At 40.1% G+C, this 60,000-nt stretch overlaps 2 protein-coding genes across 2 annotated transcripts; one reads left to right on the plus strand and one right to left on the minus strand.

Annotated features, from left to right (window-relative positions):
• Positions 1 to 41,998: 41,998 nt before the first annotated feature.
• LOC147606861 (DNA replication licensing factor MCM3 homolog 2-like) lies at positions 41,999 to 48,270 on the plus strand. Its single transcript, XM_086791267.1, has 16 exons — positions 41,999 to 42,186; positions 42,335 to 42,447; positions 42,761 to 42,969; positions 43,130 to 43,260; positions 43,615 to 43,853; positions 43,950 to 44,186; positions 44,266 to 44,420; positions 44,942 to 45,150; positions 45,235 to 45,403; positions 45,572 to 45,774; positions 45,886 to 45,945; positions 46,190 to 46,282; positions 46,388 to 46,599; positions 47,075 to 47,215; positions 47,527 to 47,668; positions 47,881 to 48,270. The coding sequence occupies exons 1-16, from the start codon at positions 42,121 to 42,123 to the stop codon at positions 47,935 to 47,937; spliced, it is 2,436 nt and encodes an 811-aa protein (XP_086647393.1). The 5' UTR covers positions 41,999 to 42,120; the 3' UTR covers positions 47,938 to 48,270.
• Positions 48,271 to 54,361: 6,091 nt separating this feature from the next.
• On the minus strand, positions 54,362 to 57,072 carry LOC147606862 (uncharacterized). The gene is made up of 9 exons (XM_086791142.1): positions 56,955 to 57,072; positions 55,886 to 56,862; positions 55,550 to 55,782; positions 55,350 to 55,478; positions 55,103 to 55,270; positions 54,885 to 55,022; positions 54,718 to 54,808; positions 54,537 to 54,638; positions 54,362 to 54,457 (listed from the first exon to the last, which is right to left on the minus strand). The coding sequence occupies exons 2-9, from the start codon at positions 56,003 to 56,005 to the stop codon at positions 54,362 to 54,364; spliced, it is 1,077 nt and encodes a 358-aa protein (XP_086647268.1). The 5' UTR covers positions 56,006 to 56,862; positions 56,955 to 57,072.
• Positions 57,073 to 60,000: the final 2,928 nt, after the last annotated feature.

The raw sequence follows: 60,000 nt of genomic DNA on the forward strand, positions 1-60,000 counted from the left end.
ATTGAAAGATGTGAGATAAGATCTTCTTATATTCAAATTCAAAATTGCATTGGAAGATGTGAGATTTGGCTCCTCCTCACGCTTACAGGAGGAGTGGTTATTTTGAATTAGCCCCACCTCCTTTGCCCACTTGTGGAGGGAGGTGGGATTGTGGTTAATCTTGTATAGATTTCATGTTCGCACGAAATGAGAGGAGGGTTGCGTAAAGGAGGAGGGCCAGCTTTTCCATAATTGCCAACATGAAGCTTTAATCGGTAGCTTCTTCTTTTTTTTTAAAATGAAACTTCAATTTGGTTCTTCTTTTTTGTTTTTCATAAGCTTTTTTCCCCACCTAAGCGTTTCTCTGTTCGAGTCTCAAAACGAGCCCGCTTGTCTCTAACTCAAGCTCGAAAAAAAAAAACAAATATGAAAAGATGCCACGTGGCTCACTATAAATCTATGCTTTTGTTGCCTTCTCAACTACTAGAATTCAAAGGTTCGAATTGATTTTTGTGTATATTTATTCAAACATTGAGTTTTTTTAGGTTTTGGCTTAAACTTTTCCCAAATTCTCCATTGGTTAATATTTAGCAATAAATCATTACGCATCTCTCTAGTTTAGATTCTTTCCATGTGTCTTTGAACTATGAAAATGGGTCTCTCCTCAGTCTCTACACACTAGGAAGGAGTGTCTCTCAATCTCTACACACTAGGACGGTCTCTCTCTCTCTCTCTCTCTCTCTCACATACACACACACATACAAAAAAGAAGAGGAGGTAACATTATAACTCTTCATATGTCTTGGCTCTAAAATCGAGGTGGGGTGGGTGAGGATAATTAGCTTAGTTTCTCCTCTAACTGTTCGAAGCTTTCATATCTTCTTCATTCACAGCTAGTTGCTTAGCTCAAGAGAGCTTTCGTATCTTCTTCATTCACATTTGGTTGCTTAGCTCAAGAGAGCTTTCATATCTTCTTCATTCACAATTGGTTGCTCCTCCAATTTGGGAAAAGCTTAAGCCAAAATCGAGGTGGGGTGGGGTGAGGATAATTAGCTTAGTTTCTCCTCTAACTGTTCGTCGAAGCTTTCATATCTTCTTCATTCACAGCTGGTTGCTAAGCTCAAGAGAGCTTTCGTATCTTCTTCATTCACAGCAGCTGGTTGCTTAGCTCAAGAGAGCTTTCGTATCTTCCTCATTCACAGCTGGTTGCTTAGCTCAAGAGAGCTTTCATATCTTCTTCATCCAATTGTTTGAAGCTTTCATGTCTTCTTCATTTAGAGTTGGTTGCTTAGCTCAATAGAGCTTTCATATCTTCTTCATTCACAATTGGTTGCTCCTCCAACTGTTTGAAGCTTTCATATATTCTTCATTCATAGTTGGTTGCTTAGCTCAACAGAGCTTCCATTGAAGCTTTTGGGTGAAGGAAGAAGAATAGTGCAGTCCGCAGGCAGCAAGCTTTTCAAGGCTTTACAAACTATAAGATTTCTAATACTTTTCAAGGAGTATAATAAATTTTATAGTTTTTAAATTATTACAATTGAATCATATAGTTCGCACCACAGTCAGCAGCTTCTAAAGTCCATCACATAAATGATAGTTCATCATTTTCATCAATCAATTGATGTTTTTTTCTCTTTCGTCTGACAACTAGCCAAATCCATCAGTTAATTTCATCGATTTTCACCACATCACGAGCTTCTGGCGTGTGGTAGATAACTCGCCATGTGGCAGAGATAAGATTGTACAATCACTCGACTGAGTAATTATTAGAGCAATCGTTACTCTAAGCAATCACGATGTCTGTAAATTGGCACACTCCTCCAATCACTCAATTGAGCAGTGTAATCATCTAATTTTTAACAACTGCACAATTCTATATTTTTTAAGTTTTTCCAATCGCCTTGATTAGTGATGCAATCATAGGCTTTTCCAATCGTCTGACTGCAGTAGTTCACTAACCACCAACTTCTACAATCGTTGTATTCTCCACTCACCAGCTTCTCTAATTACTGCATAAAGTAATCATTCTAGTTTCATTCTCCACGAAGCATCTGCATTCAGGATTGATCATTACCGGTGCAGATGACACCATGCACTTTAGCCAGTGGAATGCCTTTTGACATTCCGGGCTCCATTCATATTTAGCATCCTTTTTTGTAAGCGCATATAATGGATATGCTACATGAACTAAGTATTTCAGAAACCTTGTATACCACTTCACTTTGCCAAGAAATCTTTCAAGCTATTTTGTGTTTTGAGCAGCGGACATTTTGGATATGGCCTCCCCCCCTTAGCCGGATCTATGGCCAATCCTTGGGCTAACACAATGTATCCTAAGAGTGTTCTAGATTTTATTGCAAATGCACATTTGGCCGGATTCAACTTCAATTTTGTATCTCTACATCTCTACAAACATAACTTTAAGTGATAAATATGTTTAGCCTTATCCCCGAACACACTGAAATCATCCACAAAAGCTTTCATGAAATCTGTCAGGTAGTCATAGAAGATTTCCTGCACCATTCTCTAGAAAGTTGCTGGTGCAGGAAATCTTTAGCTTCTCTAATCGTTGTTGCATAGAGCAATTGTTTTGGTTTTTCAATTGCGACTTCTTCAATCGATAGGTCTAATCATCCGATTATACTTTTCTAATCTTCCAATTTAACTTTTCCAATCAGCAATTATACTTATTCAATCATCCGATTTAACTTTTCCAATCAGCGTGATCATATTTCCCAATGGTCCAATTGATGATTTTCCAATCGACTGATCGTACTTCTCCATTTTTGCGAGATCATTTGATTTCAACTTCTCTAATTGGCGATCTGAGAGACTAATAAGCAATTCCTCTCTAAGTCAAAGGGGCGATTTCTCCCACAATTGAATCGGGAATTCCTCTCGAAATTCAATCAGCGATTTCTCCTAGTCAAATCAACGATTATTCTTCTCTAATCGAAGCTTTCAATTGTCCGACAATCTGACTGATAATTTCCAGTAGCTTTCTAGAGAGTTCAACATCAGCTCTATTACATTAGTTCAAGCTTTCTTTTTGCATCTTTCCTTCCCAAATTCTCAAGATGACAGGTATGGCCAATAACTCATCAAATGATTGTTTGATATTCTTTCCAAAGAGGATAAAATAGATGGGTCAAATTACTTCCTATGGAGTTTTGTGGTCAGAAATGTCCTTGTTGCAAAGGGCTTATGAGGTCATGTCAGTGGTGAGACAAGCCCTACCCTAGCACAAAGGGATCAGGGGCCAACAGATCCAGCATCAAGCTTCTCAAATTTTGGCTGACCAAAGAAGATGGGATTCACATGATGCTCCTCAAAGGGGTTAGGACCAACAAATCCAACATGAAGCTTCTCAAGATATGGCTGACTAAAGAAGATGGGATTCACATGATGCTCAAGCTTTGGCATTAATTGCATTGTCAGCTAAAAGGTCTATTATTCACATATTCGCTCTTATAAAACATCCATTCTTGCTAGAAATCATGTATCAAGCTAAAAATGATGCAAGGATTTCCTTTCTCAGAAGGTAACTAACATGAATAAAAATAAACAAGAGAAGGGGTCCATGAATGAACATTTAACAAAATTATTAGACTTAAGAGAGACTTCTCGATATTGATGAAGTCATTCCTAAAAAAGACTTGATTAACATCACCTTTAACTTGTTGCCTAAATCTTATCTAGTCTCTCCAACTTTCTTTGAGAGGTAATACAGCCCGTCTTACGTATCAAGAGTTTGTTAGCTTACTGTTTGCAAGAGGAATAGTCTAGAAAGAGTTCTAATAATGATCAAGCTCTCGCAACCAAGGATAAGGGTAAGAAATTTTTACATGGCGGAACACCAATTCCAACAATACTTCTGAGGCTAAGGGTGATTCTGAAAAGCAAAAGAAGGTGACTTGTTAGTATTACAAAAAGCCCGGCCATGCAATTTTTAAAAAAAATCAAACTTCAAAATAAGGAAAAGAAGAAAAAGGAATCCAACAAAGATTCCAACACTTCTACTTTTGACAAATCATAGTTTCACACAGGACTACATGACAATACTGGAAGCCTTTTACAAATATTTCTAGGCTAAGAGAGTCTCTTACATTTAGTGGGTTGTATTAGTGCATAGAGTGGGTCAAGATGATAGTCACTAGGGGTGTAGTTGGGATGACCCACACACTCAACAAAAGATATACTACCACACCAAGAAAGGGATATCCCCATAAATTTCCTATCAAATCATAGAGTGGGGTATTTCAGAATAAAAGAGCTAGAAACGGTGAATAGCTATATATTGAAGTTCCATGTCAAGGATGGTCATACAGAGAAGGCCTATTATTATGTAATGGTGCCATCCCCCAATTGTCACAAGTTTGTCCTTAAAGATGCAAATGGCAATAGGATCCTACAGAAAGTAGGCTTGCTTAATTTTTTCAAATTGTCACCATGGGAAATGGATTTCCTTAGATGCTTATGATCGAGCCACTAAGGCATTTCATGTGGACCCAATCCAAGGTCAAGGTGGGGCTGAGGGTGATTTTGAGGCTAAAAATGGAGGCAATGTAAAATGCACTATTGAAGGTAAGCCATGCATGGATAAAACATAATATCATAGAGCAGAAAGGATAACAATATTCGACCCCACCAAGTTGGCAAAGCCCCATCGAATTGATGTCCAAGTCCCTCAGTAACTCATCACTCCAACAAAATCCATATGTACATACTTCTCATTTTATAAATTCAACCGCTATATAGATATGGGCATAGTCACACTTCTTAAACTCTACCGAGCTTACACAAGGAGCAAGATGTAGAGGTCATGGTACAAAAACTTTACAAAGTTAATATACAGGTAATTAGAGAAGTTGTTGACCTTGGGAGGGCAAGAATTATCTATTTGAGGTTGGAAGCACATCAACAATTACACGCACACGAATGGAAAGGCCTTGAGAGGGGAAAACCTCCACACAACAACAGCCCAAGGGAGAAAAGAAGAAGAAGAGGTAGTTACTCCCCCTACAAACAAGGCTCGGTTAGATGAGGAAGCACGAGACACTATGGGGAAGACTCTAGGATCGAAGGGCAAGAGAAAGAATCTCATATCGATTTGATTATGACATTAGAATAATCTAATACTGACATGAAGAGAAACTTGTTCCCTCAAGACCACAACCTCAAGATAAAGTCAAGGGAAAAGAAGCAGAAGACCCTGTGCAAACACCACACAACCAGAAACTGTTGTACAAGGGTAGCAAGAATAATTAGCATAGGGACTAAGAGAGTCCAAATGAGTGCAAGTAATGTCACAACTTATGGGAGTGATGTTAGATAATCCAAAGCTACTATAGATTTTGTTGCCAAGGATGTAAGTGCCAGTCGTGTTGTAATTACAATTAGACTACCTAACATCTAGGCTCTAATTGCAATTGGATAGCCCGACATCCAAGCAGGGTGTATCAAGTTGATCCAGCATGTCTAGGTGTCATAGCTTCACAATGCATAAGCACAAAGAATTACCGAGACTGAAAGATAAATCCCAATTTTGTAAGAGAAAATCAGACTAATAGAAGCACAGATCCATGAAACTCTACAGTCAAGGATGTGCTCATGGCCACCATCAAGGAAATGGAGCGGTGCATTCCGAGGGAAATGGAGTGGATGCATTCCGAGGCACTACTGGTCTATTACTAAGCTTGGCAGGGTCACAAAACCCGCCTCATGGCAAACCAGGGCCTTTTGACCAAAAAGAATAAGTCCCTTGAGAAGCACTACAGATTGAGAAGGATAAGGCATTATAGGGTTTGCAAGAGAAGTAGGCTGAGGTCAACCGCCTTGAGGCCAACAAAAGGTCCACCAGTGCCTTGCATGTAGCTAAGATCACCAAAAAGGATGCAATCACCAAAGAAAGTGCTATAAGCCTAGACTCGATAGAGTCAATAGGGGTGGATGTAGAGAAGGATCAATTGATCTTGGAGGTGGATGTACACCTACCTAGTTTGGTGTTATAGCACCACATCCTTGCACAATACCTCCACCAAGCTTTACAAGTTGTCTCTCTCATGTTCATATATCAGGGATACATACTAGAGTAGCTATTGAATTTACTTATGTTTATGGATCTTTGTAAAGGTGCCGCTAATTATATGCACCTAGTAAACATGATGTCTCTAACCTCAAGGTCAGGGCAGGTCTCAAAGGGCTGGTGGGGAGCCTATATCTAAAGGCGGAGACAGCATCAACGCGTGGCGCACACAAGCTCCCCCCTTTATTGCCAAGCACCACCCTGGCCGGCATGCCTTATCCTCTATCAGGCCTCTTGAGTTCAGGTTTATCGAGGCTGGCTGCTCTTCCCTCTCGATACAAAGAACTCGTAGATCTCCTTAATGAGGAGAGCGTGGTCATTACCAGCACGTGCTACCTCCTCTTCCGTCTCTTTGGGCCAGGAGCCCGGGCTTACTTCCACCGTCGGTGCCCTGTACAGCAACCTTTTGCCACCTCCTACAGGTTAAAAGAGGACATGTGTTTAGAGAACCAGCAAATATATACAACCAAATTAGTCACCCCATGGTCTCAAATTAGAGAACCAGCAAATATATACAACCAAATTAGTCACCCCATGGTCTCAAATTATCATGCTTGGTGAACCATCCTAAAGAATCCATGTGCAAAGTTTGATGTAGAGAAGATCATATTGAATGCAAACCAATTAGTAGAACATGCTGCTATAAATGATACCATAATATACCATGTGGAGACATGGATACATGAACATGGCTTAGCTGACATGAGGGCTACATATAAGGCTTTGAGAGCTAGCCCATTGGCCTCCACATGACCCAATCAACATGGTGATTCTTTGCCACTGCATTGTGGCATAGATAGAAGAACAGAAGGCAACCGAAGCATTATTTTTCACTACAGTGTACAGGTGATTCTCTACCACTATATTGTGGCATAGATAGAAGAACAAAAGGCGACCAACTCATTATTTTTCACTACATTACAAGTGTCCTACCCCATTTTTGACCAAATGGACTGCTTTTCACTGACAGGGATAGATAATAGAAATGACATGCACAGCCTCTTGCTATGTATCCTACAATATATGTGAAATGTGAAGGAGGTCACTAGAAAAGAAGTGCTATCTTTAGAAGCACTGGAGATCAAAGTGTGTGTCTCTATTTATGCATGCATGCATAAAAGGAGATGAAGTGTGTGTCTCCTTTTATGCATGCATACATGGACAAAGGGGAAGGAAGGCTAAAAGACATAACATACAAAGGTTTTGGTAGATGGAGAATATGTGCCGCCTGTTTGGCTTAGTGTAGGTAAAGAAATATTATATCTCCCTAAGGACATAGGGGAAGTAGAAATAATGTTGTATTGACCCGTTGACAAATAATTATTAATTAACTTAACACAAAGAAAGAGGCATTTTTAGAAAAATAAGAAACACAATAAAAGTTTTTATCCTACCCTTGACTTAGGAAGGTCACACTTTGGTTATGATAGTGAAGCTATTGATGAGCTTCCTTTTGCAAGGATAATGCTAGTTTTGGCGATTAAGAGGGCATGTGTGTGATGGCGGTGAAGAATGCAAGGGTCTATGTCAAATTACCCTTATCTATTAACCAAAACTCTTTCATATGATGACTCACTATTGTTCACCATTTTAGGAACACTTGCGCCTTGTGCCACCGGAAGTGAAGAATGCAAGGGTTTATGTCGGTTTGCACCCTTAGTTATTCATGGTTTAACAACCCTCTCTTTGTGGAGAAGCTAGGGTCCTCAACCTTGCCTCCCTTGGTGTGTCACCACAAAGGAACTTAGCACTTGGGTAGTGAGGAAGGAAAGAGAGAGCTATGGAAGCTTAGTTTTAACCTCAATGCCAATGTGAATAAGAGAATGGGGGAGGGATGCAGATGGAGAGAGGGAGATGGAGATAGAGAAGAAGAAGAGAGCAAGCAACATCACTCTACACACTCACACACAATCTAAACAAGCAAACATGCATTAAAGAGAGAGAAAACATGCAAACAAACATCAACACAAGAGCACAAACCTAGACTCAATTGTGATAATGGGATTATATATGTTTTCATTACTTAGAATGATTTGCTTGCAAGAAAGTAGAGATCAAACATGCAAACAAACATTCAACACAAGAGCACAAACCTAGACTCAATTGTGATAATGGGATTATATATGTTTTCATTACTTAAAATGATTTGCTTGCAAGAAAGTAGAGATCAAACATGCAAACAAGCATCAACACAAGAGCACAAAGCTACACTCAATTTTGATAATGGGATTAGTAAAATTAACTTATATATAAGCCTCGTATTTACAATGTTCGATCACTCATATAATGTCCAGGGGCCCAAAAGATGAAAAGGGCTTATTTCCTAAGCTGAGTATATACTACCGGCATTACACAAGTTGTGTGTGTGTGTGTGTGTGTGTGTGTGTGTGTGTGTGTGTGTGTGTGTGAGAGAGAGAGAGAGAGAGAGAGAGAGAGAGAGAGAGAGAGAGAGGCAAAAACAATGCAATGAGAGAAATCAAATCTAGATTCAAGAATAATAAAACAAATATAATGACAATAAAAATAAAAGCATGGTAATTTTTGAACTAGTGGTGGACACGTGTCACATTTTTACTAGACATTAGGAATCGTTTATTTTCACAATTGTTTAATTTTCATAATGTGAAAAATTTAAGGTTTTCATGGTATGAAAAACTTGAATAATTTGTTTCCTTTGGATTTACCTTCTCCCCTTATGTTTAAAGAATGCATTTATCACACAGATATGTCAAATGATGAATGCAAGAAATCATGAAATGCAGGGTAGTGTTTCTCATAAGGTGCAAAATCTTTGATCTAAATATTTTTTAAGTTTGGTGATCTTATGATATGTGTATCAATTTCTTCTCTTTAGATTTATATGGATGAAAATCATGCTTTTTACGATGTGAAAGACCTTTGGTTTTTCGCATGTTAAATTTCCCTTCAATTTTTCTCTTTGAGGTGTATGAAAGGGTAATTTATCAGCTGACCAAGAAGTTTCCTTACATAGAGTGCACAAACTCAAGGTCCTGCTCATGTAGCTTTACCTCAAACATCCTTTTAAACAGTGGATGCAAAATACACCAAGGGGGCTGTAGAAGACGCAAGCAGAGAACATAGAATTCAACAGTGCATAGAGAAGAGCCAACCAAAATGGCGACTCTGATATCTTCACAGCCTTGACCTATTGTGGACCATGTATTGTGATATGCCAATAAACCAAAGAATCAATCTAATGTACATGACGCCATTACGTGGTGGAAGGAGTATGAATATAAAAAGAAGAAGAATCCTCTCCTCCTCAATTTCCTAAAGTTTGAGTCACCATTTTGGCATACTTCCAACCGAATAATGGATGTGCGAGCTAATTGTGCTCATTGCCTCATATCAGAATGCTCTGAATATTACCATCCAAGCTGCCATCAAAGAATATGTTTACAAGATTTAAAAGATGAGAAGGGACCCATGCAATGGCACAAGTATGATGAGTCTCATGTGCAGGGCCTCATTTTCGACATTAATCTCAAGCCCAAACTATATCAAATTTATGGGTTGTTTTCAAGGATCCATTTTTTGGAGGCATTCAAGATGCAAGCCTTCAAGGAGATGTGCTCATCCCTCTTAGGCTATATTTTTCTATTCACCCGCAATAATGGCAAACTACTCTCCAACATCTAAAGGTAGTGCAACACTTCTACTTGATACAGTCATCGCTCGCAAATAAAGTGAAGATCCTTACATCGACATACCCATCCTCCACAGGTTCTGAGGACAAAACCAGGTCTAGGTAGGGGACGGGTGTTAACTCTTTTTCATACACCCAAAATCCCCACCTCTCTAGCCTAAATTATATTCACATTATGTATAGGCCATGGGCCATTGATGTATCAAAGCTAGCCATAGCCAACAAGCCTTATATAAATGGCTAGAGATAGGAATTGGGATAGGAATTGGGCAGCTGGGCAAAGCCCTTTTATATATATACAATTTTTGATAATGTGAATGGGAAAATTATATCATTTCTTAAATACAAAGCTGTCTTCTGCTCTTGAGCTCTTGCCTTCTTGCTTGCTTGATTATAGGTCTTGATTATAGGGTGCATGCTTGTGTGTGTTGATGGAGTGTGTTAAGTGTGCATGTTTTCTTGCTCGAGTGAGAGTATGATTAAGCATGATTAGAGAATAAGGTGTAATTGAGCATGATTAGAGAAGAAGGTGGTTCAAGCTTCCTAGCTTAACATTACCTTTTGAAAGGATTACTTTTAGTAGATTAGAGAGTAGAGGAAGGACTTAACCAAGAGATACTGGCATACCTCTTAGCCTCTTCAAAGGGACGAGGATAGGAGGTACGACAAGGATAGAAAGAGAGAGAGAGAGAGAGAGAGAGAGAGAGAGAGAGAGAGAGAGGAGTGTGGGATAGTGAAAGGGAGGGAGGGAGGGAGGGAGAGGGAAATGAAGGAGAGAGCGAGAGGGGGAGGATAGAGAAAGTAAAGAGAAGGATAGAGAGAGTGAGAGAGGGATTGGATAGAGAGAGTGGGTAAAGACATGTATAGAGAGAGTGAGAGGGGGAGAGAGAAAGAGAGTGAGTAAAGAGAAGGATAGAGAGATTGAGAGAGGGAGAGAGAAAGAGAAAGAGAGGGAGATGAAGGAGAGTGAGAGAGGGGGAGGGAAGAGGGTGGCAGACGGAGAGAGAGGGAGGGTGGGAGAGTGAAAGGGATGGAGGGAGGGTGGGAGAGTGAAAGGGAGGGAGAGAAAGGGATGGTGGTAATAGAAGAGAGAGTGTGTGTTAGGAAAGAGAGACATTGATAGAGAGAGAAAGGGATGGTGGTAATAGAAGAGAGAGAGTGTGTTAGGAAAGAGAGACATTGATAGAGAGAGTGAGAGAGGGAGAGTGAAAGGGAGTCAAGAGAGGGTGGGAGAGAGAAAGGGATGGTGGTAATAGAAGAGAGAGTGTGTGTTAGGAAAGAGAGACATTAATAGCGAGAGTGAGAGAGGGAGAGTGAAAGGGAGTGAAGAGAGAGAGGGGGAGGGAAACGGGTGGGAGAAGGAGAGAGAGGGTGGTGTGGGCTAGGTTGGGTTGGGCGGAGATGGTGGTGGCAATAGTTAGAGAGAGATTGTTAAAGTAGAGAGAGAGGGCAGCCAAGAAAAGCTCCCTCCACCAAGCTCCCTCGGTGACCATCCCCTATGTGAGGTACACACTAGACACCCATGGTATTGGTATATAAAATGGTTGGGTGCAGTGTGGGCAAATAGTTGTAGGCCAAAAGATCCAATGATGCGTAGTAGTGGTGGTGGTGGTGGGGACACAGGGGGCGTGTGAGTATGGTGTGTGAGGTACACACTAGATGCCCATAGGGTCGTTGGTATATACTAGTAAATGACCTGCAGCTCCGCTCGCTTTTTGAAAGTTCCCTCCCTCTCTCCTCAAACTTATGCTAAAGCTCTTTCTTCCTCTTATAAACTTGCCACATGTAATTCTTCCTCTCCCGAACCTACATCGGAATAGTGAAATGAAGAATAGATATAGACAACGGTTGGGTGGTCAAGTATGCCATTTTTCACTATCTTGGGTAGCACTCATCTTTATCTTCATCATGTTTTTTCATGAGGTTTCTAGAACTAGTGAAAAGAAAATGCTCGAACTAGGGTCAGAATTTGAATTTGAGAAGTTTGAGAATTGATATCAAAGTGGGTTCATTTTAGTTGGGGAAGAGAGAAATTGGTTTCCTTCCTGGGTTAATGTCAAAATCCAGCCCATGGAGTGGATGAGAGTGTGCGGGAAGATTTTTGATGAGCCTGTAGAACCTGATTGTGGCGACAATTGCTCAACCTGGAATGAGGTGATCTCTCTCATAGAAGTGTTACATGGTTCAGATCATCCAGCTCTTTGCGGTTTGTTCCTTCTCATTGAGGTGGAATGAAGCCATGTGTATGTCTCCTTCTTGGCTTTGAGAAAGTGCTCTCACGCCCAACAATACTAGTGGGTGGGTGCTCCCACAGCTCTCCTTACTCCCTTATGGCTTCTTGTACCTGTGTGGGTGTTTGGGGAGGACAAGGGGGAGGTGGACATTGGGCCTTTGAGGTGTAATTCCCCACTTTAGAACCTCACCAAGGGTGGTGAGGCTATCAGAAAAAGGGTTGAATGGTGAAGAAGCTCCTTGTATCTATCATGGACCAACATCATGTATCCATCTGTTGCCAGCCACCACTACAGCGCCTCATGGAAGTATTCTTTCCTTTTTCGGAATGCCTTTGAGACCCCTTGGCTTCCTCAATGTGAGATAGTCCTCCTCTTCAAAAACTTTGCAAGATGTGAGGACGTCTGTACCATGACTCTAGGTTTAGAACAATGGGATGGGTGAGGACGTCTATCTACAAAAATGGAGAGGGTTGAGGCTTTTCCAAATGTTGACTTGGCTAGCCACACTAGGGTGTGGCCCTCAAAGTATCCTTGAGCTCTAACTAGGGCCTCAAGAACCCACCATCTCTTTAGTGTAGAATTAACAAGTGAGGGCCTTCTCTTGTCGAAAAGATTGTGATGGGGCCATAGTTGTGTAGTGCCTTCATAAAACCCCTTGTGTGTCTGTAGCAATTCTTTTGGAGACCCACCACGTCTAGGGTTATGTCTTCTCATGTTCATGGACTATGCAATGACCGATACTCTTTTTTAGCTCTCTTGGGAATCCATATATACTAACATTTCCCTCGTAGTACCCTATACACTTCTTTGATGTTCTATAGTCTCATGGTTGCTCTAGATGAGCTCTTGTTGGGGGGTCAGTTGCGTTAGTGGATGCACTAGTGGGGCTAGTCCTTTTGGTGAGGTTGGTTGCTCTTGGCAGTTAGCTAATGTTGCAGCTTCCACCTAACATAGTGAGGCTTTGGATGAAACAAGGTGACTTAAATTGGCCTCAAGTCAAAGCATGGGCCTCTTCTTAGGTGGTATGGTATGAGGTTTTCTTTGGCTTTTGTTAACCAATTTACGGATGGTTAACTAGGTGGTGGCTTCAATGGTCCCCTTAAACTTTTCTTTGCAAGTGGAAATATTGCAAGTGATCTGTACAAATAATAGTCTATTTTGCATCACTTTGTAATTTATGTCTGCTTGAGCAGTTTTTTGTAATTATTGCATATTTTTTTACGAATTTTTCTCGCTCTAATTTGCTACACACGATGTAAACAAGGAATGAGAAAGCTAAGTGTAATGCAGATATCAAATTTCTCATATATACTAGCCGCCTAGGTCATATTGACACTTTAGGTAGTGGACGGTCACCCAAATAGTATGCTTGACCACTTATAGTTACATACTCAACTAATGAGAACGAACTTTTCCCTTGTGAGAATTAAGAGCTCGTGTCCTAGATTTCTCTACACCTTCTCCTTTGTCTTGTGTGTGAGTGAGAGTGAGTCTCTATGTGAGAGAGATCTTGTGCCTTGCAGGTTATCGATGTTCCCCACCATAGCTACAAAGGCATGAGGATGAAGTCCCAAAAGCATATTTATTAAAGTGTGTGATTAAAGGTTCACTTTCCTTCATATCCAATTTGTAGAATTGCATTAACAGATTTATCTTTGAATTTTTTGCTTGAGTTCCAAATAATTTATTGAGTTCATCCAATGCATTTTTTGCCCATTGTATCCCTGTGATGTGATGAATGATTTCATCATTTAAACTGAGTGCGATAAGTCCTAATGCTTTCTCATTCTTGCTCTTCCACTCATTTTTCCCACTCACCTCTGGGCATTCATCTCTTCCCTCAACTAGCCCCCACAGATTTTTCCCCATGAGCAAATACATGGTTTTTGTTTGCCATGTATAAAACTGCTCCCCATTAAATTTGGCTATCTCTTGTGCCATGCTTGTGATGATGATGTGAAGGGGGTCTTACCTCTTAATCCAATTTCAAGATTCAAGGGAAGTGTCTACTCTTTTACAACTCAATCTGGTGTTTAGGTGATGATTATCAACAGATTTATATCAGCATAAATTCACCAGAAATTACATTAAACCAAGGGTAACAAATCTGTACTGAATGGTTGGAGTATCAAACCATCTCTGAATTGCAATCTAAAGTTATAGGATTTGTACCAGATACCCAATGGTTAATTTGGACCCTCAAATGTATCAAAAATACAATGATTAGTGCTGAGTAATCACTGATTAACAAATTAATCCTCTGTTTTGTGTGCAAAAAACAGAGTATGCGGGGAGTCCAGATCTAAGACCTTAGAGTTCAAATGAGCTCACATCCTTTCAAGGCCATCAATAGCAATTAGTCTAGTAGAGGATTAAGCCAAGAAACATAAGATTTGACCAAACATTGAATGCTTAATCTCTGTTTTACCAAAGTCACCTGCAGATTTGATGAAGAGCTTGGATCTCACTTTAGACTTGATGAAATCAAAAACTGTCTTCACCAGCTTCTTGTAGAGCACCCTTGAAAACCCCTAGGGCCAAGAGGAATTAGAGCAATGTCTTCTGGTGCTGCAAACAAGATCTCAAATCTCCTTCTTCAGAAAAAAGGCGCTGGCGAATTCACGAAAATTGGCAGTTGTAGAAGGCGGTTTGGCGAATCGCTTGAATGGGCTGGAGCATGAGGCTTGTGGCTATGTGTGGCTAAAGTCTTGAAGGCTATTGTTAATCCTGGAGGGAGATCAAGCCCCTCCACCAGCTGGGGGTACAGAAGCTCTTTGAAAAGAAGAGGTAAAATTTGATTATCTACTAATTCTCATTAGTAGCTAGGTGATTAGCAAGATAATGGGCTCATAAATTTGATGGATTCTAAGCTAGGCTCTGATACCATGTTAAATTTGCAGCAATGTGATGAGGTATGGTGGATCAAATGCTAGAATCAACATCATTAGAAAAGAGATTAGATGATAATTAAGATGTGATTAGTGAGCAATTAACTAATAGCTTAATGTAGGCATGGATAATCAAAACTAGCAAATTCTCATTAGGCCAATGCCTCAATTTATAGAGTTTACATCCAAGTATCTAATCCCACTGATCTCTCCTTGATTCACTCCACCCCTTTTGCTTGATTCTCTCCACCTCTTCCCAGAATATCTCCACACCTCCTAAATCTTCTCATGCTATCCTTTATTCTCTCCCAGTAGATCCTTCTCACCTTTTCATAGCTTCTCACTCATTTACAGATTCTCTTTTACAGCCTCTTGCTAAGGGCTTGTTCCCACACACACACAATTCACTTGTATATTTCAACATCTAGGGCATGGCCTTCAACATCAACAAGGGCCCAATTGGCCCACCTCTTTGCTAGATACTCGGCTACTTAAGTGAGTACAGTCAATGCAAAACTGGCAATAAGAGCATGACCTGCATCAATAGTAGATGCATGATAAGAATCTGCGCGTGTTTTGCTAGGCAAAGGAGTGGCCAATTTGCTATCACGTAGTGTTTACACCAGCCATTTCGGCATACTTTTTAACTCCTCAATTTCTCTTCTTTCCTCATCATCTCGTGGACAAATACAACATCTCATGTTTTATCCCATGAGTAGCCATGTATGCATGAAACTCCTTGGATATATACTCCACCCCTCGACGATCAGTACAAAGGGTACCAATCTTACATGTAGAAACATTTTCAACCATAGCAACAAAGTGCTTAAAGCACATAAAAACCTCAGATTTTTGTTTCAATAGATATACCCAGGTATGTCTGGAATAATCATGAATGTGACAAAATAGAGGTAGCCCCCAATAGATGGTGTCCTCATAGGACCACATATATCATTGTGTATAAGCTGTAATTTTTGGACAGCTCTAATTGAACCATCTTTGGAAAATGATGCTCACTTAAGTTTTCTAAGAATACAACCCTCACAAACATATTTAATAGAGGCTTCAAGATGTGGCAGCATATATCCTTATGCGAAGGGTCAAAATTGCATTGCACAATGAAAGCCCAATTATCATGTGCATAGTTTGTAGATTCATTGTTTTGTGCACATTAGATGCTAGCGCATCTTGAGTCTTTCTTTTTCTCCTTCTCTAGCCGCTTCCTGCACTCATTAATGTAGTTGGCTTGTCACCTTCCTTGTCTCTGTAGGGTTGCCGAATGACTCTAATAAATAGGTTTTATTAAGCATTCTAGGCACTATTGGGTAGCTTGAAGTTAGCTCAAGCCACTCATAACAAGAAAACACAAAAAACATCAAAAAATCTCAAAAATCTCAGGAGGAGGACTGGCACATTTTTTTGGCTGTGCTTGTCTTCTAAGAAGAGTACAGCCATATGCTTCTGAAAGCCACGTCCGTTCCTTCCTTAGCCACGTCCATTCATGGCCGTTCCTTCCTTCTAGGCAGATCTCTCCAAATTTGCTCCATACATATGAGCAGTGTGCATCTAAGTAGAATAAATTGCATTTACAAGGGTATAAAGAGCATTGAAGAGGGGTACACAAAGGGTACAATCACAAGAATATTAGGGGGTGGCTATCAGAAAAGACACGTCATCCGATGGAGCAGCCAAAGGTAAAATAGGAGTGGGAGTGATAGGGGAATGTGATGATAACCATGGATAATACGGTATGTATGAAGTTATATTCGACTATGGTTCAAAAGCACATCTATAAAAACTCTCCACATTCTTGAGCCAGTGAGCATACACCTACGTTCCTTCACAAGCGTATGCTCGTACCTTCTTCCCAACCACGTCTGTGTCCTTTCAAGCATACGTTTGTACCTTACTCAACCATGCCCATACCTTCTCGAAGCCACGGCCGTACCTTCCACAAGCATACGTACATCCGTACCTTCTCAAGAGAACGTCCATTCCTTAACTAGAGTACAGTCATACCTTCACCAAAAAAAGAGAGAGAAACCAAGAGAAAGGAGGATCTAACACTACCACTTCCACATTTATGCACTTATGCTTGGGGAAACTATTGTGAAACAACCCTCTGTTTGACAATGTTGACCCTTCTGACGCTCCCTCGTTTGTAAGATCAGATCCTTTGATCAACACAACTTAGAGCCAAATAGTGTTAGTCTTTGATAGCACCAGTGAAAGCGAGAAGCATCCTAGCGCAGGACGCACTACCCCTAACTTAGAGGCAAATGTATTGGTGCTCCAATGCATGGATAGACCACCTACCTTAGAGGAAGACCCAAAGTCCCCCTACCTTAGAGGAAGACCCAAAGTCCCCCACACATTCACAAAGAAGTCTTGCTTCAAGACTCAAAAACTTTATCCTAAGAAATGCACAGTCCAACGATCCACATCCCAAAGAGAGAGGCATGGAACCCGAGCCCAAAAGAGCCCCCATGCCACCTCTAAACCATAGACCAAAAATAGGGCAAAGCGAAAGTAATCCAACCCAAACTAATGCACTAGTCTAGGGGGCCATGCCAACCACTAGAATGGCCGACTCGTACCCAAAACCATAGGCCTGTGCCCACCCAAGGTTAGGAACACGCTCTCTAGGGCCTGGAACCATCCCATCGAAGAGGGAGAATCTATCCTCCACAATCCTATCAGCTCGTCGCACCAATGTACCAACAGTATCCGCCTCACGGAATATACCTTGGATACCATATGAGACCCTATGAAGCAGTCCTCCCTTGAGACAAGGACCCCAAGGGTATTCGCTCAGTCGAGCTCCCCTACCAACCTTACCCCAACTAGCACAAGCTCTAGCTGTGGTATGACTGACTCCTGAAATGTTGAGGATAGCCATGGAAATAGGGAGGGGGTAGCTGCCGGAATAACACCGCCAACACCAATTCAACCAGCGCAAGGGTCGAGACAAGAATGAAATAAAATGGCCCACATTTCTAAATTGATCACCAAGTTTGATGGAACTAGAGATCCCATACCGCATTTAGAAATGTTTAATCAGATCTGTGAGACATTTGGCCACGTGGATGACCAAGTTAAGGTGAGAGCCTTCTTCAGATGGCAAAGCCGAGTAGTGGTTTAGATCACTAAAGTTAGAGGATAAGGCCACCTTTGAAGCCTTGAAAGAGGCCTTCAAAGTTTGATGCTCATGCCAAGGAGCCCGATGGAGCCTAGTTGAACAATGGCACAACGTGAAACATAACGATGGGGAATCCATTCGGGACTACATCAACCGAGTGAGTTATCTCCAATCCCGCTAGCAATAGAGACAAGTTCTCAAATGAAAGGCTGATCAGTAGGTTCCTCGAAGGCCTTGAGGATGTACCCTTGCACAAGTCCTTATATGCTCTAGCCCACACCTCCTTTGAGCAATGTTGCAAGAGTGCTATGGACTTTGAGGATAATTTCAAAAGAACTCGTTCCTGAGAATTGCATGAGGGCACATCCGAGGCATCCTTTAAAACTACTAGCACAAGATCTCAAGGGAAAGGCAAAGAGGACTCCTCAGCAACAAGTTGAAAAGTTGGTTGTAGCCTTGATGCAGCGAATGACCCAACATTGGAGAACTGGGATCGAGTTGGCCAACCCCATCTTTACCCCCAAGGAGTTAGTGTGGTGCTCGATTTGTCGAGCTAACCATACTAGCACGGAGTGTCCACATCTAAGACCCCATCCTTCTCTCTATTGCGCTTATTGTCTCTCTATTACGCTTATTGTCAGAGATGGGACAATCACAAAACCACAAATTACTACCAACAAAGGGCTACTCAAGCTCAAGCCCTACCCCTAGCCTTGCTAGCAAACCCTAGGAGCAACCGTTAGCCTTGCCAACACCAGCATTGCATAATGCACCCCAACCAAGCCATGACAGGAATTCTTAGGGTACCAGAAGTTCCCTTGCTACCCCTTGTACTTCCACCACATCCCCCATTACCTCGAATCACCGTTGTTTGTCAATTAATCTTGGCTAAAATCTTTAAAGAAGGTGACAAGGGGGAAGCCGTTGAGAAGGGACCACCTTCAAGCCCTTCGAGTCAACCAGTCCACCCTCCCAGATTCTAAGTCACTATGTGATGGGGGGAGACCAGAGATGTATCCCTTTCACATATTAAGATCTTGGTATGTCTTTAATCTTACTAATCCAGCTTGTAGATCTAGAGATATAAGGCTAAAAAATCATAGCCTAGGACAACCACACATATAGTGATGTTGATATTGTTAACCAAATCAACATTCTACCTTGCACAAGAGAGGGAGAGAAGAAGAGAAGGAAGACAATGCAAGGGTTGGTTTGGAGACTAGCACTTAGCCCAACCCTAATGAGGGTTGACTCCCCAATGTGAGGCATCTAGGGGCTCACTCCACCTCCACTTGTATCACCCAAATGGAGCTTTCACAAGCTAGGTAGAGAGCAAAGAGGAAGGGAGCTATAGAAAGCTCTACCTCTACTCAATGCCTTTGTGTGTGCAAGAGTGATCTCAAGAACAAGACAAGAAGAGGGAGAAGAGAGAGCAAGACAAGACTCATCACCTACATGCACACACCCACAATCAAGTAGGCATGCATTCCCTAACACAAGCCTACCACCATAGACACAAGAGAGAGAGAAGGCAAAACTCAATTGTGATAATGGGATTGTCTCTTTTCATATTTCATAAATCACTTATATACATGAGCTCTCTTTTTACAATAGCCGGCCACCAATTTACAATTGGGGGCCCAAAATTAATTTCTTAGCTCTGTGTACACTTAGGCTCATTCCTGTGAGACCAGCATTCGTAAGCTTAGTCATCCCATATATCTTTTACATGGAGCGCTTAGCACGGTTACATAATAATGAGTTACAAGAAGCATAACCACACTTGAAAATGATGTTAACCAGTGTGGTTAACATAGCCCCCTCCCTAATTCAGATCTGTTCCTCGAAGCTAGCAAGGGTACTTAGCAGTAGTAAATGGAGTAGGTGTACAGATGAAGTCATACTGCAACTTGGAATGTGAGGGGCATTGATGGAAGAGCTTGGAGCTAGTCCAAAAGGTGGTCTCCATCATATCTCCGAACGTCTACACACACTAGGCGAGTATCCATTGGATGCGCTCGTAGTAGGCGAACAACTGCTTCAAGATTAGGTCTTTGTTGAGATCAAAGGCAAGGCCTTGGCTGTCCTTGTAATAGTGGCTCCAATCCGAGAAGGCCTCTAGAAGTGTGATAATTAAGTGGAAGAAGTGGATGGTGGCCATAATTGCTGGATCAGGCACCTACTCGTATCTATTAATAATGAAGGCATGTATCTTTGTAAGCATAGTGGCCTCGGTGCAGGGGCTTTGGGACATTGGTGGGGCGAACCATAGAAAGTCGTATTGGAGCTTAGGGCTCGCTGTCTGTTCCTTCTAGAAGAGGTCTCAAGCCCAGCATCAACGAGACTGGGCAAGTACTAGTGGTGTGGTGCCTTACAATACTACTCCTAGATGTATGGCTTGAGAAGAAAAGGCCAGCACTAGGCTGATCACCCATGAGTTCAAAGGTAATGGGGCGAGCAGTGAAGGGAGGTCGCTGGTAACCGCCTCGTTTGCCGATGGGGGTGTTGGTGCTTGGCGTCCAGATAAGGCCAAAGGACATGGATGTTCATTCGGTCTGTAACCTTAGTGATTGGGGGGGTCGCGCCAGTTGAGGGGGTTGAGGGGTGGGTCGATTTCTTCATGCTCCTATAGTGGTGGCAAGGGGAGCTCGCCTTCCTCTAAAGGTGTGGGGGCCTTACCAATGTCAAGGGTATGTCTTTCAGGTTGAGGGGGAGGCCCAAATGAAGATGGAGGGTGGGGGGTGAAGGGGGTGTTGGTGATGGAGGAGGTGTAATAGAGTCTCGCTCTTGCTAATCCTTTTGCTAATCTCTCTCTCTAATGCATGCTAGTGAGTGTGTGTGAGTGAAGTGAGGTGAGAGGAGGGGCAAGTACCCATAGTGCAACGTGACGGTGTGACAATGCTCGCATGCAAGAGATGCGATGGAATTACTTCTCAAGGAGTTGTATAGCTTAGAGACCTCAAGGGTTACGAGCTCGGCCATTGGAAAGATCTTCACAACAGTTACAGTAGTTCACCAGGTAATATCTTATTGAATGTGTTTCAAGGGGGGTTAGGGTGAGCCATAACAATGGTGTACCTATGTATTAAAATGCCTTCCCTTGCAGCTCCAATGATGCTACATGCTTTTAAGATGTGAGTTCTAAAACTTGAAGAGCTAAAGATAGTGGAATCCATTGCTCTATGGAGGGGTCCACTTCTTGGTTCTTAAATTTAGGTTATGAACCTATAGAAGACTTGTATACATGACTTCAACATAAGAGTAAAGAAGAACCCACTCCTTGACTCTAAGCCGTTAGATCTAGACATAAAAACAAACTAGAATAGGTAATGTATATCTTTAGTTTAAGCTTAAAGAGATATCCACTACTTAGATCTTGTACTCCACAACTTTGGATGAGGATGGCATCACTAGGTGCATACATATCCACTTGTATCCACATAGGCCATTAAAACACTTTCCTTACCTACATCTATAAGGCATCTCTTTTATGCATTTCCTTGAGGATGCTAACATTTTAGGAGCAGCCCTTTATGTTGTGATTAAGATAGAAGACACTCCTCACATGTCTCATTTTAAGTACTTGGAACCATTCTCATATCAGCTGTGTTGAGATATTGAGCTCAACTAGTGCTACGAGACAGACATTGATGACCCGCTTGGGTGATAGCTTTCGCAATCTACACCACTGGCATGGTTGGTGAGATTATGGATGATATGCGGCCAGTGGGATGACAGGTTATGTGACAGCCATTTTGGATGATATGCGGCCAATGGGATAACGGGCTGTGTGACAGCCATTTTGGATTATTAGAGACTGGCATTGTTATAGCACCAGCTCATTTAGTTAGGCTCACATCATGGACCGACCCTTGTATGTTGTAGTAGTTGAGTACTAACCCATATAGTGTATACTCTTATCTTTATGTTATGTTGGTTGAGTAGAGAAGAAGAAGATAGAAGAAAATTCAGCTATCCATCTCTCTCTTGTGTCTTGCTCTCTCTTGTGTGTGTGTGTTTGCTTGCTAGGGTTTGAAGCTCTCCCTCTCCTCCACATTCTCTTTATGGTATTAGAGCTTGGTTCGTGTGAGAGCTAAGGAGGCAAGCAAGAGGCAAGAACAAGCAAGGAAAGAAGCGGTATTACACAGGTGTAAGAGCACCATCATCTCTTTCCCCTTCTTAGTTTAGGTACAACACCCCCTCAGTAGCTCTGGGAGCTACACATCTCTGATTAAGGAGCTATCTTCATGAGAGCGAAGCTATAGGGTAGGTATTCTGTCCTATTGGACAAAAACATTTTCGGCCAGATTCACGTTTTGGACGCTTTACGAGCCACGTTTCGTCACTGTAAGGTATTTTCTGGTAGAGAACTATTTCTGCTCGAAATCTGGTTATTGCAGTGTAACAGTGCATTTTGGAAGTGCAGATAGGGTATTGCACATGTACATGTACTATAGACACATTTGGTGATACACAAGCTGCTCTGCTGAAGTACCGCTGCTGTTGCAGCAGTTATTACAAGAGATACTATTGTATTACAGGTTGCATACAGAAGTTGTTTGTTTGCGGGTTTTTTTTTTGCTACAGGAAAACGTGTTTGACAAAATTAATCAGATTGTTAGTGAGAAGCTGGATAATAATAACTTCCATGCGTTATCTAAGGAGAATGTCACTCTTGTAGATATAAAGGCATTCAAGGATTGGAATCATGGTGCAAGAAAAGTCATGTATTGGCTTTCAATTAGTGTCACAGACACCATGATGACACATACAGGATGCAAACACTCCAGTTGCATGGGAGAATCTGGTTCAGATGTTTCAGACTAACACAAAGGCAAGAAAGTTGAAGTTAAAGCAAGAGTTGCATACTATGGAAAAGAAAAGCATGTCCATCAATGAATATGCCTTAAAGATCAAGGGCATTGTTAAATCCCTTGGGTCTATTAATGTATCAGTGGAGGATGCTGATTTGGTGAGTGTTTGTCTTAATGGGCTTAGCAAAGAGTACAAACCATTCAAGACCTCCATTGCAGTTAGGGAGAATATTCCCAACTTTCAAGACTTGATATCTATGCTGATCATAGAAGAAAAGGCTTTAGGTGAGGATTCTTCTTCACAAAGCAAGAACACATCAGAAGAGGCCTTCTACTCTAATTCAGGTAGAGGCTGTGGTCGAGGCCAAGGTGGTGGCCGATAAGGAAATCAGAATTCTGGACAACAAAAGTCCAATGATTCACAACAGCAATCATACACAGGTGGAAGAGACCAGTCTAGAGGCAGGGGGAGCCAAAGAGCCTGAGGTGGTTGGCAAAGAAATCAAAATGCAAATAGCATAGAGTGCTATTACTGTGGCAAACCAGGACACATGGCAAAGGACTGCTACAAAAAGCAAAATGACACTAAAAGTGGAAGGTTGCAAAACAAGGCAACTATGCATCATCTAGTAAACATGGAGGTGATGAGACAGAAGTGAGCAGCTGTTTGTGATGCAGCACATGCTTAGTTCCATAACAGGGGATGTGTCAAGATCTCAAGATATATGGTATGTGGATTTTGGCACCTCTAACCACATGACCAGTCATGTTGAGTAGTTTAGAGATGTAAAAAAAATGGAAAAACTAGGTTATGTAGAAACATGTGATGATATTGCGCATCCCATTATGCATGTTGGTAAAGTGCCATTGTCTATGCAGGATGGCAAAATGAAGTACTTGGCTGATGTACTTCATGTTCCAAATATTACAACGAACTTGGTTTTTGTTGGACAAATGGTTGAGCGGGGTCTACAAGTAGGTTTAATCCTGAAGGATGTTTTGTGAAAGACTTCAAAAATAAGTGTTCCTTGGTTGCAAAGGGTAACAGAAATGGTAGGATGTTTACTTTGGATGTGAACATGCCTGAGATAAAGGAAGCCATGTTTGCGCATTAAACAGGTGTCATTTGCAGATATTGACATATGGCACAAGCGCATTGGTCATGTGAATGTACAGCGACTGAAGTCTATGCAGGCCCAAAATATTGTTGCAGATTTGCCAAAGTTTAAGGTTAACAGTATACATAAGGTATGTGAAGCATGCCAACTTAGTAAGCAAGCCAAACATGCTTTCCCATATGAAAAGCATGTCACTGCAAGGCCATTGGATGTCATACATTCAGATGTATGGGGTCTGACCAAGACTGCAACAATTGCAGGTTGCAGGTACTATGTTACATTCATTGATGACCACACTAGGAAAGTGTGGGTTTATTTCATAAAGGAGAAAAGTGAGGTGTTTGCTCACTTTTAGAGATTTAAAGCCTTGTCGAGAAGGAAAAAGGCATGCAAATAAAATGCCTAAGATCAAATGGTGGGGGAGAATATTTCTCCAATGAGTTCAATGATTTTTTGAGAAAGCAGAGAATCAAGAGGCAGTTTACATGCACGTACACTCCGCAACAAAATAGTGTTGTTGTAGAAAGGAAAAACAGGCACATTGCAGAAGTGGCACGTGCCTTGATGGCTGAAAAAATATGCCTTATTACTTTTGGGCAAAAGCAATAGCAACTGTTGTGTACATTATGAGCACGACACCCACTGCAGCTGTTCATGGTATGACTCCTGAACAGAAGTTTACAGGCATAAGACCGAATGTGTCTCACTTGAAAGTGTTTGGGTGTATTGCATATGTACATGTTTTCCTGATGAAGTGAGAATAAAGTTGAATCCAAAGGCAGAGAAATGCATCTTCATTGGTCATGCTATGGGTAGCAAAAAGGTTATATATGATATAACCCTACCACTCGTGAGATGCGAGTAAGCAGAGATGCTGTCTTTGATGAGATGAGTAGCTGGTATGCACCAATAGTGAAGGCAATAGAAGATGCAGATGTAAGAAGTGCTGATGTTGCACCACATGTAGAGCAGTAATCACAGGTGATGAGTGGACTGAGGGAGTCCTCAAGCAGTGGATCCAATGTTTGCCCATGATCAGACAGGTTGAGGAATGATGTAGGTACATGTGTATCACGAAAAGGGAAGGAAAAGGTAGATCAACTTTTGTGCTTGATCTGTCAGCAGGACACTCGTATGTGGATGGTGACTCTAGTGTCTCTGAGCAGAGCCTTGATGAGGAGCTTGGCATTCCATTTGTGGTTACTCCTGGTGTAAGGAGAACCAAGGCTGTTTTGAGGACACTTGGTAATGATCCAGGTGTACGCAGGTCTATGAGGGTTAGATACCCTGTTGACACGTTGAGACACCTGGTAATGATCCAGGTGTATGCAGGTCTATGAGGGTTAGATACCCTGTTGACACGTTGAGATATGATAGATATACAACCCATCATTATGCTTACATGGTAAAAGCAATATAGGAGGCTGAGCCCACTTGCTTTGAGCAGGCAATTGAAAATAAGAAATGGGAAGATGCCATGGATGAGGAGATGGCAGCTTTGGATGCAAATGCAACATGGGAGTTAGTGCCTTAGGAAAAAAAGGCAATTGGATATAAGTGGGTGGATAAAGTTAAGCACAATGCTGATGGTTCAATAAGCAGGTACAAGGCAAGATTGGTTGCCAAGGGCTATGCGCAGACTTATGGCATAAACTATGAGGAGACATTCAGCCTGGTTGTGCAAGAATGGCAACCGTGAGAGCTGTCATTGCTATGGTTGCAGCAGTAGCGAAGGGTTGGTCTTTACATCAAATGGATGGAAAGAATGCTTTCTTGCATGGTGATTTGAAAGAAGAAGTGTACATGATGCGGCCACCAGGTTATGAGAGTGATGCACATTTAGATTTTGTGTGCAAGTTATGCAAAGCCTTATATGGCTTAAAGCAGGCACCTAGAGCATGGTCAAACAAGATCGGGGAGTATCTTGTTACCATTGGATTTCAGATATCCAATGCAAATTTTTCACTATATGTGGAAAACACAGATAGAGGGATCATGCTATTAGTCATCTATGTGGATGACTTGATTTATCACTGGTGATAGTGATGTAGACATACATGATGTCAGGATGCTTTTGAAGCAGAAGTTTGAGATGAAGGATTTGGGTGGGCTATGGTATTTCTTGGGCATAGAGGTGGTGAGATCACCTCATGGCATTTTGCTATTGCAGAGGCAGTATGGCTTGGACATGTTGTCCAAGTATGGTATAACAGGCTGTAAGCCTATTTTAGTGCCATTGGAGCAGAACACAAAGCTTTCCATAGATACAGGCGAGCTTTTGGAGGACCCCACTACATACACGCGCATAGTGGGTAGTTTGATCTACATGACCATTACAAGTCTAGACTTGAGCTATACAGTTGGACTTGTGAGTCAGTTTATGTAGGCCCCTAGGAAGCCACACTTGGATGTGGCTAGACGGATCCTCAGGTACATAAAGTCCATAGTTGATTATGGACTTCTCTATGAGACTGGTACTACAGAGATACAATTGCATGGGTACACATATGCTGATTGGGCTGGTAGAATTGCAGACACGAGATCTACCAGTGGTTTTATGTTCTCATTTGGGAGTGCTGCTGTGAGTTGGAGCAGTAAGAAGCGGCCAACAGTTACCTCATCAAGTACAAAGGCAGAGTATAGGGGTGCTGCTATGGTAGCTTGGTTTCAGAAGCTACTTCGTGACAAGGGAGAGCCCGTGGATAGGGTAGTTGTCATATATTGTGACAACATGAGCAGCATACAGTTGGCCAGTAACCTAGTATATCATGCTAGAATGAAGCACATTAAGGTGCATTATCACTTTGTGAGGGAGAAGGTTCTAGTAGGAGATGTTGATCTGGTGTATGTCATCACAGAGGATCAGGTGGCTGACATCTTCACAAAGGCATTGGGCACACAGAGAAGCTCCACAAGTTTAGGAGCTTACTTGGAGTGCAATGTGTGGAGTTGAGCTTGAGGGGGAGTGTTGAGATATCGAGCTCAACTAGTGCTACGAGCAAACATTGATGACCCGCCTAGGTGATAGCTTTCGCATCTAGACCACCAGCATGGTTGGTGAGATTATGGGTGATATGCAGCCACTGGGGGTGACAGGCTATGTGACAACCATTTTAGATTACTAGAGACTGGCATAGTTATAGCACCATCTCATTTAGTCGGGCTCACATTATGGACCAACCCTTGTATGTTGTAGTAGTTGAGTACTAACCCATATAGTGTGTACTCTTATCTTTATGTTATGTTGGTTGAGTAGAGAAGAAGAAAATAGAATAAAATTCACCTATGTTGTAGTAGTTGAGTACTAACCCATATAGTGTGTACTCTTATCTTTATGTTATGTTGGTTGAGTAGAGAAGAAGAAAATAGAATAAAATTCACCTATCCATCTCTCTCTTGTGTCTTGCTCTCTCTTGCGTGTGTGTGTTTGCTTGCTAGCGTTTGAAGCTCTCCCTCTCCCCCGCATTCTCTTTAAGCTGCCCCTTTTGAATTCTCCCCCGCATTCTCTTTAAGCTGCCCCTTTTGAATTCTCCACTTCAATCTCCTCATTTTCTCCACCCAATTTTCCAAATATATTCTTAAAGTATACAGAAGAGAAAAGGGAAGAAGCTAAGTATTTAGATCTAAAGGGCTTCTTTTCAACATCTCCATAGCTAATACTTTATCTCTCTCAATAGTCCTATAAAACCCACTCTTTTCTTTATCATCCCTATCATGGAAGAGCTCTATTTTATAGGGCCTTGCCTATTCTTTTCTTCAAGGGACTATCCCCCTTCTTTCCAATAGCTTTGTTAGACCCTATTCCATATTCATTCATGCCCCTCTCAATTCCCTTGTTTAACACCCCTTTCTCCTTCCCTTTCCCAACCCATCCTCTCCTCTTCTCTTACCCCCCTTAAAGTTCATACAATCCCTACCATAATGCCAAAATATCACATGACATAAAGGGCATAAACAAAGGTCTACCAAGAAACTTTGAAAATTGACTAATAGAGGGATTATTAGAGGGAGATAAGTCAAAAAACTCCACCTTGAAAGGGAAAGCAATCACTAGCCCTTTATTCACATTAGAATAGGTGTCATTAGGGAGCACAAGAATGAAACATATCAAAGGAGAGATTTAGATAACAACCTAGGTACCCAAGTTGAATAAGGGATTTAGCTAGCAACTTGGGTACCCAAGTTGAATAAGGGATTTAGCTAGCAACTTGGGTACCCAAGTTGAATAAGGGATTTAGCTAGCAACCTGGATATTAGAGAATCCCTTATGAAGGTAGAAGACCTATTGCACAACTTTAGCTTGAAGCAAGTCTTTCTCCAACCAATTGAGTAACTCATTTTTTGATGGATTTATGATCATAGAGAGGAACACAATATTATAGGAGGCATTGAGATGGATGTCCTTACATCCTTAGACCTATGAACAAGGGCATGTTAGTTACTTGTTTATTGGGAGGGATGCCCCTACATCCTTAGACCTATGAACAAGGACATCTTACTACCCAAAACCTAAATGTACTTTGAATTTTGTATGCATTTATTCTTGTTCATGAGACCTTCATGCAATCTCCATTTAGCCCACTAAATATGTTGCTTTGCTCAAACATTCATCCCAAGTGACTCCACAAATGAGTAGGCTGACTGCACATATATCCATAGAGGCCATTGAGGCACACATCCATAGAGGCCCTTGAGGCACATGTCACTAATATTGACACTACAAAGATTTCAAGGTATCTAAGTCTTAAGCATAGAGAATAAATTAAATGAACTCTCGTTCATCAATAATTCCCATCATCAAATGCTTGTTACCAGCCCTCATAAGAACAAAGACTTACCAGCCCGCACATGTAAAGGTGTTCTTCTCTTTACATATAATATAGCATCATAGTTGCCCTATAAGAACTCTCTCTCTCTCTCTCTCTCTCTCTCTCTCTCTCTCTCTCTCTCTCTCTCTCTCCCCCCCCCCCCATACCAATTGCAACTGGTGGAGCTAAGTAACTGATCAGATGGTAGGTCAATGGAGCCACCCTACAACTAACAAACAAGCAGTAGTAGAAGATGGCAACACCAGTGGTGATGGTGATGGCCAAAAATGATGTCAAGGTGCATCACAAGGTGGAAATGGCCGATTATGGTGATGGGCGAGCACCATGCTATGGCGATGACCAGTCTAAAGGAAATCTTTTTTGGCCTATGGCACATATAGCATTTGTTTGCTTAAAAAAAAGAATTTGTTCTTTAAAAAAAAGAGAAAATCATGTGTATTTTCTAAAAAGAAAATTCCTATTGGTTTAATATGGATATGCTAACACTATAATGATTGTTATTTTCTTTGGTGTTTTGAAGCGTTAATGGTGTTTATGGTTATGGCTACTTATTTGGTTGGGTGGGTAGAGTTAGGTTAGACCTACCTTTTTTTCTTCTTCTTCTATACTTATTGAGTGCTATTCTTTATTGCAGCCACCAACACCTTCTCTTGGTTAGTCTCTACCGACCACATCTTCATCGTTCCAAGACTTTGGGATTCTAGGCTTGCATGATGAGGTCAATCGCGTTGTCTTGGTTAACCATTGTCGATTGTCTTTATCCTCACTGAGCCTTAGCACTATATCACACAGGGTCTTTAAGCTTTATCACTTGCTCCTAGTTTACTTCCCTAGTTTACTTTTAGATCCAATGGCTTTAAAATGACAGCTGCATCCAACTCTCTCCCCCCAACTCTCTCCCAATCGTTGATCCCACTTGAAGAAGGTAGTGCTACCCTTATGGATCTCATCATGTCTAAGCACTCCTTGGGCTATGAGGCTTGCATGATGTGATGTATTCTATTCGGCTCCCAATCATGTTTGCATCGTAAGCTACGATTTGACTTTGGTTCTTCTATACATGATGAGCACCTTTGGTTCTTCTCTATAATTCACCTTTGTTATTTCGATTGGCTTGTGCTTTGCATGACCTCTATAAGCTATTAGGTTTTGATGGCAAAATATATGGCTTTATCCTCCTGAGGCCATGAGTGCTATTGTATGCTCTCTGTCCACCATGAGTGTTTCATGCTCTTTGGTTGGTGATTTGAAACTCTACACATACATAACGGTAGGCGGCTATGAACATATTCAAGTTTTAACTAATCCTGTGAAAGGAAGCAATATAAAAACGTAAAATTAAGGCATATTCTTAAAATAATAAGAGGAGATTTTTCCTTTCATAGTCCCTTTGTTGATTTTGCTTCTTTGGACATCTGTATATATGTGTTTAATTCCCATTTAGTGATTATTTTCTTATTTTAAGTTTTCACTAATCATGGGAAGCAAAATAATAAAAATGTGTAAATTAAAGCAAATTCTTGGAGTATTCATAAAGGGTTTTTTTAAAAGTCTCTGTATTGACAGATCGCATCTTTTTCAATGATGTTATATTAACAAAAAGGGACCTAACATTTTTTTTGAACTCAATCTTTAGTTTAAATTATTTTTATCATGGAGGTTAATGTAATTTGTAAGTTTAAAAATTAGTTTTCCACATTCAAAGGTGCCTCTAATTAACAAGTTACATAAAGCTTACGGTTAGAAATTCTTAAACTTTTACAAAAACTAATTTTAAGAAATTTCTTTTCCTAAAGGCTTTGTAAGGAACATCTAGCATGTTATTAAGATGTCTCTGATCTTTCTTTTATCTCGCATCTTGTACCACTGTACACATCTACTAGACAAGAATAATATGGGTCCCAAATGGTTTTTTGTATTAATTAGTGGGGGGAAATGATCGAAGCCTTAGTAGAAGGCAACGTTCAAAGGTGTAAATTTTTTTTCCAAAAGGTTAGTGTGGGACCAACGCAAACTATTCAAGATTTTTCTAGGGGCTGTTTGGGATTTTTTAAATCACCTTGAAGTGTTATAAATAAGATAATGCAATAGTGTGGGGAAGGGGAGAAGCGTAGGGGGGGGGAGAGAGAGAGAGAGAGAGAGAGAGAGAGAGAGAGAGAGAGAGAGAGAGAGAGAGAGAGAGAGAGAGAGAGAGAGAGAGAGAGAGAGAGAGAGAGAGAGAGAGAGAGAGAGAGGGGTAAGCGAGAGAGAGAGAGAGAGAGAGAGAGAGAGAGAGAGAGAGAGAGAGAGAGAGAGAGAGAGAGAGAGAGAGAGAGAGAGAGAGAGAGAGAGAGAGAGAGAGAGAGAATAAAGAAATTAAAAAAAATACTTTAGGAGAGAGAGGGGTGTAGGTAGAAGAAAGAAGGGAGAGAGAATAGATAAATTTTAAAAAAAATACTTTAGGTAAGGTATATATCTTCCTAAGGTAAAACCTTGGGCATAGCTATTAATTAATTTATCACACATAGTCTGATTAATTAATTACATCTGAGGATGTGTAGTGAATATGTGTAGCCATTAGTCAAGAGTATGGATGATGTTGAGGAATTTGACCTTGACAAAGATTTGTGAACTATGTTTTTTTCTAACTCTTTGCTAAGCTTGAAGTACTTGGTCATCTATACTTTGTCACTAAATACGCACATTCAATTCCTTCTTACTACTTTTGTAGAATTAAACAAACTTGGTAAGAAACCTCATGTAGCTAAGGAAATGAAGTTCTCAAACACACTTTTTCAAGCAAAAAGATGGTTTCACATGCGTCTATGAAATCACTCAAAAGAGCTTACAATAGGAGTCTCATTTGCAATAGCACTTTATTTCACTATAAAGCATGTTGTTCAAGCTTGTAGGTTCTATCATCTACACTTATTTTCTATTCCTTTTCTTGTGAAGACCTTTTTAGCTATTATTCTATAGTTTTTGGCCTACAAGAAAAGTACATACTTTTTTCTCAATTGAAATAACTTCAGATTTAAACTTAAAACAAGGTGAGGAGCTGCCACATAGTGTGTTGAATCAAGATGGCTCTAGTGTTAATTAAAAATGTGATCAGTTTATCTCTATAGGTAAAGACGACACTTCCAAGCAACTAGCATAACAACTTACCTAAGCTATTTATCATTCAGATATGCGATGATGGTCTTTGTTTTGCATTCAAAGGCAAGGTACTTACTAGATATGGGACATACATGAATGAGCATTGACCTTGGCTTAAGATGTTAAAAGCAAACCTTACTATGACATTATAACTCTAGTTGTTTAAGGGTCTTTTATGAGTCTCTTCAAAAGGAAAAGAGTGTTAAGCTGTTGAAAGCAAACTCTGGTTTTTTAAGAGTCTCTTCAAGGAAAAGAGCATTGACCTTGGCTTAAGTTTTTGAAAGTAAACCTCACTATGACATTATAACTCTAGTTGTTTAAGAGTCTTTTATAAGTCTCTTCAAGCAAAAGGTCACACTTCATGCAATCAAAGGGTGTGATGTTTAAGTAAAGAACAAAAATGATGATTATACATCACCTTTCTCACATTTGGTAGATATAATCACATCTATTATCAAAGTTGAATCTTTTCCTATTAGCCTTTCCTTTTTTCCTATGAGAGGAAGATAAGAGATTTCTTGTTTGAGTGTCAAACACTTGCAAAAGAAAGCATTGGTAAAAATCTCAATGCACTAGAAACAGTGGCATTTGTTGTTATCCATATTGACAACATCCAAAAATCAAGTGGTGGTTCTAAAAAGCAATTAACAGTTTACTGATGGTCCATCTAATGATAATAGAGCACAATTGGAAGTAATTCTATCTCTTTCTAGTCACAAATTTAAGTAGTGTTATTGATTGACTAACTTCCTATCTATCCAATAGTTGTCATTTCTTCCAGATATGAAATATGAATATTATCGCATGCTTGATGAATTCAAAGAGCTTGGTATAGAAATGTATATGGTTCAAAACATAGGCATATGGAGTAGAAGGATCAACACTCTATCCATTATTGACTCTTCAATCTTGACTAGTAAGACTAGTCCTCATCTGCACAATGACTTAGATGATGTCTTCTGCCTCCAAGTTTCAAAATTATATTTTAGCAAGAATGAAACCATTTAAATAGTGTGTGCTTACTTTTTCTTAGAGGATGACTTCTGCCTCCAAGTTTCAAAATTATATTTTGGCAAGAATGAAACCATTTAACTAGTGTGTGCTTACTTTTGCTTTCTTGTATCTTACCATTTAACTAGTGTGCACTTACTTTTGCTTTCTTGTATCTTACCATAACTTAAAGTAATTTTCTATTTTAGGTCTATGGATCATTGAAAATTGCAAAAGTGAATAGTATCTCAATTCAGTACCTTTGTTTAAAGTGCAGCTCTACTTGCCTTAATTGACAACCACATGAATCATATTGCTTGACTTGTTCAAGCACAATAGAAGTGATTGAGAGCTCAAACCCCCTCTCATTTTGACAAGTCTAGACCCTGTTTATGGACCGCTCCAAACAAGGAAATTAACAAGGGTACATAGTTTAAATTTAAGCAATTCTGGGCTCAATAACATGATTTGTTTACACTTGGCTTGAACTTTTGAATGATGAACCCAAATCACTTAAAACTTTGTAGGTGCAAGGTACACAACTAGTACTTCCCTTGAATCTAGCCGAGTTGTGTACTAGCTATTTTTAGTAGTTATGTGGACCCAATACCCTAAGCAAGCCACTTATCTGTGCTTGTATTTTTTGTAGTTCTATGGACCCAAGACCCTAAGAAAGCCACTTATCTATGCTTGGTTTTATTTTTAGCAGTTCTGTAGACCCAAGACCCTAGGCAAGCCACTTATCCATTCTTGTCTTTATTCAGCAACTATCTACCCATTTAAGGCAAGCCCATGCATAGTGATGGTCCTTGTCAATCTCTAAAATTTGTCTAGACAAATTTCTGTTTTTGCCATCAACTATGTGAAAACAATAGCCAGGTGTAAATGAAGCAAGATTCTTGTTATTTGTCCATTCTTGGCTCTAATTTCCTATCTTGGAAGAGTTTATTGAAACTAAGCATACATAATAATAAACAATGTTATAGACTACTCACATATCAAATTTTTGCATGCATAAGGGAGAGCATTCAATACAAAGTACTGCTTCCTAATATCTTGCATATAGCTTTAAGAAAATTATTTCCACTCTTTTTCCAATGAAAGGGTACCTTTAAACCAATGTTTCTTTGGCCTTGGCATCAAATAACAAGGGTCTTCTAAAAACAGTGGGGTAGGATGTACCATAAAATATGGTTCAAACCACGAGGTATGCATCCCTACCATGGTGGTTTTCACACTCACGAATGATCTCATGGGCTTTACTTTGATCAGACAATCCTAATAGAAATTATGACAACTTTTGGTAAGCCACTCAATATTTCCTTATGTTCACACATGAGATTCAAATGTTTCATTCAAGCTATGAACTCTTGCACCATTACATCCTCATCATGAGTGATGCTATTTATATATGAACTTTGCTCACATTTAAGCAAAGTGCATAACTAAAATTATGAGTGATACTATTAAGATATATACTTTATTAACCATGAATGTTTCTTTCAACATTTCAAAGGTTACGTTCTCCTCAGTTTTAGAGATCTAAACCACTCACCCACTCTTCCATTTAGAGTCAAACTAAATGCCATGACCTGATTTAGCTCATTCAACTCACCAAATGTGTCAAAGATTTGTGTGAAAATCTAAGTATTTACCCTTATGTATCCACTCTTAGGTATTTACCCTTAGGTATTCACCCTTATGTATCCACTCTTAGGTATTTGCCCTTAGGTATTCCATAATGTGGGAGTGTTGGTACGTATCATGGTATTTTAGGAGTAATTCTTATTCTTGGGGTTCTAAATTTGGTCTTCTACCACAATTGTTACTACTAGCATTGCAATTTTCATAGTCACTCTTGGAGTCCCTTTCACCTCTTCATATGATCATTCATCTACTCAAGTTTATTGTTTTTAACCTCTTCCCACATTAGAAATCCAAAATTCCCTTGATGTCGAGTTCATCAGTTTTATGATAAATGTTTACATAAGATCCATCATTATGTTTAAATGAAGTCTTGCACAACCAAAGTTTTAGTTCTAAACTGGTTTTCAAGCCTTGTCTCCTTGTCTTGGGTCAACGACCCGAATTAAGAGTTTCTTGTGACATTCTTATAGCCCTAGGTTGTCTAAAAGAGGTGGTATCATCCTCTAAAGACTCATGGATTCTATCATTAGTAGTCAATTGGTTTTGACTAAGATGTCGTCTCTTTATTTCAACTCTTTCTCTTTTAGAAAATATAAAGCATTAGATGTGAGTGTTCTATAAGCTCTTATTTTTTAAATCCTTTTGGTTTTAGTGGGATTGCTTCTTCCATTGTTGGTTGTTGAGGTCCACAACTCATTCTTTGTTTTTTATGAGTAAAGGTTGGAGGTGATCATCCATGTAGACTCTTGCCAATAGTTGTAATATCTAAAATCATCCAAAATTAAGGTCTCCCAGAGTAGCATCCTCCCTCAACTCTAGGCTATCATTTTTTCCCCTGAGGATTTTTGTGATAGGGCTCATTCCAAAATAGGGTTCATTCCAAAATATCTTAGAGGTCATCCTAATAGAGTGTTTAAAGTTTGGGTGGGTGATGATGGTATGATAGGATTTGTAGTTCTCTCCATTACTACATATCCATGATGCAATTTGTGTTTTGTGTTCTCCCTTTGAATTACTATTTTCTCACTAAAACTAGTGTTTAAAGACTCTTGACATCTAAAAGCAATCACATTTTCTTGAGTACCACCTGAGTGTCGTGAACCTAAACGTGGATGTGGAATCATTAGATGCACTATCATCCAAATAGACACGGCTCCAATAATTCCTCTTGGTCTAAAGTGTATTAATTAGATTGGTTTGAATATAAACCTATCCAAGTCAATAAACTTAGGCTTTTCAAGCTCTGACTGTCTTCCTGAATACCAAAAATCAAAATTTGAAGTCAAGTTGCAAGTTTTTGTTTTTGTGCAATTGTCACGCATGTATCATATGATTGTAATTGTTCAACTCCAATTGTATGTGAACACGATGATATTGTAGCCTTACAAGATGAATTATATGCATACAAAATAACTATTTATGGCATACATAACCAAACATACGATGTACTTTAACCTAAATTATACAACATATGATACGTATTTTTTGGTGTATGATTAAAGCACACACGTAAAAAAATAATTTGTTCAATAGAAAAATGTGAAATGTCGGACAAATTACTCAAAAGGAAAAAATACATATGATATGTATTTTTTGGTATAAGATAAAACATACATGTAAAAAATAATTTGTTCGATGATGAACAATGTGAAATATTTGACAAATTACTCAAAATGTATGATGAATATGTTGTATACATCTACGAATAAGGGTAGTAACACATGCCACTTAGTGATTTCACGATCACATGCGCTAAATTTTCATTTCTTCATGGAGGATAAAGTTATCACTGTTTATCACGTATCGTATGATATCACACTACACACATTTGTAAGGTTTGTATGTATTTTTAAGTAAAGTTTGAGTTTTTTTGAGGGGGGGCTTTATACCTGAATCAATCATTAATACACATGATTTTGGCATCATTTAAAATTATTATGCTCAAATTTTATGATTCTTTTGATGTTTTTAGTAAAGTGAAAGAAAATGCAAAAAAAGAAGAAGAAAAGAAAGCAAGAAATCAAATAGCAATTGAACATCAAATCAAATGAATACACTCATTGGCAAAGTTTCCCCATAGTTTCTAATGGTCCTCACCATTCAATGTAAAATTAAATAACAAAGAACAAGCTTTTAAATCTTAAAAAAAACTCTTTTCTTCACACACTCCACTATAACACCATGTTCAAAGAACATGAAGCACATCTCAAGTGTGCTTAGCTAGTGAATAAGAAAAGGAAAGGCAACAAGCCGTTCCTTGACAATGGCGCCAAAGATATTACTCCACACCCTGACCTAAGCTAGAATGAGTGTATAACTATCATTGCATACTTACCTACTCTTGCTTTCATTTAGTTGCTCTCTTTCCTCACTTCGCCAATATGTTACTCATTGTGACTATATAGTCACACAAAATGGTCCATTCTCTCATTCTCAATTTCTTACACACATAAGCAAGAAAATAAAAGCCACAACACACAAATGCAAAGCTCTCTCAAGCTCGCTCCCTCTCTCATACAAGAGTTTACCAATAGCTACTTTAATTATGTGTAAGAATAAGTACGATAAGTGCAAGAAGTCACTTGGATTCACATTGGCCCAAAAATCCATAAAAAACTATGGCTTTATAACATTAGCATTTACATGGACTTGAAAATAGAACTACTTGGCAAAAACTTTTGGATTTTTACATTATATATACATCAATAAAGATAATTATAAGTTGGCTTAAAATAGCATTAGGATGCTATTTGTATCGGCTAGCTTTCATATCTCTCTAAGTAGCATCAGCCCTTAACTCTAAGTCCTCCAGCTATCCAAACTGAATAGGGTCTTCCATGATAGGAATCACTTTATATCCTTGTCCAAACTGAGCAAGGTCTTCCACGATAGGAATCACTATATATCCTTATTATATCTCTATGTTTTTATCCATCTATCTCATAAATCTCTCACTTGTTGATGTATTTAAGAATTCTTGTTGTCTCAGGCTTGTAAATCTCCCTTAAGTCTTTACAAATTGATGAGAACCTAGGCTTGGACTGGTACAAGGATCTTTGTCTGCTAGATACATTATTGTTTGAATGAATGGAATGAATGTAAATTCCTAACATTTTTAACCAGACTAGAAGTGGATTAATTACATGAGTTTGGAAGAGATTCACTCTTTACTCAAGTTTGGGAATTGAAAATCCCAAATTTAGTCAACACAACAATAGTCTAGTGGATAAAGCGATTGTGTTATTCCCCAAGGTTGTGGGTTCACATTGCACTGTGGCTACACACTGGAGACATCATTGTAACTTGTCGGATGATGATGATGATGATGTGTGTGCATGTTATAGCAACATATTCGGGTTGTAACCAACTAGTAGATTAGTCACCCCATTAAAATTTTTTAAAATCTCAATTTTGTAAATTTGGATTCATTTTCTTATATATATATATTTTAAGAAATGGAATAGACCCAACTCCATGTGTACAACACCCAATTTCACATGTACATCGCCCAATTATACGTGTACAAAGTTCAGTTCCACACATACGAAGTTTAATTGTAATTGTATGTGGACTTAATCCAATTGTACGTGGACCAAAGAAGCCAATCATGCATGGACCAAATCTATTTGTACTAGGCTAAATTGAATTGGACGAGGACCAAATCCAATCATATATAGACTAAATCCAATTGCACGTGTACAAAGTTCAGTTCCACACGTACGAAGTTTAAGTTTAATTGTAATTGTATGTGGACTTAATCCAATTGTACGTGGACCAAAGAAGCCAATCATGCATGGACCAAATCTATTTGTACTAGGCTAAATTGAATTGGACGAGGACCAAATCCAATCATATATAGACTAAATCCAATTGTACATGGATCAAATCAAATTATAAGTAGACCAAATCAAATTAAACGTGCCATGTACAATTCAAATTAAATTATAAGTAGACCAAATTTAATCACACATGGACCAAATCAAATTAACACCATGTACGATTCAACTTGTACACCATATAATGGTCCAACCTGGAATGGAACATTATAGAATTGTATGAAGTCTAATGATGTGTGCCCGTGTTGTACTTATATAATTATATGTGTAAAAATTCCAATTGTACATATGCAAAGTCCAATTGTATACATATGGATGGCACCTAATTATATGGATATGCAACTCGACTTGTATGTATACCATTCAACTTGTATGAGTTTTTGATATGATTGTTTTAGGTAGGCTTATTCCAAAGCCTTATTGCATTAGGTAGGCTTATTCCAAAGCCTTATTGCATACAATTGCATATGATTCAACTTGTACAACTTTTTGATATGATCCTTTCATCCTTTCGAATAGGGTTATCCCTAACTTTATCAATGTACAATTGCAATTATATGTTATACAACTACAAGTTTTGCAACTTTAAATCAAACTTCAGAGTTTTGATTTTTTCTTCTGGATTTTGGGTTTTAAGAGATAGATTAAAGTTATGTGCTCCCAATTAATTAATGAATTGGAAAAATCAAGCCCATTTTTTGATTGCTAAAATTTGTGTTTAAAATAAGATAAGAGAGATAGAAAAAATAAGTAAAATGGACACAAAGTTAAAGAAATTGAACCTAAGCAATACAACCGATTGATAAGGTTTCCCTATGATTTTTCAAAGTCATCACTCTTTAATTCAAATAAAATAATAGAAAACTTTTCTCAAATTTTCAAGCAAAAAATGAATTCTTCCTTCACGCACACACACACACACACACACGCACGCACAAAACCACCATGCTCACTAGGTAATGTTAACTCATCCATTGAGCTAAGTTAACAATTTCAAAGAGGGAAGGCAACAAGTCATTCCCCAAAAATGATGCCAATGATATTACTTTTTATCCCAACCTAGGTTAAAATGGACGTGCAACTATTTTTTGGGAACTTGCTTGTTACCCACATGTGCTTCGAAGTGCTACTTCTCTTCTTCGCATTCTCTGTTGTTGTGTCACCACACTCACCATGGTTGCTCCACATTAACAGTTGGTCACTCTCTCGCTCTCACATTAACATATGGTTACTCTCTCACTCTCACTCTTAAGCAAGAGGCACAAATGCATAACCTGATCTTTATGCACGTGTGCGTGTGTGTTAGCCAAGAGTCTGTTCAATTATGCATAAGAGTCTCTAATATAATAATGAGAGTTCACTTATAAACTAGGCAATGTGTTCACACTGTGGCTACCCACCAATACATAAAAAGTACAATTATAGTGGGCTTATGGCCTCATAGTTGTTTGGCCTTACAACTCTTGAGCACCAAAGCGTTACATGAGGCATGTACAATGTGTTAACCATAATTTGGTTAACACTCGTCATATACTAGGCTCACTCACTTTCTTTGAGGATTCAACTCCTGTTTTAGCACTTAAGTCAAATAAAACTCCCTTGATAACCATGGACCTTACATCCATTTATTATATTGTATACACTAATGAGAGTATTTACCTCCATCTTTGTTATAACATATTTGGAGAATGAAACAATGCTTTTGGAAAAGTTCAACTTTTAAGTACTATAAAGGAAGGGGATTTAAATATCTCTAGACTTGTGGAAAGGAAATCATAGATCTTGGAGGGTTAGGAGTAGTTGAGCTTGGAAGGGCACTAATATCTTCCTGAATACAATTTACATGCATCCAAGGTCTTAATGCCACTACCTAGGACTGAAACCTAACCTTCAACTTGAAGGCCTAGAAAGGACCTCGACCTTCCTTTCTACACACTAATAAAATTCACTTGAGTTCTTTTGAAACATAAAATTTATTGTTTGGTCTAATCTTGAAGGTTAAAGGCCCTTCTTCACCTTCAATATTTTAGAAGGCCACTAGGGCTTAAGGGACTTGGTGAGAGGACCCAATTGAAGTTTTATATACAAATAGAGGGTGGTTGGCCAATATCAACTATGCCTATTCACAAATATCATATATACATATTAATTAATCGGGGGGCTAGCCAAGATCATACCAAAAAAAGGTTGTGGAGCCAACCATCAAGTCCCAAATATGAGAGCAACGGAAAATTGGATTTCCCTAACCGTTAACGGGGGTCACATCTCATTCTCCTCATCGCTTGTCCCTATACATTTGGTAAAAGTCAAAAGTGTGTGTGTGTGTGTGTGTGTGTGTAGAGAGAGAGAGAGAGAGAGAGAGAGAGAGAGAGAGAGAGAGAGAGAGAGAGAGAGAGAGAGAGAGAGAGAGAGAGAGAGAGAGAGAGAGGGCCATATCCTTACTATGAGGGGTTCACACCTTGATAAAAGACCATCTTCTCGCATGCAAATAGAGGAAAAATGGAGTGAAAGACTCTCTTTTCCTTTTCCCCTTAATAGATTGAGAGGGAGGCACTAGATCAAGATTCATGATATTAAAAAAATCAGACAAAGCAAATGTAAGCTAACGTGCATTGCCGGTGTAAACTTAGAACACTCCCAAAATGTAAGATTAAAAAAAAACATAGCTTAAGCATATTGGCTACAAAGTAGAGAGAAGTAGGCATATTACACTAAGCAAAGATACAATGAGGGTTAGGTGGTTGCTAGAACTACACATAGTGAATGACTAATGAATTGTGTAGAGACAATCGTGTAATATATAGGCCCGCGTTCCATGCTTGTGCACTCTCATGGAGGGAGCTTAGATGGCTGCTAGAACTGCTAAGAGCATGGCTAAAAGGTAATGATGCCAAGACACATTGATAGACTAATGAATTGTGTAGAGATGATAGTGTGTCTAGATAGGCCTATATTTATACCTGTGCACTCTTGAAGAGGAAGCTTAGATGGTTGCTAGAAATGCTAAGAGCATGGCTAGATAATGAGGTAAACACACAGTGATTGGCTAATGAATTGTGAAGAGATGATGGCGCATCTATATAGGTACAAAGATGTGGGGCAGCCATGACTAGACTGTGTTTGTATGGTCATAGTTGGTGCCACTGTCCATGATATGGATTGAGCCCATAAGGAACTACAAAACTCTGTTATGCAATGTCCCCACCTCCCACGACTATCTGGGCTCAACGCCCCACAATGTCAAGACAAGGTGTTGAAAAAAAAGAAACCAATCAACCATCTACAATGTTAAGCATCAAGTGCAACCACCTTCGCTACAAATAATGTAGTGTTGGTTTTTTTCAAGCTTTGGCTTAGGTTTTTGAGAGAGAGAGAGAGAGAGAGAGTGTCTAGCCAAGTGTTGTACCGTCTATACATGGAATAATCCAAACAAGTTTTTGCTAAATTCCACAGATGCCAAAAACCTTAGCAATCTCTTTAATTATCTCAAAATATAATGTGAAAATTAAGAGTGACTCTCAAAAAAAGGAAAAGGGGGCTTGACGTAGTCGGCGGGCGGGCATGTAGTCGTCCATCATCTTACGTGGTCATGTGAAACCACGCGGAGGCTCATATTTTCCCGCCGTATGGCATAGTTTTCCCGCCAATTTTTTCTGTTCTTTCTTTCACCCGTGCCCCCGACAGACTCTGTGTTTGCATTTCGCTGCTTTCTCCTCTTCTTCTCCACCATCTCTGTGTGCTGCAGAAGCCCGAGCTATGGAGATCAATCAGGAGGCTCATCTCGCCCACAAGCGGACCTTCATGGACTTCCTCGACCAGGATGTAAGCTACCTACGCCCTCGCCCTCACTCCACACACACACACACAAGCACCCCCCACCCCCCGCCCCCCCCCTCCCTCCCTATCATTTCCACGGCTCTCGCATAGAAAAGTGGCTGCATGAAGATCACATCTTAGTCCGTTTCAACAGATTGGTCAAGGGATCTATATGGACAAGATAAGGAGCATGATCGCTCAAGGGCGCCATCGTCTCCTCGTTGATTTGACTGATCTCCGAAACTTCAGCCATGATCTCACTCGCAGGTATTTCTTGGGTATGTTTATGCATGCATGCGCGTACTTGAACTCGCATACGTGTATGTAGGTGTCTGTACATGCGAATAAGTGTACTGCAGGTGCACGAGAACATGAATTTGCACACGTAGCTGTATGCGTATTTGGATTATGTATGCACACGTAGTGGAATTACAGAGCATCCATGAATGTGTTTTGGCGTGTGTACGTACGCATTTGTGTACATGATATGCATGTGTATATACATGTATGTTTGGCTGCAGTGAGTAGCATATGTATTCATGAATTAGAACATGTTAATTTATGAAAGTCTTGTCTTTAGGTTGATTCGCTCCCCTAGCGAATACATTCATCCATTTTTGGATGCCCTTGATGAAGTGACGAGAAGCATAGACCCAAAATACTTACAGGAAGGAGAGGAGGTGCAGGTTGGGTTTGAAGGCCAATTTGGTTTCCACAAAGTTTCTCCCAGAGAGCTACTCTCTCCTTTCATTGGCAGTCTGGTGTGTGTTGAAGGCATTGTCACCAAATGTAAGTGCATTTCCCAACCTAAGATGGTTGAAGTTCTCAAATCAAGTTTTTCTGATTTGTCTGGCCCTCACACCTGTGATTGCAGATCTTCATTGTCATAGAAGCAGAGTTAGTAATTTGATTTTCAATATGTTGAGAGGTGTCATGTTCATCTCCTCAGGTTCCTTGGTGAGACCAAAGGTGGTGAAAAGTGTCCACTTCTGTCCTAGCACGGGTGACTTTACATACAGAGAGTATCGTGACATCACATCAACCACAGGCCTGCCAACAGGATCTGTCTACCCCACAAGGGTAAGCTTAGACTTTTCTCAGTTCTGTACATGCACCCATGCCCATGTGCACGTGCACACGGATGTGTACTCATGTATGCACTGTGTACACATATCCCAAGTGCATGCACATACATGGACGCTTGAGTGTGTGCACTCACACATACACCCAAGTAGCTCCATGCCCTCTCATAGGTTAGAGAGTTTGTGAGCTGCAACTCCAATCACCATAGGGTGAAGACTCATTGAACTAGATTCAAGGGTGCACAGTATTGGATTGAAGAATGGTTGATGATCTTGCAATCATTTCAGTTAAGGGTCTTGTTACTTGACTTAGTGAACGTGATACTGAAAGTTACAATGCTTTTTTCAACAGGATGATCAAGGGAATCTTCTGGTTACAGAGTTTGGTCTGTGCAAGTACAGAGACCATCAGACAATCTCCATCCAAGAGATGCCAGAAAATTCTGCCCCTGGTCAGCTTCCTCGATCCATTGATGTGATTGTGGAAGATGACCTTGTGGATATATGCAAACCTGGAGACCGAGTTGCTATTGTTGGCATATACAAAGCTGTTGCGGGAAAAACAAAAGGGAGTGTCAATGGCGTCTTCCGGTACAAGCACTAAAATTGTTCCTCCCAGCATATTTTAAGTGGTGTTTAAGTTTTGAAATGTTGGTGATGGGCTTCCTTGTACCCTCGTAATGCCAGGACTATCATTGTTGCAAACAACATTGCCCAGTTGAATAAGGAGATCAATACACCAGTTTTTACCAATGAAGACATTAAGAACATCAAGAAAATTGGAAACAGGCAAGATGCTTTTGATTTGCTTGGGGAGTCGCTAGCACCGTCCATTTGTGGACATTCGTGGATCAAAAAGGCGGTTGTTCTGCAACTTCTGGGTGGTGTAGAGAAGAATCTAAAGAATGGCACACACATCAGAGGGTGAGCTTGTTGCCATCCCATATTCTTGTAGACTCTTCGGGCTGTATACGTCTTACCTGAATTTATTTTTCTTTTGCAGAGACATAAACATGATGATGGTGGGTGATCCATCTGTGGCTAAATCTCAGCTTTTGAGGGCAATAATGAATATTGCCCCCCTTGCGATTTCAACAACAGGTCGAGGATCCTCTGGTGTCGGTTTGACAGCAGCCGTGACTACAGATCAGGAGACAGGTTAGCTACATGTTCCAAGTCATCAACAAGCATAGGCATCCTCTAAGCCATGACAAAAAGTGCATGCCTGTAGGCTTGAATAGTGTGTCTTCCACCTGTGGGATTTCCATGTAACGTGAGAGCCAGTTCTTAAGCAGTAAAGAGTATGCATATCAGCACAGCATGCAATGCCATATTATATGTTTAGAGTGGCTTCTCTCCTTGTCAAGCTAATTTCAGGTGTGAAACAGGATGTGTCCCATGTTTGGCACATGCTTTCCACTATGAACACTGTGCTGATACACCAATTTGCCCCCTCATCATGCCACATTTTTGACATGTATAGGCATTAGTTTTGCTATAGCTGGGAGGTTAGCTTTCACAGAAATTACATGGGGGTATGTGAATAATGTCTTCTCTCTGTGCAATGTCTGCAACATGGGCAAACACTTCGAGTGGATGGAGTGTGCTTTGAGTCATGCTTTGTGCAATGTACCTATGAAGGTTCCATTATGAAAACTGATCTTCCTTGTGGAATGCAGGAGAGAGGCGCTTGGAGGCTGGTGCTATGGTATTAGCTGATAGAGGAGTAGTATGCATTGATGAATTTGATAAGATGAATGACCTTGACCGGGTTGCTATCCATGAGGTCATGGAGCAGCAGACAGTTACAATAGCTAAGGCCGGGATACATGCATCTTTGAATGCTCGTTGTAGCGTTGTTGCTGCCGCAAATCCCATCTATGGCACTGTAAGTATTAGCTCTTGAAAACATGGGAGCATTGAAATTATTATGTTCAATCGCTAACTTATTCGTGAACTTTGGCTGGTCCAGTATGATAGATCTCTTACCCCAACAAAGAACATCGGACTTCCAGATTCCCTCCTGTCTCGATTTGACTTGCTGTTTATAGTTCTTGACCAAATGGATGCAGATATCGATCGACAGATATCTGAACATGTTTTGCGAATGCACAGATATCGTTCCCCAGCTGAAAGTGGAGGTACACGATAACATACATACTTCTCTTAAACTAGGTTTATCACATTATGCACATATGGTCACAGACAAGATATTACATAGTTGTCTCAAACCAGGCAAATCTTATCAGAGGTTCTCAAAATTTTTTAAAAATGGGAAATGCTGATTTTAGTCTATTTGTTGCTTTTAGGGTTACTTATCATGGATGGGGACTCGAGACATGTTGAGGATGAAGAGGCAGAGATAGCAACAGCCATCTTTGTGAAGTATAACCGCTTGCTGCATGGAGAAAGGAGAGCAAGGCAAGGCAGACGTGAGACGTTAACAATCAAATTTTTAAAGAAGTACATTCACTATGCTAAGAGTCGCCATCAACCAGTGCTGTCAGATGAGGTCAATGAAGTTTCCATCATACCTTCACATGCAAAGGTTTTTTGGATCATTATCATTGTTTAGTGTGCATTCTGGATGTTGTTTGCTAATGTTCCTAGGTTTCACATCCAGGCATCAGAGCAAATTGCGTCAGCTTATGCTGAAATGCGGAATGCAAGTGCAGATAACAAGGTTTTTAAAGAGTTTCCTCATGACTTAAAAGTTGATACATACATACCATGTGTGTATATACATACATGGCTTGTATGTATGGTGGTATGTGTATGTATGTAATATGGTATGCATGTATTTATGAAAACACATGATTGTATGCATGTGCCTGGTGCACATGGTTGTATGTCTACCATGGTACGTATGTATGTACATGCATCCCATGCTTTGCCCCTTATCTCTAAATGCAGTGGCTGTCATGCAGGCTGGTGGAGGCACCCTTCCAATCACTGCTCGAACCTTGGAGACAATAATTCGCCTTTCCACTGCACATGCGAAAATGAAGCTTAGAAATCAGGTATGTCGTTTGAATAGAAGGCGTGCTACACTTGCATGATAGAGTGATGCATGCAAGGACCAACCTGGATGTGTCTAACTAGACTATATATGCAACCTGAAACAGGTCCTAAAAGTTGATGTAGATGCGGCTCTCAAAGTTTTGAACTTTGCAGTATACCACAAGGAGCTAACAGAGATGGAGCAGAGAGAGCAAGAGAGGGAGAGGGAGAGGGAGTTGGAAAGAAAACGACGTCCTGAAGGTGATGCTGGAGAGAATGGTGGAGATGGTGATAGTCCTGATGATGAAGAGGGCGGAGCTGGAGCAGCTCAAGAGAGGTCGGTCTCAACATCTTAGATAATTGAAGTTGTGAATTTAGTGTAACATTGGTGGTTTGAGGCATAAGGAGTTTCTCCAGTGCCGAGCATCTAATTAATTACTGACGATTAATGGCATGATGGAGTTATGCACATTCTTCTAAACACTAATGGTACATGGTGTGCTGTGATACGTGACACACTGATGGTTGATGGCATAGGGAGTCTTGCCAATGTCATGCTTTCTCCTATACACTAATGGTACATGGCACACCGATTAATAATGGCATGACGTGTCATGCCAATATCGTGCATTTTACTACTTGCCATACTAGTTAAGGGCACAAGAAGTCATGCTAATGCCATGCATTCTACTAAATTCTAATAATAGGGGACTAATGCCTTTGCATTTACTCAAGTTGCAAGGTGCCTGATCAGTGCTAGGAAGTGGATGGATAGATTTTTTGGGAAAGGCTCATTTCTTCTGCACATGCAGACGGATGCAAAGAAGGCAAAGACGCATGAGCATGGTAGAATCTCCAGGCAGGGGAGGGAGAGGTGTCAGTGGTGATAATGACAATGATGTTCTGCCCTCTGGTAGTTCATCCCAAGCTGCTGTTGCAGTTTCTTCTGAAAGGTAATGGTCTCTATAACTCCAGAGACTCTCAAGCACTCTTTTCTATAGTCAAAAAACAATTGGAGAGTAATTTGGTAAAAAACAATTGGAGAGTAATTTCTTCTAGTTTAATGTTATAATCAATACTTATCTACTGGCATCCTATGCTGAGGATGGGTATTTCTTCACAATGCCTTGCTTGAACCTGGAATAATTTCATGAAGAATTTCACGACTTCAAGATGTAGGCTTGTGTGGGATTGATCTAATACATAGGCCTGTTTTGTGTTGGGCTTTTGATTTGATTATGGGTGGTGGCATTTGTCTCTATAGGGAGGAGAGATTCAATGCTGCTTTCAGTCAGCACATGATGAGCAATCGGCTTGAGCATGTCACCTTGACTGGCATTGCAGCTGTTGTGAATGCTGGAAACCCCAATCCTTACACACAACAGGAGCTCAACTGGTTGTTGCAGGTTCCAAAACCTAAACTAAGTATCTCTTAATTGAATCCATCATTATTAAGCATACTAACAACCACTTATATGAGCATGTTTATGAATTGTTTAAAATATTGTAATTAAAATCACGCCATAGGTTTGCATCTTTAGTTCTCTCGGACCCAGTGGCTAACATTATTGTACCCTTCTTTATGTATTTCTTCTAATACCATCTGTGCTTGCTGCAGAGATTGCAAACTGCAAACAGAGTGATGGTAGCAGGTGATACTGTACACCTGGTCTGAAGAAGCTTTCAAGGGCTGGGCTTCCTCGTCTTCCCTACATGTCTAACACAGTTTTTGGCTGTTTATTAATAAGAACCATGGTTTAGTTTAAGACAAGGTTTATGATTAATCGAAGTGCAGAAGAATGTGATGCTTGGCTGGTGGCGTGACATGGAGGCCCGGGTTGCTCCACTAGTAGTCCTTGTTTATCTGTCAACCCTGAACCCAGTTTGTGAAACATGGGAATTCAATGAAGTATGAAAGGTTAAAAAAAATGTATCTAAATGGGGATAATCGGATCTGTATTGTCATTGGTTACATCTCCAATTAGAATCTCGTTTCATCGTCTCTTGCTAATCGAAGCTGCTCATTGATGTCTCTCGAGGTTAAGCTAAAATTAAGAGGTTATGAAAAATTCATGGGCTTTCTCAACCACAGGCCTAGTATGAACTGGTTGTAGATCTACTATTAGCAATGCCTTGTGCTGAGACCACACAAAAATGGAGAAAAGGTTTAGAGTTTGATGGGCCAGTTTTTCTCCTTGTTAATTGCTGTTGCGTTAATTATTATCAAGGTTATTAAGGGCAAAATGAATGTTACTTTTTGTTGCATCAAATACCTCTCCTTCACGCAGTGGGTTACTGCGTAAAAATGGTCTTGTTCTTCTCTTAAATGGGCACCCCAATGCTCCCCGTCTCTCATCTTAGGGCATGCAGGTGACGGCAGCAGCCTCCAAGATCAGCCTCGTCTATTTCCTCACTCGTTGAGTTATGTACAAGAAAAGTCCGTTTCTTTCACTCGCTGGGTTATGGACCTCCTCATATTGCACACAGCTGGGCCTCCTTTCCTCGGATCCATGCAGGAGGAAGTTCTAAGAGGTTTTTGGGGAGGAGGAAAGCGTGTCTCTGCGGTCTCTCTCACACGACAGGAGGATAGAGAGAGGGTGGACGCTCAGCCTCGGCTCTAAATGACACGCTCAGCTCTCGAGGGGATCAAGGGTGGAGAGAGAAAAAAAGAAAATCATGGCATATGGGCCGTCGATCGGCATTTTGTAAATTCGGGGAAGTTGGTAAATTCGGGTGTAGGACGGCAGGCGGCGGACGGCGCCAATAAATGAGAAGGAATAATATATTTTTTGAAGTAAGAGCCCCAGAGGTGAGATGGATATGTATTAATGACCAATTGTAGTAGGTATGTAAAGTGTAAAGAATTCAAAAGTTAAGCATAAGAAGTTAAGCAAGATACGCTCGCAACTAGTAAATTCGGGCTGTCAAGTAAATTCGGGCTGAGTGATGTGTGTCCTCTTTATTCTTGTATTTTATTGATCCCTCAACTAAATACCTCTTTTCCCTTCTTTATTCCTCTTCTCTTTGTCATTTTTATTACACCCTTGCTCTATCATCACCATGGAGTGGTATGTTCAAATGGATAATGTGGATGATGACTTTCTTATTGAAGAAAGCTCATCTACTAGCTCGAGTGAAGAAGACGATGATGCACACAAACACAAACAAACTGAATGGGTTGATGTCCACGATGAGGATCCCACGTTAGTTAATGTGACCCAACATATATCGTCCAGGTATTTTTCATTTGAAAGAGATGTTTATACTCTGATGGTCACATCACTAAAAGATGATACCTCCATGTCTTTGCATACACTCAAAATGATTGATCATAGAGGAGTTCTTGATCTTAAGAAATGGCTTAAAATAAAAGAGGTATTGTGCTTAAGAGAGGTGGAAAATGGTTCACTTTGTATTTGTCTCAAGTCCAATCCATCCATAAGGGTTGCTTGTATGGAGGATTGGCAAAACATTATTGAGGGTGTGCATTGCATTGATGGCGCATCTTGTCATAGAGATCTTGCAAATACACTTGAGGCATTGAGGTCTACATGGTGCATTGGTGCCCGTTGTTATGGAATTCCTGTATCCTTCATCAAGGACTTTGTCAACTCTTGTGGATGTAGCCATCAAAAGAAGACTAAGGTGGTTACTCAATGTAATTTGGATCTTAACAAGCCCCCATCATACATAATAGGTACACTTAAAAGCAATCTAGATTTTCAACTAGAGCAACTAATGATTGAGCACAAAGTGAGATTAGTTATGTGCGATCTGCAAAGAGGCATCATTTGTCAACTCTTGTGATTGACTATATTTGTCATAGAGGTGGAAAGCCTAAGCGTTGTGGTTCACAAAAGAAAAGGATTAGAACATCAAAGAAGTGTGGTTGTCCATTCAAAGTTCAAGTGCAAAGCTTTGATGATAAAGATGAGGTTACTATACACATTCATCCAAATCATGATGGCCATATCTCGGGCAGCAAGAGTGATCTCTATCATTTGCCGGTACACCCATCCGTTGTGGAATGTTGTGCAGAGGATTTGTTTGATATCGGTAGTTCTCGTCATGTTGCACAATTGTCAATATCCAAAGAAAGGTATCAATTGGAGAGAGCTACCATGCTTGATCAAATCATCTTTCGATTCTTTATGATCCCAAAGGAGGTTCAAATGTTGTCATATCAAAAACGCATCGAAGGTATAATGAGTAAGATGTTTTTTTTGCTATTATCAAAGTGCATCTTGTTGTAATTTTTATCGAGACCTTTTGTGCAGGTAGGATTACCTTTTGTGCAGGTAGGATTCCTAATGATGATTGGACAACCATGCACATTGAGGTTGCAATTTTGCAAAAACAACAAAAGGTTGCAAATTTACCTCTTCTTTTCCTACAATACTTTCGTTGTATTGTATTGACATTTGTTATGTTTATAGGTGGTCTACTTTCAACCTTATAATCCAACCGCACAAAATCCAAAAGACAAACCATTCATTTTAATCATACAAGACAATTGGATGCTGCAAATGGCTAAGCGATTTTCCTCCAACAATTCATGGGCAATTGATAGCACATTCAAAACAAATGTGTTTGGTCTTCCCTTATTTGCAGCAGTACTACCAAACCAACGTGGGCAAGGCATCCCAATATGGTTCATGTTATGCACAACAGATGCAGGGGCACATCATGATGTTATTGCTTTGGAGATGACACTCCGCATTATATTTTCAAGAATGGGAAGCATTCGACCTGCTGCACTCGTCATTGATAAGTCACAGCAGGAACTTGAAGCATTCTTGAAGGTGATAAATGAAGATCCACATTGTTGGGAAATGCCAGTAGAAGGACCACGCCATCAAATTGCCTGCCACATTATTTTATGTTGGTTCCATGCCAAGAAGGCATGGGTAGATAATCTCCTTCCACAGGTAGAGGCATCTCTCACTTTCAAAAAAGATAGTCTAACAATTTAGGCATTCAATGTTCTCTTTTATGTTTGTAGGTTCCGAAGGAATTACGAGGAGAGCTATATATGGAAATGTCAAACCTTATGCAGTGTCCAAGTGAAGTGGAATTTGATAGTCAATTTCAACAATTACTCAATCGATATTCAAACCATCTCAATGTGGTGCGCTATGTCACAAATGGGTGGTGCGGAAAGTATTGCATGTGGAGATCACGATGGCCAAAATTTGGAAGGTTGTTTCCCCATGGTAACGTTGACACCACAAACTTGATAGAACGATTGTGGCAATATATCAAGTACACTCTATTGGAAGCACGCATCAATCGCTCTATTGTGGACCTAATACATGCACTTGTGGGTGATTCTAAAACTGGAAATCGCATGGGTGGAACCCTTCTCAAATTTTTTATCCAAAAACAAGAAATAGGTATCATGAAAATCATATATCAACAAACGTATACTATTCTTTTTGTGAAATGACATGCATGCTCACAAGTTTAATGCGTGCAGCTGACTCAGGCAGATTTGGACTTCAAGGTTCTTCCCAAAAACATACTAACAAGTTGCAAGAGGGAGAGGCAATTTTGCAGAGGTATATACTTGACCAATCATGCCTAGTGGTGATCAATGAATTGAGCTTACAATTTAAAATACAAAGCTCAAGTGTCCCAAATCAGTGGTATAATGTTAGCTTACAAGCAAACTACTGTGATTGCCCGGATTGGAGCTCCGAATGCAAGCACCTATATGGTATTCGATTGATAGCTACATGATATTTTCAACACTTAAATGCTCTTCTTCCTATCGTGGATAATGCTCATGAAATGATGGATGGAATGGAAAGTGATGCTTGTGATGACATCGTCCAAAAAAAAGATGCAAATGAATGTCTACAAGACATCAAGGAGATGGTTCAATCACTTGAGAGAAGCCTTTCAAATAGAAGCTCCAGAGATATGAACATTGTCATGCATCAACTCAAGTCTGCAAGAGATACTCTTGGATCGCTAATGAGTCCAGAGGAGATTCAATTGCCAATGCGAGGCAACATCTGCCAAGTCCAAGCACATGTCACTCAAACTCGACTTGGTCATGGAAAGCGCAAGGTGGATGTTGAAGCTTTGAATTCTGAAGGTATCAAGGAACCCATCATCCAACCTGAGAAGCCGACTTGTCAAACTGGCATTCTGCGAAGAAAGCACCAACGAGGTCGTAATCGTGTTCGATTTGACGAGCGTCCTCGAATTTTTTGTCCTCATTGTTGTACAAAAACCTTATTGGTGAGTCCTGAAGCTACATTTTGTTGCCACACATGTAATGCTTTGTTACCCTTAACTAATCAACACTGTGAAGTGAAGGATAGTAAAAACCTTATTGGACGAGAGGTTCAAGTTTGCAATGGACCTAGTAGTTTTTGTGCCACTATTGCTTCTTGTGAGCATGGAGAAGACCGTAACATTGAGCGTGTTTTCACTCTTATTAACCGGAATGGTAACACTTGTAAAGTGCAAGCCTCAAACATGAGGATTTTGCTCATGTATACCATAAATCCGCCATCTCAATTGCAGTTGTTGTAAGCTTAACCCTAAGTTCGTATGAAATTTTATTCCATCTTTTGTAAGAATATGACTGTTTTTCGCTTTGTCAATTTTGTTTCCATGTTTCTTTTTTGTTGTGTGGAGTAGAAATACTATCTTTTTCTACAGCCCGAATTCACAATAATTCCAGAGAGTCTCAAATTTTAAAAGTCCTACAGCCCGAATTTACAAATTTTGCAGCCCGAATTTACAAAAATTCCAGATTATGAAAAACAAGAAAAGATTCATCCCGAATTTACATATAATGCAACCTAAATTTACAAGAATTCTAAAGAGTATATCTAATGTTAAAAGTCCTACAGCTCGAATTTACAATTTATGCAGCCCGAATTTACAATAATTCCAGAGTCTCAAATTTTAAAAGTCCTACAGCTCGAATTTACAAATTTTACAACCCGAATTTACAAAAATCCCAGATTATTTCAAATAATCCGAATTTACATATTATGCTCACTTGTAAACAATAAAACTGAAGGAAAGTTAGTGGAGAGGGCCTTTTGCTCACTTGTTGCAGGAGTAGTGTCACTGTGCCATAAGGATACGTCATCCCAAGATTAGAATCTGGTGGTGATCTCAAGGAGAAAATGAATACCACCAGAACTACTTACAAGAGTGCCAGTTAAGCCAAATAAAAGACCTATTTTGCACCTTCGACACTAAGCGTGGGAACAACTAGCCAGCACAAGCATGCATGCAACAGACTACAACCGTGTTGTTTAATTCTTATCTATATGCGACATTGGTAAACCCTCATCCATCCGACCTAAAACTTTTGGTTCACGCTCAATGACTTGCTGAGAATCGCTTTCCTTCATTTCCACTTGGCATGCTATGGAATCTCAAGGACAATGACGTACACAATCAATTAACGTAAAAGCCTGGAGCAAAGAAGCCATGGAAACTGAACTAATCTCAAGAGGTGGGTGGTGTTAAAAAACACCATGAAGAAGCAACAACAGGGAACCCAATTCAACTGCTTTTTAAACCCGCCACTGCCTGTAAACTTGGTAACTGTTATAAACTTGGTAACTGTTTAATAACTGCGCTCTAGCTTGTGAGTAGAAGATTCCACCAGATGCACATGTATAGATTCCACCAGATGCACATGTACAAAAAATTCAGCCCGAATTTACAAAAATCCTACAGCCCGAATTTACAAAAATTCCAGAGAGTATATCTAATGTCAAAAGTCCTACAGCCCGAATTTACAAAAATTCCAGCCCGAATTTACAAAAATTCCAGATTGTGTCCTACAGACCAAATTCATAAGTTATGAGGCCCGGATTCACAAAAAAGTGCAAAGCAAATTTACACTTGCCGGAGTTGAAGTTTACGATATTAAAAGCACTCATTACAAAGCACTCATTACGAGATTAAAAGCACTCATATCCAACATGGAGACATAACATAAGTGTATGTTCTTGATTCCAAAAGAAATTGATACATGATTGTTCCAAAAGAAATTGATACATAAAATAAGTGTATGGACGTCTAGCTCGGTAGCCACAAAACTATACATCGCTGTCTCCTGCTTGCTACTTGGTGGAATCCGAAGCCTCATATTGCGCCCATGCTCCAAACTCCATCTTGAGCGCCTCCACAATTGCATGAGAGAACCAACCCGAAGTAAGCTGCAAATTTTCAAGACAATTATCACAAACCATTGTACTCTAAAGTATCATAAGAAACACAACTCCATGATTTACTTACCCACTTCTTTGGTGTGCAATTCTTCACACCACCTTGAATCAGTAGCTTCATCACTAGCATAATATAGTATCTGCAATCCTTGGTATTGGCTTGTCTCGGCATCTAAATAACCAATAAAATTTCAATGCATACATATTCACAAATCAAAAAAAGTTTCTAACCTCTTACAAGAACTCCATACCTCCATTGTTTGTACATGACAATTCTCCAAAATTTGTAGCTCTTTTTTAAGTTCTTCATGCGATGTGTACATTGAAAAAAATTGCAAAACTCTGAACACACAAAGTGCCACTATATTATAAATAAAGAATTCATCATGTTATAATGCTAGAGGAGAAGTACACATACCTTGTCAAGGGAACAATGTAGCGATCAATTTGACGAATAGCGATGGAATCAAAAAATAAAATTGCACTCTTGTCTTTTTTCAGACGAGATATGGACCGTACATGGCAATTGAAAAATACCGCTAATGTCCAATGATCTCTACAAAAATGAGAGATTCACAATGTAAGTGTTGTGAAACAAACGTAACAAGAACTCGTGCATAACAAACATTTCCATACTCATCCACAATCGGAAAGAAAGTGAACATGTGGTTGGAAAGATCCACTCTTCCAAAATAGTTTCGCATCGCCCTTTCACTAGGTTGAGATTGAATGAATGATAGCCATAGACTATCAACAAACCAAACATTCTTGAGGGCATCGTCTTCAAAGGTACGCTCTATCCACCTACAAATCCATAATTTATTACACTACAAGACCACAAGATATTCAAACAAAAAAGAATTCTAACAAAAGTGATATTTACATGACAAAAAGATTGAGTACACTTGAGCTTGCTTTCTTGCTAGTGATTCCACGCGCAAGTTTAGCATCGAAAGTCACCTCAAGACCATATCTCAAAGAGGACAAGTGGATAGAGGTACCCTTGGGCGATCTACAAACATAGAACACTCATAACTACCAAAAAAAAAAGAAAGAAAAAATCATTGCATAATAGACACATACCTTGTCTCACTTCCACATGGAGAAGAAATTTCTATATGCATGGAGGTTTTGGATTTGAGAGCTTTCTTTGGTGAGATAGTATCTACCACCTCATCCTCATTCTCCATGGACAAATCATCTTCGGATTCACTCTCCGCAGTCTCATTTATCTCATCCTCATGCTCCAATCCTTCCATGCTCTCCTTGTCATGATCTTCTTCCTCCTCATTTTTCTTATCCTTGTATTTTCTTGACTAAAAGAAGTCATTGAAAATAAAAAGTTTTAGAATTAGAAACAATGAGAAGAGACAATTCAATATGACCAACATTGAAGCAAGAAACTCCAACATGTCTTACCACGTTGTCGTATCCTTTGGCAATATTTGCTTCCATCTTTGCAATTCGATTTGGCATTTGACTCTCCCACTTTGCCATCTCCTCTTGAATATGGGCTTCCTCCCATTCCTCATATGGCATCTTTCCGTTGAAGGAGCTAAAGATCCATCTCTTCTTTGCATTTTTATGTAGATCTCTAAGATGCTTGTCTCGGGCAAGTTTTATGCGGGTAGATAAGCTTTGAGACCGCGCTTTGGCTTGCCTATGAGACCTTGATCCAAAAGCCAATTTTGACTTTTGACTATCCTTTGGTCTTCCGACGGGTCTACGAGGGACATCAATGATGAGACCATGACATTTTTTGACATGATGGATAAGATCAACCCGTTTCTCCCATGCCCTATTCCATTTTGGACAAGCTTCATCCACACGACAATAACGAACAAGTGTCCCATCCCTTTCCCTATACTCCTCAAGGAAAAGTTGCTTAACCTACAATATGAATGTATATTATCCTCTCTCTCTCTCTCTCTCTCTCTCTCTCTCTAATACATCACATCCTATTTTGCACACAAGTATAAAACAAATGGCTCGCTGCTTGCCCAGATCCTATGTTGCACACAAGTACATTTATTTATAGCTTAAAAGCTTACGGCATGGTAGGAGCTCTTGGGTTAGGCAAGGTTTTACACACTGAAGTGATTAGTAAAGGTTTAGAGAAGGATGCTTATGTTGGCACTGCTCTTGTTCTCTCTCTCTCTCTCTCTCTCTCTCTCTCTCTCTCTCTCTCTCTCTCTCTCTCTCAATATCACATCCTAATACACAAGGAGTGTGTGTAATGGTGGCCGGACCTCAAAGAAGTAAAGCTATTGGATGTCATTGAGACTTACGTTTTCTGGAACCAACATCAACCTGCTGCCAGAGGAAAGGTGCTCCATGCTCCCATGACTCTCCGTGGCCTCGAGTTTGCTCTGCTTGAGCTTATCCAAACGATTCACCTTCATACGCAAGAGTAGATGGATTAGCGTGTAGACAAAAGAGTGGAAAATGCAAACAGAAAGGCAGCGAGGGTCGGTAAAGAAATGGATACCCTTTTTCGCTTGCTTACAGAATCCTTGCTGTTCATGTTTGCAACACAAGAGAGGATGGATTTGGAGCCACTATATTATAAATTCGGGCTGCATAAACTGTAAATTCGGGCTGCATAAGCACAACTCTTTGGTCTAAAATTTTGCATTTAAAAAGCATAAGAATATAACTCAACTAGGTAAAGAGTGGCAACCAAATAACCATGGAAAAGAAATGCAAGGAAACCATAGCCATATCTAATATTTCCAAGATCAACCATCATCATCATGTAGTAAAGAGCAAAGAGATTACATCAAATAGTTAGATTTGTGTCATATCCAAGAGGCCATACGATAGTCCACACATGAAGGATCATGAGTAAGCTCCTATGAAATCCAAAGGGGTAGTACGAATGTCCTCCAAGAAAGATAGGATCTCCAAATTGTTATAGCTTTTCCCAACTAAATGACCATATGCTACTTTTACAATCTTTTAGGGTGTTATTTAAACCCATTCATTATAATCCATTCCTTCTTACATAAATTCGGGCTGCGTAAATTCGGGCTATTGGCTGATGTAAATTCGGGCTGCATATAAATTCGGGCTACATAACCACAACGACCCTGTGTGCGTTGCGCAGCAGCCAGTTGCCCTCTTACAAACGACGTGCATGCGACCGGCCCCTCTCTAAAGCTCTCCTTGTCCTTCTCCTGGCCGTCTTTGTAAGCTCTCTAATAGCATACCGGCCAAAGAGCCTCTAGAGCTCAAGGCCAAGATCTGATATACAATGATGCAGAGATCGCCTGAGAGCGCTACAGCTCCATGATGGCCACATGTATGTCTGTGAATCAACAGATTGATTCTTGATGAGTCCCTCACTGAAAGAACTTCAGTGCTGAAACGTTGCTTTGTTGCCTACCTCGCCTGCTGACTTCTTGAACTTGCTGGGAATGCTGCTCATGATTTCAAGCACAAGTAGTTACCCCAGTGAACAAATGCATGAGCTTGCAGGCGATGAAGACTCTACGCTTGCTGTAGTTGCTCTTACTTGCGTTTAGCTTGCATGCCTTACTTGCGTTTAGCTTGAATGCTTGAGGCATGCACTCGCTGAGCATCTGCTTGAGTTTAGGCACTATTAAACAAAAAATATTTAGCTGAGAGAGGAAGAGAGACACATGCTAACCTTGCAGCAGAGCACTCGAGTGGAGGCGACAGCAATCCAAGCGACGAAGGGTGGGGGAGCTGCGAAAAAACCTGTAAAACCAATACGGGATGACCTTGGAGAATTTTGAAATTGTAGGATGGAGCCGTCGGCAATACTGTTCGTCATTAATACACACCATCTCACAGCGGACGGCGGACGGCGCCAATAAATGAGAAGGAATAAAGAATTTACCAACTTCCCCGAATTTACAAAATGCCGATCGACGGCCCATATGCCATGATTTTCTTTTTTTCTCTCTCCACCCTTGATCCCCTCAAGAGCTGAGCGTGTCATTTAGAGCCGATTTACACCTGACGTACTCTAGAGAGATGCAGGGGGCACGGCCTCGGTGGCAGTAACATAGGGAATAACTAGGGAGTATAGTAGAGAAAAAGTAAACTAAGGGAATAGGAGAAGAGGCAAACTCCTATGTAAACTAGGAATTTTGAAATTTACAGTTTTAGGAAAAAAAAAAAAGAGATGATATATATATGTGTGTGTAGTTATATGCTAGTGTCGTGACCCATCTCCGACGGGCAAGAAGCATTTTGCATTTTCAAGAAAGCATTTTTCATGTAGGTGTGACATGGGCAACCATCCAAAGGGACATGGTGCCTTGAGGGTGTGTTAGACCGCCCCGCATATTATGCCTCTATATGGGGAAGAGGTGCAAGGAGAGGCAAAGCACGGACCCATGGTAGGCACCTTAGGAACGCATGCCCCGCACTCATGGTGCCTTGAGGGTGTGCTAGATCGCCTCGCATATTATGCCTCTATATGGGGAAGAGGTGCAAGGAGAGGCAAAGCACGGACCTATGGTAGGCACCTTAGGAACGCATGCCTCAGACATGGTGCCTTGAGAGTGTGCTAGAGAGGCGAAGCACGGACCCATAGTAGGCACCTTAGGAACGCATGCCTCGGGGGCATGCGTTCCTAAGGGGGCATGCGTTCCTAAGGTGCCTACCATGGGTCCGTACTTTGTCTCCTTGCACCTCTTCCCCATATAGAGGCATAATATGCGGGGCGGTCTAGCACACCCTCAAGGCACCATGTTCTTTCGGATGGCTTTTCCACGTCACAGTAGGTACATGCAAAAGAAATGTGTAAAATCGCTCTTCCTTTTCTTTTAGAAGCTTGGTACATCGAGTTACACAAACACGCATAAAGATGTACGTATGTATGTACATGTACGTGTGTAAAATCCATTGAAACCATACATGTCATATTCGGCAGATGTGTAAGTGTGCGTTTATGAATGCATGTATGTATGTCACACATGTAAATGTGTCTGTGTATGCACACATACCCATAATATCCATAGATATTGGTCACACTCACACATATATGTAAACATCGCTCTCAACTTGTTAAACTAATATATAAAAACATTGTGATTGGCATATATATCCAAATAGAAGTTTTTAAAGCACTAAACTTGGTATATAAATATACATCTAGTATTACAAACCCATAAAATGATGAGTATTTTAATACACTTGAACACATTCTCAAAACAATTTTCGGACAATTGGATTATCTCCTCGGTAGTCTATACCTAGCATCTCCATCTGGCAAAATGTATGTTATAAAAAATATTAGCATTGAAAATATAAATCTCGTAGAAAAAAGTTAAATAAGGATAAAAGCTTATAAAACTCCTTGGTAGTCTATACCTCGCATCTCCATCTGGCAAAATGTATGTTATAAAAAATATTAGCATTGAAAATATAAATCTTGTAGAAAAAAGTTAATAAGGATAAAAGCTTATAAAACTTATTTGGTGGATCAATATTTGAGGTGAACTACGTTTGAACAGGTTTGTAAACATGTGTGTTTTACTCTCACAACAACAATCACACTCATA

Source organism: Cibotium barometz, chromosome 56, assembly GCF_041138505.1.
Source record: "Cibotium barometz isolate CiBa-2024 chromosome 56, ASM4113850v1, whole genome shotgun sequence".
Lineage (NCBI taxonomy): Eukaryota > Viridiplantae > Streptophyta > Polypodiopsida > Cyatheales > Cibotiaceae > Cibotium > Cibotium barometz.

What these genes read in the sequence shown, in the direction of transcription:
- LOC147606861 (XM_086791267.1), top strand. Translation starts at nt 42,121, where the DNA reads ATGGAGATCAATCAGGAGGCTCATCTCGCCCACAAGCGGACCTTCATG. An exon ending in GACTACAGATCAGGAGACAG is followed by an intron (nt 44,421 to 44,941) that starts GTTAGCTACATG and finishes TGTGGAATGCAG; the next exon opens with GAGAGAGGCGCTTGGAGGCT. An exon ending in GCTGGAGCAGCTCAAGAGAG is followed by an intron (nt 46,600 to 47,074) that starts GTCGGTCTCAAC and finishes CTGCACATGCAG; the next exon opens with ACGGATGCAAAGAAGGCAAA.
- LOC147606862 (XM_086791142.1), bottom strand. Translation starts at nt 56,005, where the DNA reads ATGCCATATGAGGAATGGGAGGAAGCCCATATTCAAGAGGAGATGGCA. An exon ending in GTACTCAATCTTTTTGTCAT is followed by an intron (nt 55,271 to 55,349) that starts GTAAATATCACT and finishes ATGGATTTGTAG; the next exon opens with GTGGATAGAGCGTACCTTTG. An exon ending in ATTGCACACCAAAGAAGTGG is followed by an intron (nt 54,458 to 54,536) that starts GTAAGTAAATCA and finishes GAAAATTTGCAG; the next exon opens with CTTACTTCGGGTTGGTTCTC.